The sequence below is a fragment of the Aulonocara sp. 'chitande type north' Nkhata Bay genome, linkage group LG20, assembly GCF_057382095.1.
Source record: "Aulonocara sp. 'chitande type north' Nkhata Bay isolate Kocher_YH1m ecotype deep benthic linkage group LG20, A_spYH_male_GT1.1, whole genome shotgun sequence".
Taxonomy (NCBI): Eukaryota; Metazoa; Chordata; class Actinopteri; order Cichliformes; family Cichlidae; genus Aulonocara; species Aulonocara sp. 'chitande type north' Nkhata Bay.
In genome coordinates this window covers 28071995-28144083 of record NC_141363.1, presented here as the reverse complement: position 1 = coordinate 28144083, position 72089 = coordinate 28071995, and the positions used below count along the sequence as shown (strand labels likewise).

General features: G+C 42.1%; 3 protein-coding genes across 5 annotated transcripts; 1 reads left to right on the top strand and 2 right to left on the bottom strand.

The window, feature by feature from the left end:
- Positions 1-11472: 11472 nt before the first annotated feature.
- Positions 11473-35242, bottom strand: clcn6 (Cl-/H+ antiporter 6). The gene is made up of 23 exons (XM_086277001.1): positions 35073-35242; positions 33722-33778; positions 33512-33577; positions 32120-32185; positions 31978-32044; positions 31386-31492; positions 31052-31178; positions 30101-30168; positions 29895-29953; positions 28269-28401; positions 27662-27775; positions 25550-25716; positions 22766-22874; positions 20635-20764; positions 20348-20501; positions 18741-18897; positions 18549-18655; positions 16387-16573; positions 15282-15442; positions 13782-13938; positions 13591-13698; positions 13379-13504; positions 11473-13261 (listed from the first exon to the last, which is right to left on the bottom strand). Exons 1-23 carry the CDS (start codon positions 35145-35147, stop codon positions 13181-13183), a joined length of 2583 nt encoding a protein of 860 aa, XP_086133127.1. The 5' UTR covers positions 35148-35242; the 3' UTR covers positions 11473-13180.
- Positions 35243-35472: 230 nt separating this feature from the next.
- Positions 35473-49663, top strand: mthfr (methylenetetrahydrofolate reductase (NAD(P)H)). 3 transcript variants are annotated; one of them, XM_086276633.1, is made up of 12 exons: positions 35473-36165; positions 37392-37650; positions 38494-38732; positions 40665-40775; positions 40849-41042; positions 41443-41693; positions 46837-46971; positions 47937-48117; positions 48465-48647; positions 48734-48835; positions 48918-49037; positions 49428-49663. In XM_086276633.1, the coding sequence occupies exons 2-12, from the start codon at positions 37406-37408 to the stop codon at positions 49641-49643; spliced, it is 1977 nt and encodes a 658-aa protein (XP_086132759.1). In that variant the 5' UTR covers positions 35473-36165; positions 37392-37405; the 3' UTR covers positions 49644-49663. The 3 variants fall into 3 exon arrangements, with proteins under 3 accessions (XP_086132759.1, XP_086132758.1, XP_086132757.1); XM_086276632.1 differs by lacking the exon at positions 35473-36165 and adding an exon at positions 36644-36947; XM_086276631.1 differs by lacking the exon at positions 35473-36165 and adding an exon at positions 36645-37252.
- A 1991-nt stretch (positions 49664-51654) lies between these two features.
- On the bottom strand, positions 51655-70029 carry LOC147305836 (solute carrier family 2, facilitated glucose transporter member 1-like). The gene is made up of 10 exons (XM_086276634.1): positions 69872-70029; positions 67477-67569; positions 64286-64446; positions 63918-64158; positions 62137-62299; positions 61612-61799; positions 61146-61250; positions 55520-55621; positions 54924-55127; positions 51655-54434 (listed from the first exon to the last, which is right to left on the bottom strand). The coding sequence occupies exons 1-10, from the start codon at positions 69887-69889 to the stop codon at positions 54228-54230; spliced, it is 1482 nt and encodes a 493-aa protein (XP_086132760.1). The 5' UTR covers positions 69890-70029; the 3' UTR covers positions 51655-54227.
- Positions 70030-72089: the final 2060 nt, after the last annotated feature.

Genomic DNA, 72089 nt, shown 5'->3' with positions numbered 1-72089 from the left:
TTTTGTGGTAAGCTTTTCTTTGGCTGTCACTTCTTCACCCTGACCTGTCTTATTTGGCTCAGCAGAACTGAAATGCTTTTACACACGCACTCACATAAAGCTCAGCGATTCTCTGCGCGATCAACCTCTCACATGTTTAAGCTGCGGGAGATTTCACTTGTCATGTTTGCATAGTAAGCTAACGATTAATAAGACGATGTCAGAGGAATTGGTGCACAAATTATCATCACTCACAGATCAGTGCTGTCGCTCTCTATACACAGTTCGCACGATTGCAAAGTGAAAGCAAAAAACAAGCGCAAATTCAAACGCGATTTCAATATGTCACATATTGACAGTGGCTCACCGATGCCAAAGACATAATTACCCAGCTACATTTCTGAAAGAATGCAAAAGCATTGACATATATCTTTCCTACAATAGCCCGACGGGCAGGGCAGAGATAGATTTTGGTAGCCCGACTGAAAAAATCGCTAGCTCCGGGACGTCGGGCTAGCGATATTGCGAGCCCTGTATCTGATTGAGGAATCACTCATCTTTGGAAAAGAGAGTTTATTACAGAGAAATGGCTCTTTCCAAAATAAAAGCTATACTATCCGCTTCTTCTGGGCTATATTCTCAGCAGCATAAGGAGAATCATGTGCTAACAGCTGTCTAAATGACTCGGCTAAAGTTAGTAGCATGCTTGCTTTTTTTTGTCTGCTTCCACTTGTCTTTGCACTAGGATGATGTCGGCGTAAATGTGCAGTCATATTCGTTGTGTTCCCACTAGTGCTTTCAGGTTAATCTCGTTGAAATGACCTTAACGCCACAACACGGCAAATCTCCGTTAACGAGCTACAACCCATCGCTCCGTGCATGGGGCTAGACGGCCAACACGTTAACGAGCTAACTGCGCTAGCACACTAGTTCACACCAATGTAATTGAGCATTGCATGGCACATACAACATACTGTTTTACTTTAGTCCATGACTCGCTTACCTTCAGGGTCATACGTCACATGAAAACCAAAATAATTCCAAACGCCAGATCTGAATGAGGTTCAATTTGCCTGTTGCAAGTAGAGCTTAACTTCTGTCTCGCTAGCTTGCCCTGCGCTCTTCCTTCTGACTATGCTGTCTGTGTTGAGCGCTCAGTGGATCTGCGCTGGACAGTGCAGCCTAGGCGGAGTAGTCGAACACAGATTCACTGAGCGCTCAACACAGACAGCATCGTCAGAAGGAAAATTGATAAAATAAATTACAAATGTTGTATTGTTCGATACATATGCGTACCGAACCGAAAGCACTGTATCGAACGGTTCAATATCGATACGAATATCGTTGCACCCCTAATATATATATTAGGGGTGCAACGATATTCGTATCGATATTGAACCGTTCGGTTTGGTACGCATATGTATCAAACAATACAAAATTTGTAATTTATTTTATCAACTTTCCTTCTGACGATGCTGTCTGTGTTGAGCGCTCAGTGAATCTGCGTTCGACTACTCCGCCTAGGCTGCACTGTCGAGCGTAGATCCTCTGAGCCCAGAAGAAGCGGATAGTATAGCTTTTATTTTGGAAAGAGCCATTTCTCTGTAGTAAACTCTCTTTTCCAAAGATGAGTGATTCCTCAATCAGATACAGGGCTCGTAATATCTCTAGCCCGACGTCTTGGGGCTAGCGATTTTTCCAGTCGGGCTACCAAAATCTATCTCTTCCCTGCCCGTCGGGCTATTGTAGGAAGGAAAAATATATGTCAATGCTTTTGCATTCTTTCAGAAATGTAGCTGGGTAATTATGTCATTGGCATCGGTGAGCCACTGTCAATATGTGACATATTGAAATCGCGTTTGAATTTGCGCTTGTTTTTTTGCTTTCACTTTGCAATCGCATGAACTGTGTATAGAGAGCGACAGCACTGATCTGTGAGTGATGATAATTTGTGCACCAATTCCTCTGACATCGTCTTATTAATCGTTAGCTTACTATGCAAACATGACAAGTGAAATCTCCCGCAGCTTAAACATGTGAGAGGTTGATCGCACAGAGAATCGCTGAGCGTTATGTGAGTGCGTGTGTAAAAGCAGCAGGATATATATTTTAGTTCTGCTGAGCCAAATAAGACAGGTCAGGGTGAAGAAGTGACAGCCAAAGAAAAGCTTACCACAAAACGGAGAAGTTATGACAAATCAGACTATAAGGCAAAAAGAAAGTGCAGCTTTATGGTTTCATGGACAAAAGAATTTCTGTGGCTGCAATATGACGAGCTAAACAACCAGGGGTGCACATAAGTGGTCCGCAGGTGCGCATTCGCTGTCAAAATAAAAAACACGCACAAGGGTTAGGGTTAAATTTAAAAACTGTACTTTTGAGTTAAAATATATATTTATAATTTTAATAAATGACAAATTAAAAAGGCATGAACATTTTTTTGTATCGAAAAAATATCGAACCGTGACAAAAAGTATCGAACCGAACCGTGAATTTTGTGTATCGTTGCACCCCTAATATATATATATATATATATATATATATATATATATGCACACACACACACACACCTATCAGGAGGTAATTTAAATAAATTTGATTACAATTGACCTGTACCCTTCTATATTACGAAGCAAGTCAGTCAGCTCTGAGCTGATGTGTTGAAAGCAGGACAGATGGCCGCACTGTGGACTTGTTCTTACTTTATATGGTCAAAAACCTTTATTCTTGGTCTATAAGCCACATTTTCCCATTCAGACACTCTTATAATACAAGCACTTTCTAACCATCAAACTCACACTGATGGATGATTTGGTATCTTGCCCAAGGACATTTCAACATGCAGATTGGAACAGCTGGGGATTGAACCACCAACCTTCCAAGCTGCTCTACCTCCTGAGAAACAGCTGCCCCTAATTGTGATGGCAGGCAACAATATCAGAGCATTCTCAGAGCTGCAGGTCTCGGGGGTTGTTCCTGGTGTGCAATCGATGCCACGTTAGCATCAATCCTAAACAAAGGAACAACCCACCTACTATGAACCATGTTTTCTTTTTCAAGATGCGCATATAAGTTAAGCATGACAATAAAAGAAAGAACATGCAAAATCTAAATGCATGTGGAGGCCATGTGTCCTCAGTTAGTGAGCTGTGATACCTGGCTCACTGTGGCTATTCATGGATTCATTTATGAGTCAATATCGGATGACAATATGACAGCTCAAATATTTCAACTTGATCAAATATACATCATCTTTATGCCCCTCTTCTCTGAGGGACTCAGATGCTGCAGTCTTTGCAGTATGTGTAAGAAAGCCTCCTGCTGACTTCCTGGTAGCTCCATACACGTGCACTTTGTTAGTCTGCTTTAAAAAACCTAAAAACTAACTGTAATTCATTGTCAGTAGGCACACCTTTCTGAAATTATAGCAAATTCTGTTCTAACCTTCAGTGAACAATCCTTGTATATTTCTGTCCTAAACTGATCCCAGATGCACATGACACCTCATACCTTCCCCTTCCCTCTGGCTCTGGAAAGACTAGCATACACATGTTGTAAATGTGACCTCTCTAGTGCAACCTTTGAACAGATAAGGCTATTTTCACACAACAGGAGTGGGAATGCATATATTTAGCATTAGTTCATGTTATTTTTAACACAAATGGCCTAAATACAGCAAGGAAGTACTTTTTGTCACTACCGGTCTTTCTTACTGTTCACATAAAAAATCAGGTGTTACATGCAGTTTAAATATTTCCCTAACAGTCTGATTTAACTACACCAGGCCTTTATATAGATTGGTGTTGTAGATTTACTTTATTGAGTTATTAAAATGCTTCACTGTAGCAGCTGCTGGAAACTTTATCGTGGCCTCTAATTAACTCTGGATTTCTATCAGTTAACAGATTTCATTATTATTGTTATCTTTTTTCTTTTCACCTGTAGAGAGATAGAACTTTGTTATAAGCTATATTTAAATTTAATCTTTTATAAAGATTATTAGCATACCATTTGAGCTTATTATTAAGTAATCGATAGACCCGTTGAACCTTTTGAATTTTCAAAGCACGATGTTTCAGATTGAAGGAAGCATCATAATAATAATATTAATAAAAGAGATTTGAAATCCAGAAATAATCCAATCGTAAAGCAGGATGGGTATAGCTGACATGCTGAACAAAGGAGATGGATTCTGAGTTGAGACTTGAACTTTGTAAAATTATCAAACTGATGAAGGTGTCGCCATGATGTTTGGTTTGAAGCCAGGAGCACTCAGGATGATGCTGAGCATAAAGCATGTCAAGAGGTGTAAGGCTGAAGGTGGTCTGACTGATAGGGAGGTGCCAAATCATTAAGGACTTTGAAAGTAAGAAGCAGAATCTTTTATTGAGAAATCTGAGGAATTGGGAGCCAGTGAAGCTGGATGGGAATAGTGTAATATGGTCAGTAGTGTTCCATTTAGACAGAGAGAATGACATTACAGTAATCCAAGTGAGAGGTGACCAGAGCAGGAAAAGGGCAAAGTCTATAAATGTTACGAAAGTGGAAGTAGCAAAGACTGGTTTTATACCAGTAGCATTGGAGGAGAAACCAAATCAGAAGCTGGCTCAGTCAGCTCGCTCTGGAAATAGCCAAAGAACAAGACAATTTGCATTTGAGTGTCTTACTACACGTACAGTGGAAATACATTCATATGTGGAAAATATAAAAAGATGAAAGAAAACAAAAGTGTGTTTTATAAAGCCCCATATAACAGTGGTACACAGAGCTCCTTCTTTCCATTTAGTGTTTCCTCAAGGCAACAAAACACACTCAGAGTCTGTTACATTTGCATGTAAGACACAGATTTGACAAAAATGAGAAAAAGAGCTTTTTACAATGTCATTAAACCTCTAACCCCCCCCCCCTCCCTGCACACACACACACACACACACACACACACACACACACACACACACACACACACACACACACACACACACACCCTACTGCTGACCTCCTATTGCGTGCTGACAGATATTGATGGCATTACCTCCGGCTTCCAGGACTCCAACAGTTCCTAATGGACTGGTTACAACATACAAAGAAAAGAAGACAACACAACAATCTGGTCACACTCACTAACTCTCATGGTCCTCCATTGCTTTCTCTGGTGTGCTGTTTTTCACCTACTCCGCCAGGGCGGCATCGGGGCCCCAGTTTCCTACTGATCCCCACACCCACGCACTGTTCACCTGCTGCTCATCACTGCTGAATGATCCAGACAATAGTCAAGACCTCAGTGGATCGTGGCTCCTCACTGGATCGTTGTACTTACCTTTGTAAGTGTAGCCCCGGCTGTCTCTAGCGTACCTCCTTGTGTTTCCTGGTTCTTCTCCCCCAAAGGCTGCCTCTGTCTCCATGTACAGATGTTCCTGGACCTTTGCCTGTTTCCCTTAGACCCAACCTGGATGAGTGCAAGTGTGTTTCTTGTCACGGGCTGTAGGAAGAGGAGCGTGTATCCCCTGCCCCGGACCCTCCCTTGGAATCCCTGGAACCGTCACCGCTGTATAAATGTATGTAACTCTCCTTGTTTCAATCATAAACATGCGCCATTAAGTCTAATATTCAGATTTACAGTATGTCTGTGAGTGCATACATGTAACACACAGACTCGTTGATGCTGATACAGTTGATGCTGTATCAAAATTATCAGACAATTGTGTGACGAGCTCCAGTGACACAGCCCCTGATGACAGGATTGTGTATGTAGTATTTCATTTACTCCAGTGCAAACAGGACTGTTCTGCTCGACTTGTGTGGCGCCTCCATCATTCCTCGAGCTGTGTGATTATTTTTACATTGTCTCTGTTTCAGCCACTCCCACTTCCTACTTTGACACTGCCCGCATGTAACTAACCCAGATAGCATTACCTCAGGCAGACACTGTTTACATGATGTTTTCATCACAAAGTTTTAACAAATAAAATATCACATTACTAGAAATTAAAATCAAGTATGCTTGTGTCTCTTTTAGAGTTCAGGTTTAGAGACGCAGACGTAAAACGCAGGACTGTACAGCATTCAGGAAAGTGCACACGATATTAAAGTTTGTAAAAATGATTTATTATCATGATTTCATAGTAATGTTCACACTGTTGTTTTGTTTTTTCTCTTTCCCAGATCTTTATGAAGCTTCTGCATTTGCCCAAACTTTACCGCTTTGTGAAGTTTGGTGAAACTGGGCGTGTTATTGTGTAATGAGTAATAGATGCCCTTGGCTCTCCTGGCAGAAAAATAAATAGGTGCACTTAAAGTCATTTGGGAAATGATTAGTGATATTCCATGAAACAGTGTGCATTGTGTAACATTGTGACTGTTCATCAGGAATCTCACCTTGCTCTGGGTCATATTCCCATACAGGCACGTAGAGATTTTCAAGACCTTCTCTTGCTACCATTCTGAGATCTAGAGCACTGGAGCAGATTCCAGTAATGTTTACAATGCAATCATTTAGCATATTCACACATATTTAAAAACATAAAAGTCCACACGGGACTCAGAATTTAGATTTGAATAATATGTAGACTATAGAATATAATAGAATATAATAATAATGAGTACATTTCAGAGCTGGTACTTTTTCACTCTCTGTTTCTTCAGTACTTCAACATTTACTGGAGATTTTTTAAATACGGGTATCTGTACTTCTACTTAAGTAAAGAAAGCGTGTACTTTTGCCACCTCTGATAAGAAGTATGTGAGGTTGGTGGCAGACATGTATGAGAACTGTGAGCCACTGGTGAGGTGTGTGCGTAACTGGACTTAACAAACAGAGACTTGAAGCTGACTGCAAATTTCAGTGCAGTTCAGTTCTTTTTTATTTCAAACATATACATTCACCAACGTTTCATAAAATCATTCCATACAGTTGTTTGAAAAGGAGTAGGCAGAAGTAAATTTGAAAGTGTTTTGATAAAACATCAGCTGATATTAATAACTATTGTTTAATAAATGTTGTATGTGTGGTAAAGCTGCTGTTTTAAGCCACAGTGAACAAAGCTTGACATGATGACTGCGTGATGGCGTGGTTAATTCCAGTGCGCGAGCACGGGTCACCCATCACTCTGGACATTCCAGACTGTGGGTTCTTAGGGACTAACTGTCATCACACTCAACAAAGTTCGTTTCGCAGTCTTGGATGAACACGCCACTGCTAGTGTGTGCATGCTACTTTAGTAACTAATGTGCATCTGAAAGGCACAGTTGTATTTATAACAGGTAAACACAACCTGAAATGACACATTTAAACTCTGAACTACATGTTACATAAATATGAATATAATACAAGCAGGCTAAATGGCTGCTGCCTCTGTTCTTGAAGAAATGAAATGATTGACCTGCTCTTTGAAAGCCTTTGTGAGACGTATTAGTGGTCAAATTATGCAAGTTTCAGCTACTGTGATATTTCAGAAAGTGATGCTTCTCTTTTGACATCATTAAAAAGCTTATATAAGCAAGGCAGGAAAAACCAACCGACTGACACAGAGCAACTGAAAGAAGCAGCAAACGAGTCAGACAGAGAGCGTGTTCGCTCTAATCACTGCAGTGTTGCAGTCATCACGCTGTCCCCCCTTGTGGCAGTTTTATTATCAGAGCTGGAATGCAGCACAAGAGTCATTTCCCCTAACGATCTCAGCCACCTTCCACACCTCAGGACAAGTGAGTGTGGCTGACATGAGTGTGGAAGAGGGGAGGGCAGCAGAGGAGGATAATACATATACGAAAAGGACGAAAGATGGAAAAAAAATAGTCATGTATGAAAGTGAGCCAACAAAGACACCTGTTAGAACGGCAGCATTAATGAGATGAGAGTGAATGATGTAAACACAGAAGTGTTTATCTGATATACTGTAACACTGTCAACAACTAGTATTGTAAGTAAAGTTATCATAACTGGTGCTGTATGTCCAGATGCAGTTCACAGCTCACTGAGTACAGAGAGAGAAGCCATGTTTAACTCTGGAAAGATTAGATTGATAAAAATAAGAAAAACATGCAGCTGAGCAAACAGAAAGAGAAAAAAATACATGGATCTGAAGGTAGAAACAAAGACGGGGGAGACTTCCTGCCTGACCGCAATAAGTAGAATAGATAAATAAAAGTTGTTGCCTTGGTAATGGGTTTAGGTTTTTGTTGTTATACTCTATCTATATTTCTGTGTCTGAAGTTTTTCTTTCAGCCTTTAGAGCTGCTTTATCTGTGGCATAGACTCCACACTGGCTTTTGGATGTGATGACCTCATTGTGGTGTTCAAGAAACCAATATGAGACTAGTTTGGTGTCAGGATCGGGGCAGACTGGATGTTTTTCCCTCTTCTTTCATCACCAGGTGGATTGATGGGCAGGGTTTGCCTCCCAGCTCTCCACGGCTCCTGCCAAGTCATCCTCACAAGTCTCCTACAGGAAATTCTTCCCCGGTTCTCAGAAGTCCGTAAGAGTCACTAGCTGCCGTAACCTTAGCCAACTCTTCCTGTCCACACTAATCCTGCCTCTCCTCTGCAGACGCTCCCTGACTGCCAGTGCTACGTGTAGTGTCAGCTGTGATTCTCCCTCCTTGTTTTGCCTTATTTATGTTGTCAAAAGCAAAGCTCGTAATTGTGCTACGCACCGTCTCAGGCTGCTAGAAATTCTTCAGCCATGACACATGGTCTGTGATTCACCCTGAGAGGACAGCAGCACGAGTTATTGTTTCTGCACCATGATACTAAACAGTTTCATCTGCTCTAAGCTGCCTAGTTATTTCACACAACATTTAATAAACACTAAAATTTATCAGAATATGTTTTTCAACATATTTTCCAATATAAAATAACCTGATAACATCAGCAACACTTAATGTAGAAACCCAGGGTCTAACATGAATTAGGACATTAAAATAATCTTTGAATGTAACAATTATTAAATGTCACTCATGGAGAAGTTCTTATGAATCAAGTCATTACATGGTGAAAGCCTGTCAGATTTAGTGATTTATTTGGTTAAGATGCTCTTTTAGTCCACTTTCCGTATCTATGTAAAACAGAATAATCTGTTAAAGCAAACATGATGCATAGCACCAGATTTCTTCTTCTACAAGAGCTTACAGCCACATCATCACCATTAGCAGTCTGGCTACATTTTTCATGCAGTACGAGGATTTTTCTAGTCTTATTTTAATAATCCATCATAATAATCTGTATTTCTCCTATTAAAAAGTCTGTTACATAAGCCATCCTTTGATTACCCTGCTGGTTACGGGTGACGCTTTTTAATGGCTGGAGGTAAATGACAGGATTGTATTCAATCAGCTCAGGTCAGATGGAAAGAGCCTCTCATAAATACCATCACCTCTCATCATCATGTTCAAGTGTGAAGGGTCTGTTAGAGTATAAAGTGTCACATCGTCATTATAGCATCGAAGAGACTGACATATTATGTTTTTATTATTTGCTAGTGATTTTATTTGAAATCTCCATGATGAAAAAAGTTTTACCAGGTAAAAACCTCAGAATTGGACTCAGAGGTTAGCCATCAGCCTCGGCTGATCTAGGATGACAGTGTTACAAACAACAAACCATAATGACACATACATGTTACACCACAATAGCAACATAAATGCCTTTTTAAACTGTATCTGTTTGGGAAATGACGTTTGGCTAACTGCTAACTATCCACAGTTATGGTTTGTAGCAGTGCAATACTGACAACTGCCACTGGATTACTTTAGTGCTGAAGCATCATAACGAGAAACAGGATAGGATGTGTGCATCGTTATGGTATAACATTATAACTTTGGCCAAAATGGAGACATACAAACATGCCAACAAAGTTACTCAGTCAAGAGCAAACAGTAGTACTGTGCCAAAGCGCAAATTATGCTGTTCTGCATAGGCCCGAACCCCCTCAGATCATTGACAAGACACTCTACGGATACATGGATGACATCAAGCTGTATGCCAAGAATGAACGAGAGTCACTGATCCACACCACCAGGATCTACAGCAAGGACATCGGAATGTTGTTCGGACTGGAGAAGTGTAGTTGGATGGTAACAAAGAGAGGGAAGGTAGTCAGAACTGAGGGACTGAACTACCAGAAGGCAACATTGCAGACACAGAGGACAGCTCCAGGTACCTGGGGATCCCACAGGCAAATGGGAACCATGAAGAGGCTGCTAGAAAAGCTGCAACCACCAAGTACCTGCAGAGGGTCAGGCAAGTCCTGAGGAGTCAGCTGAACGGTAAGAACAAGATCCGGGCTATCAACACCTGATCAGGTAACCTGCTGGGATAATAAGCTGGCCAAAGGAAGAGATAGAACCCACTGATATCAAGACCAGGAAGCTCCTGACTATGCATGGAGTGTTTCACCCCAGGTCCAGCGCCCTGGAGAGAAATCTTATATAATTAGTCATGTAAATGTATGTCTCTGATTGATTTCCACTGCCATACAAAATAAGGGTTATCAAAATAAATTGTGCCACAATCAATGTCATACAGTAAAACAAAACCAAAAATAAATGTGAACAACTTGAAATAAGATCTCCTCCTAATAAAACACTGAACTAGGAGAAATATATAACACCAGGCACCTCCCTCATCCCTCCAAGCTGCCCCACAGATGTATAATCCCCCCACAAAAACAGCCCATGCAGCACTGGAGTGGTTGCCTCCAGATTCCCTCCAAGCCCTCTTGTGTAAAGTGCAGCTTCTGTGATTACTGAATAAAATGATTTACCCATTTAGATCCCAAAATGAACACGAAATTAAGAAACCACGCATATTTTATAACAAAAACAACGGTACCGTTTAAGAACTGCTTCTCAGGCAAAATACAAAGCTCTATATGGACCATGTTAGTTCTCTGCACTACAAATGTTACTGTAAAACCACCTTTCATCCCCACTTTGCATTGTTGTCCATAGCATAAAGTTCACTTCCATAAACTGTCTGTATATTGGAGGTTTTCTCATGCTGAAACAGTTTTTCTTTCCCACTGTTGCCAAGTGCTTGCTCCAAGGGGGATGTTTGATTGTTGGGTCTTTACTTCACAACATAAAGCTTCCTGAGGCAACTGTTGTTGTGATTTGGTGGCATATAAATAGAATTGAACTGAACTACATGGAACACTGCATCTATTATAACAGCATGGCTTCGTAGTACAATAGTAAAAAAAGTGTTGAAATTTCCTGGCTGCAATGCAGATCTTTCACCAATTAAAGACAGCTGGCACAATGTGAAACAAGATGAACTATAAAAATGAAAACAAGAGAAGATGCTTCACGGCAGTAAACGTCCAGTGAGACATGTTGCTGCCATCATGGTACATTTCCTCACTTTAAACTCTGATTTTATTCTGTTTTGAATAAACGATGCCTTTATTGCTAATCACTACATTCTGTTTTACACACCGCCCCAATGCTTTCAGAAAGGACGGACCGTACATCTTATTTAAACCAAAACAAACACAAACACACAAAACAAGGATCTTTATTTAAGTCATAGAACAGAGGGCAACATAAGAATGGTTTTACATCGCGCGTTCTCTAGTATGTGACCACGATCCAGGGCAGCCTCGGCCCATCAGTGAGCGAATCGCTCACTGATGGGCTCACTGACTAGAGTCAGTAAATCATAAAGATAAAACTGTATAAAAATAAACCACAGCGCAGAGGCTACACTAAAATAAGAAATGTTTGACGTACACGTGTGCTGTTGTGCTTGCCAATAATAAAATAACCATACACATAAAGGAATTTCATCTCTTTGACTTGCCTTTACTCACATCTTTAGTCCCTTTTAGGAATGACAGTGAAATGATGTACCGGAAAATCAGATTAGAAACATATTGTTGAAAAAAGTAATAGTATGAGAAACAAAATACATAATAGACATTTGTTTTTCTAAAATATGGCTCTGCATTAAAAAATATTTAAATGACATAACACGTTGGTCAGTGAAACCTGATCATCACAGCCCTCACAAGTCCAACACTGAACTCTGTGAACACAAACATGGATTTACAGACAGCTCAAGTGGTTACAAATGTTACAGTACGGCATGTGCAACAAGGTCACAACGTTACTGCTGAGCTCTGGGTTAGTGTCAGACCGTGGGGACATCCGCCTGCTTTTAGTGCACATATCCAGTTCATCACAAAGATTCAAATAATATACAGACAAAAATAAAAGTGCTATAGTGATAAAGCAAAATCAAAACATCAAAAGCAACATTCAGTCATGAAGCCATTCGGGAATCCTCAGTAGATGACATTTCATTTTGGAAGTTTGTGTCCTGTGCGTCAAACTGCGAGAAAAACAATCAGCAACGCACTGAAGCCACTGCTGCTTTTAGATGATTAGAGTGAGACGGACATGCTAGTTTGAATTTATTATAAGATGCAGATCTTCCTTCTGTCTAAGAGCTGTTCAGTTGGTTTCCCCCTCAAACCACACGAAGATCTCTCCCGTTTAAAGGGGGCTCTTCCTTCTTACCATTGCTGCTGCTGACTGCTGGGGTTCTCCCTCTAGTACTGTAGGGTCTTTGAGTTTTTCTTTCTTTTTAGTATCAACTCTTTAACCAGTGGAGACACGTTGGAAGCTCAGCAAAACAAAAGACAAATTAAGATGATACAATGTTCACCAAATGTACTGACGACAGGGTTAATGGTGCATTCTCACTGGATAAACAAGCTGCTTCATGTTTATATATGACAGAAAAATCCTTGCCGTCACTTCTAGAGTTAAATATTTGTAGGAAGGTGGACGTGCATGGACCTGTTCCTCCTCTGGGAACACATAATGTCCTTGAGAATTATCGGAATACTAGTGAGAATCTCGCATTAACGTGTGTAATGCTTTTAATGCTATCAATCATTCTGCAGCTGTTTCATCAGATGGCAGGATGACTCTCTGCGGCTCACAGCTTGAATGCACAGCAAGTGTTCTTGAATAATCAGCATCGATATCTGTGGTTTATGGTTTATTGTGTGTGTGTGTGTGTGTGTGTGTGTTAGCACACTGGAGGTTGGACTGAAGAAGACCAAAAAGACTGCAGTGATTGACAGCTGAAAGGTTTCGTTACCTGGATAACGACGCCCCCTACTGTACAGAGGATGTATGTGCATGTGTGTGTGTCAGAACGCTATCAGGGATGGAGGAGGTTTGAGGGGAGGCAGCTGGGTCAAATGGTGATGTAGTGCTGTCGCAGTTTGGCCATCAGGAACTCGTGGGTTAAATTGTGTCGTGTGATTATTCCCACAATCTAAAAAAAAAAAAAAAAAAAAAAAAAAAAGAGTTGAGTTGGTGAGGACAACATAACACAACAACTCTGTGGCTTCCTCACACGTTTACTAGAGGCATGAAAGCCCAAATCACTTACTTCTCCAACAGCATTAACCACGGGTAAGTGTCGCAGGCCCATAGTCCTGAAGAGGTTAAACACCTGGGAGATGCGGGCATTGGGTGAAACAGTGTAGGGACACGGGTTCATGTAGGGGGTGACATCCTGGGTACACAGAAAGGACGGCCTGTTAATGAATCTGAGTTTTCTGCTTGATTATTTTCTGTCTCAGTCGGGTAAATCGAACGTACCACTATCATGCGAGGGCTGAGCAGGGTGAGGTCGAGGTCATGGATGTCAGGGTAGCGTGGGTAATCTTCAGTCATCTCTGCATACGACAACCTAGGCTGATTGGTGCTCTGCGTCAGAGGGTACAGAGAAACTGCTCGTATAAGAAAAAGTCATCTCATTTATTATCTACACATGTGTGTCAATGACTGACCGACTGGTTCTCGGCGTAGCACACCCCTCGTATGAGCAGGTTAACCAGCTGGGAGCGAAGGATGAGACCGTGAAAGGTTAGCGGCCTGAAGCGCTCCTCCATGGTCCACTCCTCACTGGGAGACTGGTCTGGGTACAGGTTAGGGTAGGGAGCATGCCTGCAGCACAGAAATCACAGGAGTGCCAGATTTATTTGCAGTTATTATGCACCACAAAGAAAACACAGACAGAATGAAAGGCAGTGTTACAAATACTTGTAGTTACTATGTGCACTGACAGCATCAGGAGTAAATTCAAAAACTTGTGGTAAATATTAGCAGTTCAACTCATTATACTACGCCATTCGACATCAGCTTCTCTGGTCATTTGTCATCTGTCTGGAGCAGGGGTGGGAACTCCAGGACTTGAGGGCCGGTGTCCTGCAGGTTTTGGGTATCACCCTGGTTCAACACACCTGAATCAAATGTTCAGTTCATTACCAGGCCTCTGGAGAACTTCAGGACATGTTGAGGAGGTAATTTAGCCATTTAACCCTCTCAAGGCAGGCGTTGCAGATTTGCAACAGTTAAAAGCTAACAACCTGATTACCCCACATACATATTTTATGAGGTTTTTTTTACTCAGAAGTACCACTGCAGGTATTCTTTTGTGCATTAGCAACAAAAACTTAATTTGAGCCTGAGAGGGTTAAATCAGCTGACACATCTAAAACCTGCAGGACAGCGGCCCCTGGAGTTCCCACCCCTGCTCCTGAGCGCTGCTTCTGGGTCCCCTTGGTTATACTGCCTCCTCTTGGTCTAAAGAATTATTTCGGACAAACTTCAAAAAACAAAAAACAAACCTCTGACACTGATGATGACAAGAGATTGTAATCAAATCTGTAACATTCAAACTTCTCTGAATTTTAAATCTTTCCTCTCAAGGGGTGGCTGTAGCTGTAGCTCAGCGGGTCATCTCCTAATCGGGAGGTGGTTTGATTCCCTGGCTGCACCAGTCTGCATGACAAATACATACCTTGGGCAAGATGCTAAGCCTGACCAACTCCGGTATAAATGTTTGTGTTTTCGGTCCATTTACCAAATACAAAACCTTAAATAATTAGGCCCCATTTTATCCAGGTTTCAGCTTTCAAGCCCCTCGTCTGTGGATCTCCCAGTTTTTATTTGGGACACAGACACTGTCTGTACTTTTAAGATTAGTCTAAAAACGTTCCTTTTTCATAAAACACATAGTTAGGGCTGGATCAGGTGACCCTGAACTCTGTTATTGCTATGCTACACTAGGCCGAGTGCTCGTCAGTCAGCTGTCTAATTACTTCTGGCCCTCTGAAACTATAAATGTCTAAGTATTAATAGTTACTGCCGTATTGTTATCAGACATCCTGAATTAGAGCTTGATGTCTGCACTTTAATCACAACTTGATTGTTTGATTTAAAATCCACTGAGATCAAATTTAGAGGTAAAACTTCAGAGACTGTCTGGATGTGTTTATCTGGCCTACCTCCTCTCTAACATCTGCTGCAGCAGGTCTTCTCCCTCTTCTGAAGGTTCGACTGCAGCACTTTGCTCATCGCAAACATTCCTCAGCTCGCTCGATGGGTACGACTTCATGGACTGGCAGCGCCGTCGCTGTTCGCCCGCACGTGACACAACACTGGATTTCTACATGTAACAGTCAAGGGTTAGAAGAAAACACAGCCTTCAAAAACCACAACAATGATTTCATCCAAAAATAAAGAAACATGAAATTCTTAAATAATTATCTGCACATCAACATATTGCAAAGCTTTGCTCACTACAGAGCCAAACCTATGGGCTCGCACTTTCAAACCCACTGATTCTCCCTGGAGACAAAAATACAAGCTCGGTAGCTGATGTTACTTTGGTTTTTATACTTTATTTAGCTCAGTAACATTTCCTGCTGCCTCTAGGTTTTGTTAAACACTACTTCAACACAGACCATCGAAATGATAGAACCAGTGACAGAAAACTCGATCATCACAGTCTGACCTGTTAGGAAGCACAAACCGTATGAATCCATTTGATCTGCTTCACAAGTGACAACAAGTGCACTGCAGACACACTCAGGCTGCACATACATATGTGGAGACCACCGGTGGCTCCCCGTTCTCTTCATGTTCACACTTTCATTTGCACCCAAGCAGATGAAACTGATGCATGTTGGTTTCTGCTTCCTTACTGGACAGACTGATACACCAAAGGTTTACACTGTGAGGATCAATTTGCATGAATGACACGGCAAAATAGAGCTGACCAAATCAATCATAGTTTCTACTGTTGTTTAATTCTTAATCTTGGAAGGGAAACAAATCCACATCCACAAATTACTGACTGCTGTAAAAGTCTGCATGCTCTTTGTTAAATCGATGACGTGTCTGTATCAAAACTATATTATGGGACGAGCAATGAGGAATTAGAAAAAACGAAGAAAAAAGCAGAAGCAACCTGAAGGACATTGCTGGAGGGGCTACAGTGTCACTAAAGAAATGTTTCAAAGTCACTGCTGCCCCTGGTGGGGGGAGCCTTAATCACCTCCATTTGGACGGGAAGCTTGAGCTTGAGCTCTGTAAAAGAGCAGGACATACCTTGAAGTGGATATTGTTGCTGATCAGGATGTTGCCCTTCATGAAATCCCTCTCATTCTGACGGTTTTCAGTAACTACGGGGAAGGCATGGTAGACCGTGGTGCGCAGAATGCTGACTAGAGACTGGACTCGGGTGTGGGGGTACACGTAAGTCAAGTTGGTCTCCATGATATCACTGGCTGTCAGCCTTGAAGAAATGAGAGATAAAGACAACCTGAGTCCACAGGAAGAGCGACCATGCTCGAATCACACAGTTTGGGTTTTTAACCTCACCCTCACACTGCAGGCTTATAATAATAATAATGGATACTTTATTGATCCCCATGGGGAAATTACTTGTTTTTCTCTGCATTTGACCCATTCACTCTGTGAAGCAGTGGGCAGCCCACTAAGCAGGCGCCTGGGGAGCAGTGTGTAGGGACGGTACCTTGCTCAGGGGTACCTCAGGGTAGCCGTTAAGTGGATTCGAACCGCCGACCTTCCGATCACGGGGCGAACACTTTACCTACTGAGCTATCCCTGCCCCTATCATGGGGTTCCTAGAATCTGTAAAGGCAGAAAACAAGACCGAGCCTCTCATGCTAATGCTGAGACTGACAGCTTTGTCTTTTTGATGAAGTGCATCGAGGAAGCTTTGACACTGCTTCAGCCTTTCACCAAAATGGACTAAATTCATTTTTCACCTACATTTTTTTCAACTATTTGCAAAAATCTCAAGCATCTAAACCGTTTGAGGCGTGTATTCACCGATGAAAGGCAACATCAAATCCCCTGACAGATCAGCTCTGCAATATAAAGTCTTGTCATAAACCACCTCATTTTTCAATTTCCACCTTAACCCTTCAGCTGCCCACCATGGTGGAGGGGTTTGTGTGCTCCAGTGATGCTAGGTTGAGGAGGCTCGTTTTGTACCCTCCCCGGGACAGGATTACTGGGGCCACACCCTCGAGTCAGGCCTGGGGAGGTAGCTCGATGGAGAGTGCCTGGTGGGTGGGCTTTAGCCCATGGGGTTTGGCCGGACTCAGCCCGTCTCTCTTCTGTAGACCCACCACCTGCAGGAGGCGCCATAAAGGTCCGAGCATTGTGTCTCGGGGTCTCAGGGTGTGTTACGCCCCTCTGCAGTCCCTAATCTCTTTGCAGTGACAGTGCAAGAGTGTTCAGCTGTTGCTAATTGACCACACCTAGTCAGGTGTGGATAAAGGCATACCTGAGGCAGGCTTTCAGGAAGGATCACTAGTCTTTGCCTTGGTGGTGCCAGCTACTTTAGCCAACTTGCCATGTAATTTTAGAAAAAACTATTCTTGTTGAAATTCTGGTGTTCGTCTCCATATTTATGTTGCGGCTTTCAAGCCGGGTCATAACAGGGTGTTTTTCACAAGTGAGAAGAGAGGCAGATTAACACATGGGTTGATGCTGCGTCTACAGTACCGATTCGTCTTGGTAAATAAAGAGCGAAGCATAAAAGTAAAGCTTTTCTGATCGATTTACATCCCTACATGACCTGTGGTCACAAGCTCTGGGTAGCGATCGAAAGAATGAGATTGTGGTTCCCGCAGATAAGCTGGAGCTCTGGGCATTCTTGCTTTTAGGGTGCTAGCTCCACAATCCGGCCCCAGACGAGCATTGAATGGAACAATGAAGTATCAGACCTGTGCTTTGTGTAAGCAAGTAAGTAAGTAAAACTTTATTTATATAGCACCTTTCTAGACCTTTCTTGTGCTTCACACAAGGATAACAAAGCATAAAACAAACAGACAACAGTTAGCAAAATGCAATTCTAAAAAGTGTGATTTAGTTGTTTTTTGAAAGAAGCTACTGAGTCCAGAGATCTTATGCTCAGTGGGACAGAGTTCCACAGTCTGGGAGCCACAGTGGCAAAAGCTGTCTCCCTTAGTTCTCAGCTTTGTATGATGAATGACAAGAAGACCCTGATCACATGACCTCAGAGACCTGCTAGGAACATAAGGCTGTAGAAGTTCAATGATGTAGGCAACAGAAGAAAAAAAACGAATAGATACTTGAGGTTGGCAGCTGCATTGATCTGGAGAGTTGAACTGCTCTGGGCTAAGGAGGGATACCAACGCCTACTGACAATGCTGACAACACAGTTCATCCACCACAAGGGCCAACTGTCCTTTTTTGTTGCCAACAACAATTCTTACCTGTCCATCTCTACCTCAGTCTCCCACTCGAGCAGAGGCACTCCTCTCAGCTGGATGTGTATATCATAGATGCCCTTGTTGAAGAAATCACCAGTCCACTTGGCAACCTGACAGTCAACACAAAAGAATTTGCACATGAACTCAGGTCACAGTGGCGAACAGTGCAAAGTGCAAAAACACATGGTTGTGTACCATTAGCGTAATCATGATGGGCAGCCCGTATGTGATTTCATTGGTGGATTCAATGAGGATGACAGTGAGGCTGATGGTCATTCTGACCACACCTCCAAGGAAGGCAGCAGCTCCAATGAGAGCAAAGGTTCCTGAGTAGATGTCCATTCCCAGTTTCCTAACAGAGGACAGACTCATTAAGAACCAGTATAACCACTATGAGAGAATGTGACAACTGAAAGTGTTACGACTCAGTTTGCTTTGTTTTTAACTCTGATAAGGTCGATAATGTCTGTTCATTTTGTTCAGTCTTTTCTATCATGTAAGCTGCAGGTGGCAGCTTGTTGGAGATTGGATGCACCACCTTTTAATTGATACCCATCCAGACCAGTTTGGCTCCACCTTCTTCCTGACTCCCAGACAGATTGTGTCGTGTTTCTGAATCAAGAAATGTCTGAATCTAGAAGAGCTGGATTAGCAGCTTTGTATGTACTGTCAGTTCTCTACAAATAGCCCAGGTAAACACATTTCTCCTGTTTCTGTTAGCGAAGGATGTAAGAGTCCTGCATTGCTTTTGTTTATTTTTGGGGTAATTCCCCTGAGAACACTGAGTTTCAGCTGTACCCACCCTGACCTTTTGTAAGTGGAAAATACACCAAAATGTTTGGAGTGCAAATCTTGCCGCAGCACTGGGAGTGAGGAACAAGGAGTTACTTCTATGGTATTCTCTGGCTGTCTTAGGCTGGGGTGTAATATAAAGTGTAGGGGCACCAACTAACTGGAAGCTGGGCGGTTTGATACCTAAATATCACACCTGCTAAATATCCTTGGGCCATACACTAACCCCAAGGTGCTCTCTGGTGCATCCACCCATAGATGTGAATGTTAGGCTACGTTCACACTGCAGGTCTTAATGCTCAATTCCGATTTTTTGATCAAATCCGATTTTTTTTTCTCTGCTTGTTCACACTACAAATAAAATGTGACAGCAAACGCGCTCTAGTGTGAACGGTTCACGGCCCTCAAAGCGGCCGCATGCGCAAAAGAAGACGTCACAGACAACGCGCTCTGTTTACGGAAGTAAAAATGGCGGCTACAGAGTGAGTAGGTGTTGTTGCAGCAGTCTATCAATTTCTGCACAGTCGTAACCGACAGAATTTTGACAAATTAATTAGAGAAAGAAGGACACTGAGAAAACAGAGAGCCGTGCTTTAACAATGGCCGCCATGCTTTCTCGTTTGTCTTCTCCGGCGCTGATAATTGGCGTCTGTCTTGTGTCAGTGACGTAAAAGACGGATATAATGCGACATGACCATTCAAACAACAGTCGCTTTCTAAAACATCAGATATGTATCGGATTCAGTACCACATATGAAAGTGACCCAGATTGGATTTGAAATATCGGATTTGTGCTGTTCACATTGTCATACCATGATCGGATATGGGTCGCATAGGGTCAAAAAAGTCAGATTTGATGTGCTTTCACCTGCAGTGTGAACGTAGCCTTAGATAGAAAACACTTGAGCAGAAAAAAGTGCTTGTATCAACAGTGACTGCTCTCAGTTCAGCTCAACACAAGGCTGTGACAGAGAAAAAGTGAGAAAAAGCATATTCTAATTAGTTCTTACACTTTGAGCACGTTGGCAACCAAGCGTCCAAAAGCTGCCCCACACAGCAGTGAGGGGACAAAAAGGCCACTGGGGACAGACACACCATATGTCCAACAGGCCAGCAGGAAGTATAAGAAGAAGAACACTGACAGAGTCACAGGGCTGAAGGTACCTGAGGGGGAGAGTTAGAAACCAGTTTATTGATAGAATTGAACTTGATTTTTGAAAAATGGCCTAAAATGCCACTTCACTGTACGGGGTACATGAGTAATGCATGGAATGAATCATGTGTGAACTCATCTAACCATCCTGATGGAAGAGCTGGTGGATGGCTGCCTCCTGTGGGTTGAAGAACAGTGTTGCCATGTCATTGTAGGTCTTGTTTGAGCAGAAGAACTGTCGAATGGTTGAGTTGATGTCCTCACTGCCAGCCAGCTAAAAAACATACGTCACAGGTTAACATGGTCACATAGTGAGGCTCTATTTTTCACCGGAGCTCCAGTATCCAGAGTCGTACGTAGTGAGGAGGTAAAATTATTAACAAGATGATCGACCTCTGTTGGACTAGCGTTCAGGTAGCTGCTCTGCTCTGTGTTGGTACAGGGCATTGAAGATGATAACAGTGGGTGGATTATATTCTTAAACTTAGTCACAGCGCTTTCAGAAAGACATCTACTGTGATAAAGTCTACTCCCCACTGCTGTGTAATCAATTATTGTAAATGTAAATGTTATCAGGAAATGATCAGACAGGAGAGGGTTTTCAGGAAACACTGTTAAATGTTCAGTTTCTATGCCATATGTTAACACAAGATGTGGAGTGTGGTTAAAGTGGTGGGTGGGTTCTTTTACATTTTGACAGAAGCCAACTGAGTCTAATAACAGATGAAATGCTGTGTTGTCATTTTTAATATATCGTTCTGTCATAAATCAGCACATTTTTAGGAGATGTTCTGCTTGACCACCTGATTTGTATAAAACTTTTATGATTTAAAGTTTAAACATATAAATAAAAAATTAATAAGCTTATATATCATTCAGACATCATCACTGATTAAAATGTGAAGTTTAATACTGTATGGGTCTTTACCAGACAGCTTGAAATAATTTCCATATTTTAGTGGGCCAATACTCATATTTTGTGATGCATCTGTGCCAAATTGCAGATCCTCATTTATTTTAATGGTAGAAACACTTGTAGTCCAAGAAAGGTCGTAGGTCGTACACAGGGAGCAGGCAGGAAAACCTCGGGATCCCGCTTCTATGGACTTATAGTCACTCACTCACATGTACTCAGCCTCTCCACCGGCACTGATCTACAAGTTCTCAGTACTTTGGATGTTTGCATTTGTTTGCTTCTTCCAGCACGATCCTCACAGGGAACTGTAAGCTTAACTACAAGGACTCTTTCAGGGAGAAATAGCTGTAAGTACCATATCTGGCCTCAATGAGGTTGGTGTCATATGGTTTGGGAACTTCTCTTGATGCGTGTGTGAGTCTCAGTCTAAAGCTGAAAAGGCCGTCTGATGGTTTGAGGCTTCTCTCTAGCCAACAGCAAGCAGCTGTGCTGGGGGTGGCATCAGCTCAGGAGGTAGAGCAGGTCACCTACTAATCAGAGGTTTGATCCCTGTCTGCATGCCAAATATCCTGGGCCAAGATACTCTCTGATGAATGTGTGAGACTTTTGGATAGAAAGCACTTACATGCTCCAGCACAGTAGACCAGTGCCACAAGAACCAGTCCATTTACCATGTTGGCCAATGAATTGAAGATGGTATTCACGGTACATGTTCATAAATATTTAAGTAAATATTTGAGCAGAAAATATTCTGAAACTTTGATGATTACAGATGGAATGAAAAAGGAAAACATATTGAACTAAAGTATTTTCTGTTAGCAAAGCATCTGAAAACTCAAGAATCCTGCTCTGTTTGAACAGGACAGTCTTATTTTTGTGGTACAACTTTTCATATTTGCTCAATCCAGCAAGAACATTGAAATGTAAAGTAAATTTAACTATGCACCATTAAGACGTCAGTACAATATTAAATAAAAACTGTCATGTAGTTTAATGCTAACTTTGCAAGACTTCTTGAATTAGTTTTGATATTTTAATTAGCCAGTGTCTTTTTGATACATCGGCCCCAGATTACAGATCCTGGTTCATTTTAATGGTAAGAAAGGCTCATGGAAATGTCAGGCTTTTGTCATTAATAGTTTCTGAATTATTCCCATTCAAATGGTGTGACAGATTTCAATCTGAGGAAAAAAAAGGCCTGAAAGTGGGCTGACAGATTGTTTTTCACACAAATATATCTTAAAGAGTATTTGAAGCTAAAATATCACAGTAATCATAACATACGTTTAACGTTTAGACCAGTGAAAACACACCTGTGGTGTTTTTGTTGAGTAATGCAAAGATTATTAAAATTCTTACCGTGGTGTTGTGAGCTGTGGGAGTGGACAGGTCACGACATTCACCCAGCATGGAAGCCGCAAAAATCACAATTGTTGTCACCATGGTAACCAGCAGACTCTCTAAAACTCTGGAACATTAGAACAATCGTTTATTATCCTCTGGTTAACAAAGTTAGGCACATATTTAACGACAGTTTGCACCTTTATAAAAAGAAACACAATTACAGTAACTGATTGGAAAATTATCAATTAAAAGGAGCGCCTCGTTAATTTATTCAGCAGAATACATCATCTTTCTCTCAGTGCGCAGATTTTAGGGAAGAATCTATTTAAACAAATGATAGAAAACTGGGACGGGAGCTCATTCATTACTAACAGTGCTGTTTGTAAAGGAGACGAATCTCGTTTGAGTCTGACATATCTGTGCCAGCTTCTACTGAGAACAGAAATGTATTTTCCAGTGGAAAATGTGGATGTATCACAGCTTTGAGGGCAGTGTCACTCTAACCACTGTGGCAGTGAAACAACAGTGAAATCTTTGGTCCAAATGTTTACAGACCCGTTCTGCATGTTCCTGGTCCTGATACATAACATGGATCACCAGAAGGAGTTTCTAAACACAACTCAGTTACTTTCCATAATGAACAGAGCGGTTTGTGACTTTCCAGTAGGGCTGGGCCATATCATACCGTTCACGGTAATACCGGTATAATATTGGGCTACGATAAGAAAAAGAAATACCGCAATAGAATATGGGTAAAACGTACGGAGCCCCGCAGGGGACATGGGAGAAAAAAAAATTACGATGGACTTTTGTGAGATCTCGCAAAACAAACTCGGGATCTCGCAAAAGTTTTGCGAGATCTTGCAAAAGTTTTAGCTGCATTCTTTGGCCTTCAACCTCCCGTTAGCGTCGAGACCTACTACAGCCGGGAGGAACACCGCACATCGTGCCTCGACCTCCCGGTCGGCTTCGAGCCGGCATCCGAAGAATGTGGCTAAAACTTTTGCGAGATCTCGCAAAAGTCCGTCTTAATTTTTTTTTTTCTCCCATGTCCCCTGCGGGGCTCCGTAAAAACGTGCATGCGCAGTGCCTTTGTTTTCATACGCACATGGCGGAAAAAGCATGGCGGCGACGGAGAATGTGAAGGGCAAAAGCGGATCGTTAAATGAAACGGATGAACCAGAATTGGTTTTAAAAAATGCTGCAACTCCAGTGGTGTAGAACTGGTTTAGATTTCGTCCATCAGATACACAACAAAGCACTATTTTTGGTAGCGCATGCTAGCGGGCCGTCGTTATTACCTTTTTTTGGAAAATGCGGCACACTTAAAATCAATCCTTTGATTTTTCTGAAAATCAACAGTGCCCCTTATAATCCCGTGTGTCTTATGTATGAATTCTGGTTGTGTTTACTGACCTCGAAACGATTTTATGTGGCACACGGTGCTCGAAAATCTGTCAAATGTTTTAGTACAACTTTGCTAAGCTACGAAGCCGCACCGCTTGATGGATTGTCGGAGCATTACGACTATCGTAGGCAGGAGCCTCGCAGAGTGATACGCACTGCGCTTCAACATAATATTACTGTATTGTGTGTGTATAACCTCTTTTTAAGTTTTGTGGATATTATACATGGTTATGCTGAGGATATATCGGCCAGTTTCCACTGGAAATGCCTTTTGGTTAAACTGTCAGCAAGGAATTTGCATTTGCACTGTTAATTTTTATATAACTTTAATGCACATAAAAACAGCTGCTTGTTTAAGTGAAAATACATTGATGGGTTTTTTTGCACTAATAAAGTTGTGGAGTTGTAAAGTATTTTGTCTCACATCAATTATATCATCAGTTATATCGTTATCGCAAATTTTCAAATGTATATATCGTGATAAATATTTTTGGTCATATCGCCCTGCTCTACTTTCCAGGTTTTTGTATATGTTACCATGGAGATCATTGTACTGGTACTTATAAAGCACTTTTCTAGTCTTACTGACCATGTGACCAAGTGCTTCAGACGATATATTATCTTGTCCTCTTTACATCTAATCATACATTCATACAGAGTTTTATTCGATCCACTTACTGATGCATGGTCAAATTAGACCGAACAATGACTCTATTACACATGCTGCATGGACTGTGAGAGAAAACTGGAATACCTGGAGAGGAACCGTGCAGGCACACAGGGAACAGTGTGTGTGCGCCACACAGGTCTCGTATCTAGGCTTTATGGCCCATTCTAGGCTTCCTTGTTTGTTTCTCTACAGATGTCAGTATGTGAGACTTCTTCCATTCCTTTGCATGCAGCTTTATACTCCATGCAACAAAATGACAGTGGTATGCTTATTTATGCTATGATGTAACACAGGAACGTTCAGGTAATATTCTGGGTGTTGACCAACCACACATCTACCAGCTTGTTATACACAGATTTCAGGAATTTACTGAGGAATTGTTTGTAATAAAGCCTTTGCCTTTCTAACGTTTGTCCTGCTCTGAACGTTCCCTGTTATGTTTGTTCCAACTGTGAACAGCAGCTTGGCTCTGAGATAACATTATTATTGTCGGGTCTGCCTTACAATATAAAGCAGCTTGAGACTCTTGTTGTGATTTGGTGCTATATAAATAAAATTGAATTGTAGATGCTGTTCACACATTTATGCATTATCAGTTGATCACTTTAAAAACCTTTCACTTCAGTTCATGTTTGTCTTACACCAAACTGCTCGCGTCCTAGTGTCACAGTCTGATGAACATGAAAAGCACAGATGGGATCAAAGATGGTCAAACAGTTCACCTGATAAACTTGGCCTTAGGATGAATGTGTCTTATGCGATACTTGGCCAGGTTCTTGTTCATGCAGTTAAAGAGCGCCCCCAGAAGGCCGCCCACCACACCCATCAGGACAAAGAAGGCAAGATCCACAGCTGTCCACAGGTGGCAGTTCTTGTCTCCATCTGGACACTGGTCAGCAAGAGGAATAAAACCATAATAATATTTACATCAGGCTGATATTTAGGGATGGGTATCGTTTAGGTTTTATCCGATACCGGTGCCAAACCGGTGCGTTTGAAATGGTGCCGGTGCTTAAACGGTGCTTAAAGAATGGAGAACACAAAATTGGTCCAAGAACCTCTCATGTTCAGCTGTTTTTTGTAAAAAGATAACAATGTTAGCCTTTTCTGCAGCTATGGGGCATATATGGTATCACTCTTGGCTGGAAGCAGTGCTTAAACAATGGAAAAAACACAAACTTTGTCCAAAAACCTCTCATGTTTAACTGTTTTCCACTTTTTCTTTGGTCATTTTAGCCTTATTGGCCAGGGTGAAGGGAGTATCTGCCATCAAACAAGAAGACAGCTGCATGTAACTACGACGGTGTTTGCTAGTTCACCTTACATGCATTCATGTAATAACGTGGTTAGCCTACTCAACGTAAATTACACACGAACAACATTAAGCTACTCACGCAGAGAAGAACGGCTGCTGCTGCATCATCATCCTCATCATTTCTGCTACACTGACCTGTGTTTTTGGGGGATGTTGCTAAATCCGGGTCCGATAACAGGCAACCCACCCGCAGTAGATGTGCTTGGTGTGAGGTCTCGCAGCAAGCTATCAAATACGGTGCATTTCTCGGCTTTAAAAAAACCCCGCTATGCGTCACCAGGTGTTTCATCGGATTTGAGGTGTTACCTCTTTTGACAGTATCACAGTATCACCTTAAAGCTCTTGTTGCTGCTGAGTTTGCATCTTTTGCTGTGAAGTACAGCCAGACTTTTGACCGCTTTGCCTTGGGCATTTTTAATCTGTAGCTCTGCTCTAACAGAACGTACGTACCTGGCCCCGCCTACTATCCTCGGAAACGTAAAACGATTGGCTAGAATCTAAAGTGTATCACAGCTCAGGAAAAAAAAAGCACCGAAATAAAGCACCGAAATGTGCGCTGCTTTTCGGTCTGGTTACTACCGTTTATGTCAGAACCGGTGCCATCATGTGGGTACAGAAGGAAAAGTCAAAACTGGAAGCAAACGAATCACCAAGCTTCTTTTTCCAAGTTTTTTTCTACAAAGTCTAATCTTTGCAAAGTGTTGCAACATCTCCCTCTGTAGAATCTGTCAATCTCTGCACATCTATACTGACACATCATTAAAATTGGGCTAAAGACCTGCGAAATCCGACACTCGCGTCTTCAACACAGCTGCCAGGTTACATAAATTGAGTGGTGCATGACCTGCAGATCTTTAGTCATGTCAGCAGCTGTCACATCAGTTCAACATCAACTTTGTTATCGAGTACTGGAAAGCTCTGCACAGCGGGTATTAACTGGGTCGGTTGCAAGAGATATCACAGACAGGAAGAGGCAGTAACGATGATGTGAGGAGCAGATATGAGGTGAGATGGTGGAACAGTTGGGCTAATGGTGACCCCACAGACTCTGTTTTTTAAATCCATATGTAAACATGTCAGAACAGATTAGTTGAGATTCAGATGTTTTAACTTCATTTGTGTCAGTTTTATTTACATATCACCTACTCACAAAAACAGGTGCCTCAAGGCACTTTATACGGTAAGGTAAAGCCCTACAATCCAACAATCGTGAGCCCCTGTGAACAGCATTTGGCGACAAGAAAAACTCCCTTTTTAAAGGAAGAAACCACATAAAAAAGTACCATATGGTAAAGTTTAGTCACCCCAGATCAGTGTTTCCCTACCCACAGGGTTGGCATGTTGCTTTTGGAGCCGTCCTCAAAATCAAATCAATGAGTCAATCAATACAATGAGTCACTGTGTAGACCTAAAGTCTGTTATTTCAGCATCATACTTTATATAAAAAATAAAATACTATATATAATCTTTGAAGATACATTTTGTACCACATGGAATAACAAGATAAGAAACTCTTAACCTTGAACTCTCCAAAGTTCAGGAGGCCAGGCAGCTGGAAGGAGCCCCACTTGCTGAAGTTGATTCCCGAACGGAAGAAGTTGAGAGTAAAAGTGGCCGACATGGAACAGAAGAGCTAAAACAGTAGATAGACAAGAGGAACATTTAATCACACTCATTGGTCAGTAAAGGTCAGAGAGATTGGATGGTGCACTGTGTCCTGGTCTACCTGGCTATATCTATAAAGCAGATGGATTGTTGTTGCAAATAAGGGAAAAATGACAGGATCAAATTTCATGTACTTTTATCCTCTTGGTGTACTTCTGATCCAAAGCAAACATTAATCTGTCGTGCAAACTTTCAGCTTTAGGTCAAAACCATCAACTGTTTAGGTTTAAAGACGTTTTTGCACATTTTCAGAGCTCAATTTTACAATTGACTGACGAGCAAGTAAAGCTTGTTCTCTTGTTATTTGATGACAAATGAAGCAGGTAAAATAGAAATAGAAGAATAGAATGAATTTTTATTTTATAGCATTTCAGTGTAACTCCTAAATATGATATCCAAAGAGGTATCCGTGCATCTTTATCAAAGAAATTGTGGTGAAGTAACTATAAAGGGTGACCTACCACTTTCCATGTAAGGGCTTGGTTCCAGAATGACGAGCCCTCCTCCAGACTGAAGAGGGTGCCACCGATTGGCGCACCAAAGGCAGCAGCTACTCCAGCAGCAGCACCAGCTGACACAAAGTCTCGCTTGTCCCTAAAGAACAGGTAAGAAAACTGTCAGTCACATGTCACACATGCTACACTGCTAGGAGGCAGTAACAGTGTTTGTGCCAAAAAGTTGGAACATTGTGTAAACTACAAATTACAAGAAAATTCGTTGCTTTGGAGATTATTCAAACTCTTTGAACAACTAAAAATAGACTTTGTATAGTACAGAGAGAGAGCTGGTCGATAATATTGGAGAGTCTCTGTTATACCAGAGTAGGGATAATCTTTAAGAGAGGACACATAAATAATGCGAAGGTGAAGACAGCGTCATACAGGATCATGAGCCTGAAGCTGGAAATTAAAGGGGTGGTGTTGAATGCTGTTTTATTTAGTGCCAAATCACAAAAACAGTTGCTTCAAAGCATTTTATATTGTACAGTAAAGAAAGTATAATAACGCAACACTCAGAAGATCCCCTGTGAGCAAGCACTTGGCCTCCTGTTAAGTTTTTCCTGTTTAACAGGAAGAAACCTCCAGCAGAACCAGGCTCAGGGAGGGGCAGCGACCAGCTGGGGGTGAAGGGAAGGAGACAGGGCCCAAGACGAGCAGGGGAAAAGAGTCAAAGCTTAGTAGTAACTAATGATTACATGCAAAGTGGTTTGCATAAACAAACTGAGAGTGAAAAGAGGTGAGTGAAGAAGTCAGAAGAGAAAGATGAGGAAATAGTCAAAGAAAATGTGGCCTAGGCAGAAAGATGAACAAAGCAGCCGGGAGCACAGGCGAGGTTAGGATGTGGATGCGAGGCTGGATGATAACGAAGGACAAAAGGACTTGTACTGATTGTCTACAAAGAGAAAATGAGCTGGAAAGGAAAGGATGCACAGCAGGTTAGTGTGGTTAACAATAACAACTGAAATCTACTAACAAGTGGAGAGAGTGTGTTGAGAAGATGGTAGGAGTGCTGTGAGGGGCTCAGGAATGAAGAGAGAGGACGGATGGAGCAAAGTCAGTGAATCAGGAACTGCAGAGGATTAGTAAGGAGGACAAGAGTGCAGCTGTGAATTCACACCATGCTCTGTATTAGAAATCATTCCCATGTTTCATCTTATCCAGATTATTAATCCCTTGTTCTTTTTTCTCAACAGACTCTCCTTGAATGAAGCTGTGTCGGTCAGCTTCTTCCAACGATGCGTCCACTGCTCCACGCCTCCTGCAGCTGAGCCACGGACCACAATCTGCAAGTTCGTCACTTACAAGGCTTCTAAGTAAACTTATGTCACACCCTTGCAAAAGCAGTTATACTGGCTCCCAGTCAGTGTCAGGGTCCAGTTTAAGAGTCTGGTTTAACTTTGGGCAATTATGCAGCACAGATCAGTAAAGATTTACATCTGTAGGTCCCCAGCAGGTCCCTGAGGTTTTCAGGATATCAAGGTCTGCTGTGTATCACACAGCACTGAGCAAATCCTAGTATTCTGTTTTTATTTACATTTACACCATATTCCAACTTTAGTTTGACTCAGGATCGTTACTGTCACATACCTGTCGCTGCGGAAGTAGGGAAAGTCAAATTTGATCTTCCTGAAAGTAATGCTCTGAAACTGATGGAGAGAGAAAAGGTCTGATATCCACAAGTACGACCAGACAAATCACAAGAATAACACCAGTGCTATTTTTAGTGTCCAAAATGTTTCACAAAACAACAACAACAACTAGAACTAAGCAAACTAGAATAAGCTTTGGGGTACTTGAGGAAGGCCGGCTCCCACGATGGCTCCACTGTGGATCATTGGACCTTCCTTCCCCACAAAGAGACCTGAGCACACAGAGTCAGTCCATCAGCCTTCTGACCCTGGCTCATCATTCATCATCAACATCATTTTGCTCTAAAGTTAGCAGAAGCTGACACTGCTTGACTCAAAGTATAAAACCTCATTAGTGATCTTGTTTTGCCTTAGTTAACCTAAAACACCACCGGGAGCACAAAGATATTTCTTCTATGTTTGCTCCCAATTCTGCACCTCCCATATGAAGTCATTATGATCACAACACAAAATATTCCAATAAAGTGCTTTGCTGTCAGAGTACAGGACTGCCTGTGGTGTCTGCAGGTTACAAAAGTAGATGCTTAACAAGTATCACGCAGGGAATACCGCAGGGCATCTGTGACGTCCATATTTTACACAACTTTCAGAAACAAGCCCAAGAACATGAAAACTCTACACAGAGTCTACCCTGCGCCTCCAGGAAGGAAACAACAGTAGTAGCCAGGGAGGAGGAGGAGGAGGTTGTGTGTGTGCATCTACCCTGGGTTGTTGATAATATTATTATTGGGTAAATGGTAAATGGCCTGTATTTATATAGCGCTTTACTAGTCCCTAAGGACCCCAAAGCGCTTTACATATCCAGTCATCCACCCATTCACACACACATTCACACACTGGTGATGGCAAGCTACATTGTAGCCACAGCCACCCTGGGGCGCACTGACAGAGGCGAGGCTGCCGGACACTGGCGCCACCGGGCCCTCTGACCACCACCAGTAGGCAACGGGTGAAGTGTCTTGCCCAAGGACACAACGACCGAGACTGTCCGAGCCGGGGCTCGAACCGGCAACCTTCCGATTACAAGGCGAACTCCCAACTCTTGAGCCACGATTGCCCCGTACAGTAAATGTCAGGGAGTCAAACGCACTTTACCTCCAGCTACACTGAACAGGACTCCAGCAGCCTTGCAGAGAAAAGTTCGTAGTCGAACAATTCCAGGAATCTTCACTCCGTTCAAGTAACTTTTGATTTCTGGAATCCCTGATCCTGCAGCCACAGGCTGAAAACACGATACTGCAGGTCAGTGTGTAATCTACTATCACAAACATACCAGAATGAAACAACATGCTACAACCAGTTAACAAACTTGGACAGGTAGAGATGCAGGTAGACAGGTCTCAAATGCAAGGACCGCAGAATTTGCACACTTTAACTGTTAAAGCAGGAGTTCTTTCCTGAGTTTGTCAGCTGCAGCTGAGATGTTTACCTCGATGAGGACGAGTACACTGGCAATGAAGACGAAGGTCATGTTGAACGCCAGGAGCTCCAGCAAGGACAAAGACAGACAGCCTTTGTCACTGCACTTCTCTATAGCTGGAGGCTTCAGTTAAAGTAGAATCACCACATCAACAAACAAAGTGTGGTTACACACAGTAACACTCTTTAGATGAAGAGTCAGGCAGTAAATAGAAACCATATGACAGATACTAGCGAAGGGATCAAACCCAGGCATGAAAACACACATATACAGCACAGGATGAACCAAACATTACTTCACACTATTATTACAGCATCTGCATCATATGAACGCACTCTGAATTCTTTCTAGAACAAAAAGATAGACCTGACATTTGTTTGGACCAACTCTGGACAATGTTCAAACAAACACAAAAGAAAAAGGGCATAAAAATGCGCACCTGCTGTCAGCAATCTCTGAAGGAAATAATGCAATATTTTGTGCAACTTTACAAACGCTCTCCTTCTGTGCGAGGATCTTCTAAGGCACAACATTTCTGCCCAATATTTAGCTGCTTTGGTATCTGCCCATCCTCCACGTACAGAGTCATGTTAAAGGATACAATCACCAACCACAGTAAACTTTAGTTTGTTGAAGAGGCGTACGAAAAAATCCACAAACAGGCCCAGCTGAAAGAGAGCAACGTTTCTTATTGAGCAGCTGAAATCCAGCAAAACAAAAAGAAGACCCAGAATGCACCTTACCAGGCCCACTGTGACCCCGATCGCAAACACCATCATCCAATGCACCGCCTCATATTTTTTGGCTTTCTGTTGGCAGACAAGAAAATAAAAAACAGTTTTTTTCTCTCATATATAAGAGACTAAAAAGAGTCTAAAAACATTTCTGCGTTGGATGAATAATACACACACGTTCCCAGTCGCACAGTTTGTGCTTTATTCTGTGGTTTTAGTGAGAGTTCACAAGCTCCACATACTAAATGTATTCCCCCAGCATTGAATCTATACAGGATTAAAAATGCTGTAAATAAAAGTGATGGAGACGTGGAACAGAACCTCCCTGTCACCAGGCTGTGTTCAGCATAAGCTACTATAGTGGTTTAGCAGGTAAAAAGAGAGCCATGTAGTGATACAGAAAACCCCTCTAACTTTAGCTAACCATGCTAATCGTGCTTCGTAGTACAGCCCGCAGGACTTTCAATGATCTGTATACAAATGCTGCCATCTGTATATGCCTCATACATCGAATGTAGGGCCGAAGAATAAAGCTTGGTGACAATGACGTAGCTCTAGAACGTTTGCAGGTATGGTGGCGTAACAGTGGCACTCCAGGGCAGTCGCATCAATATCTCTATGACTGGATAAATGGAAACGTAATGCTGACAAATAATTCACAGTAATTCTTCAGAGTCTTCATTGATATTCTTGTGGCCATGTGTAGCAGTACTGTCTGACAGTATCCTAACGGCCCTGCTGCTTTCATCCCTGACCTCCTCCCAGCTGTAGGTGAGTGCTGTTCTCTGCTGTGTTTCCTAATTCCTGGAACACTGTTATTATCACTGCAGTGACCGTGACATGTTACAGAAACTTTGATTAAATGGAGGCTAAAAGATCGTGATGCTGTCTAAGTTTAAATCCATCAACGATCCACGTGACTTCTAGATTCAAACTACTGTTACAGTCATATTTCTTTGGATTTTGAGATCTGCCCCAATAAAGTGGACAGATCCCACGTGACCTGTTCTAACATAACACTGCATAGAAAATGTTTCCTTAATCTGATAATGAATCATTCACAACTTTTAGAAAATAGGAAACATTTTTAAAAGGAGGTTTGTTCAAATTAATATTAAAATATTTGAGCTAGCTCAATATTTATAATAGAGTGGTTTCTGTGTGTCTGTGCAATCAAATATGAAAAGCTGATTAGTAACACTGATCAAGATTAAAAACACAGAGCTTTGTGGAACATCAACTTTAATACAGATCACATACAGTTTAACAGATCAGCTGCTGGCACAAGTCCTACTATCAGTGATCTCATCATGTGATGTAAAACAATAAACGTGCATCGGTGACAGCCTTTGCACAGGCGTCATCCACACAGGAGCAGATGACACATTTAACCTGTCTTACCTTGTTGTCCATCCCCTCCAGTACCTCCACATAAGGCTCACTGATGCAGCGGTCATAATCCAAGCTCTGTGGACACAAAACACTGTGTGACTATTTCCTGCCTCACACATCGATTGTGTCCAGTACTGAAAAAAATTAATCTGCTCTGGCATTTCTGCTCTAAACACATAATATAATATCTCTTTGAAGGCTTTCTCCAGCAAGTCTCACCTCATAGTCTTTCCTGGGTAGAATCTGTTCCTCGTCTGGGATTTCCCCAAGGATTGTCTGGGGGGTAAACAAACAAACACACAAACAAACAAATAACAATAATAATTATGTATGTATTTACATATACACACAAGGATATTTGACCACAAATTAAGCTTCCTACTAAAAGTTCAGCTAAATGTGTGCGCCTGCATGTTGGAAAAAATAATAAATAACAAATAAATAGAGGAAATAAACAAAGAAATGAGTGTGGAATTAGTACTTGACTCCTGCACCACCATCCAAAGCATCCAACACTGGACACACTTAGTTCCTGTAGGAAGTGATGCTCAGACTTATGGTTTAAAACCAGCGAGAAGCAACAGTTTGTTCACAGATTCTTAGACATGGAATATGTTTTATATGTGCAACATGTGAAGCTGTGCCTCAGTGAAACCACAAAATGAAGACATAAGCAGCACTGTTGCTGGAATTTGCATATATTAAACTGTCAATACAGAAAATCAATGAAAGTTTTTATATTTGGTTGTAATCTGATCTAAATCTGTTTTACATTGTGGAACTAGAACAGTTACAGTTGGAAGGTAATTGTCTCCACAGTAGGTCTCCTAGTCCATCAATAAACTCCATTTACTCTGCTGTGGTTACAAACTACAGCGATTAGTAACCTTTACTTTTTAAATGTATGTAGTTGAAAGTTTCAGAGCTTTCATGTCAAGCTGTCCCGTTAGAATTACACAGCTTTACTTAAGAGCAGCGTTCAATTCAATGCACAAACTCCAGGTTACATGTTTAACTAACGCAAATAAAGCCGGGCTATGTCCATACTGCCTTCGCAGTATACTTCTCGGAGGTCCTGTAAGACTACGCCTTTGCTTGGTGTAATCACAACATTCAAAATGTGGGGAAATAAATAGAAAGAGGTTATTTTCCACGCGACAAACACGCCGCATTGCACAATAGCTTCCCACACCTACTGAAAGATTAAAACCATATGAAATGAGGCAGAGATTAAATTGATTAAAATAAGAAGATTGCTTAATCTGAGGAAATTATAAATGGAGTTTGGTCCACGGACTATATCGTCACACGGAAAAACGGGAAGCTCTCTCTTCTGTAAGCAGCAATATTACAGCTGACTTAACGACTATACATTCATAATGTGCATTAATAAGTATTCCTCGCTTTCCTGCAAAAGAACCAAGACAAGAGAACATAGTGAGCAGCGGGGTGGAGCAGCTCAGCCAGAATAAAGCGCTTAGAATAGCTCAGAGGAAATCCTAAGAACCCCAAAGTAAACACAACATAAGCAGATGATGCTTCCTGTGCTTGTTATCACGTCTTTCTTTACCAGCTCTTCTGGGGTCCGTGTCTCTCCCTCTCTACAACAACACTGGCAACAAAAACATCTTCCACAGCACGCCATTTTCGTTGTTGTGTCATGCTGTATTCAGGGGCTGTCATAAAAAGTAAAGGTTGTTTTAGACGACTTTGAAAATACAGTAGAATAAACAATGTAAAACAAAGAACGGAGAAAATAACCGAACATATCTGAATATAGCTGAATTCTAACGTTTTACATTTTTAAAATGTATTCATAACAAATAACGTTCCAAGTAAGTTTGAGTTGCGGATTTCCGATGACAAGTAAACGCAACAACGCAAGTCTCGCGTGAGGACAATGTTGCGTTTGCTTCCCGTAGAAAATTAGAAAGTGACGGTTCCTCTTAAAGTGCCAACCTCGGATATTTGATGTCTGCTCTGTAACAGACAGTACACAGAACTGGCCATACTGAATATGAACGTTTTGCGACTGTTCGTCTGTGGTAGCCGTGTGATGGATTTGCGACAGACTTCAGAGTCGAACGGCACAGATTTAAACTAAACGCTGCAGCTTCATAGGCTCACTTTAAAAGTGTCTTGGTTGCCTGCTGTGGCTCTCCTGTGACTCTAATCTATAATGGCGTCATCTGCTGTTACTAACACAACAGCGGGAGCCTTTTTAAAAACTCCCGCTCGGGTTTAAGAAGACACGCAGCGTCAGTTTTACGACAGAGAGGCGCAGACACGGATATTATTCGGGAGGAGAATATTACAATGAAACACACCAGGGCGATTTATAAGATTATTAACGGCAGAACCTGAAAAAAAGCACACACACATTTGTTTGTTTGTATGTGTCCAATTAAGCGCCACTTTAGCTGTCGGGTGGCTGCTGCTGCACCGTGGACAGCAGTACCAGCAACAACCAGGCCTGATAGGCTGAGCCCATCAGCCATGGAGAGGTGCAGCAGGAGTGGCCGCAGTCCCAACGGCACTGTGGGGACGTTAACGTGGTAATAAAAGGAGATTCACTGATCCCAGTAAAGGGTCACAGGCCTCCCGTGTTGTATTGAAGCCCAGCAGGAGGAAGTGTGTTTCGGGTTCTTGTGGCGTCTCTGCAGGTATGTACGTCTTTTCTCAGTACACAGCGATTATGAGCTTCTCCGTGTCTGAGCCTACATGCCACAGCTGATGATGTGACAGGACCATAAATAACACGCGCGTTTAAGCACAGAGGGCTCGGGATAGGAAATGATGTTTGGTGTGCTTCCACACAGCCCACGGTCAGGTGTCACACATTCTAGTTTATGCAGTGGGATCATTTGTAATAATGCACCTGTCCTCTGGGTAAATCCTCCACTCCACCCGTGTCTCACTCAGTCCTTAACTGACGAGCTGGCCCTTACTGATTCTTCCTCAGCCTCTTCTCCTTAGCTGCCAGTGGAGACAACGTTAGAGATGCAAGGCTGAGATTGTTTGGACACGTGCAGAGAGGATACGTGACAGCTGCCAGGCAGGAGGGACAGAGGAAGACCTCTGAAAGTTCGGATGTAGTGAAGGAGGGCATGTGGAGAGTTTGTGCGTCAGAGGAGGAGGAGGATGGGATCAATCGAAAGGAGGCAGCAGAATCTGGAAAGATCAACATAAAGCTGATAATTACACGAAAGACCAAATCGTGTAGCAGAATTCTGATTCAGAAGAGCGCTTTGTGTTGCAGACCATTTGGAGAATGAGCACTAAGAACAGAAGGGGGCAGTATTGCAACTGTAAAGGATGCAAACTGTTGGAAAACTCCAAAGAGGAAGCAGTTTAGCGTAAAGTTCGCAGCAGCTGTAGCAGTGCTTATTTTTGTGGCTGTGGACGAATGGGAGCTCAGGGGCATAAAGGCAGCAGGACCGAGGAGGTGGTATAAACTATCTGCACATTGCACCAGTGTAAATCAGTCCAGCACGATGGCGTTAGGCGCACTCGGTTGACTCGATGTGTCGATTCTGCGTTTACGTGTGAATGCAGCCTGAGCACGTGCTGAGCCCGGACAGCTAGCTTAAGCAGCGCGTGCGCGCAAGAGTTATAACGAGCCGCTCGCGTCGCTGTTAAGCAACCGACGTTATCACAGCCGTCGGTCACCATTCAGTCAGACCATAATTAACCCGTGATGTAAAGGGTCAGAGGTAGGAGTGTGTGAGTGCCGTGCTGCCTGCTATAGTGGTAAGTCCGAAACAGCTGTTATATGCGGGATGTGGAAAAGTTTCGTGGAGAACATTTAGCTAAAGTTGTGCTTTAACACGTTTTCTCATGCAGGCAACATTAAATCTGAACACACCGCCGTATCTGTTCTTCTTCCCAGTGTAAGTTACAGTCATGGTGAACCAGGTTCAGCGAGGGGATGGCACCTGCCAGTGCAAGAGCGACTCCAGCGGGGCCAGCAACAGTGGCGGGGACAGCTCCAAGGAGAGCTCCCGGTGCTCCACGCCGGTGCTGGATGCGTACCGGTCGGACAGATTGCGGGACAAGATGCGCAGAAGGATGGAGTCCGGAGACCGCTGGTTCTCGTTGGAGTTCTTCCCTCCACGCACAGCCAGTGGGGCTGTTAACCTCATATCACGGTATGTGAACTTAAACGGGACGCATCAAGAATGAGACGTCCCTGGGTTAACAGCGACCGCTGGTGGGGCTGTTGGTGGTGCAGATGGGAACTGAAGAGGGACAAGGAAAGGCAGGAGTGTGCTAGTAGGGCTATGTATAGCAACAGGAGAGATGATAGTGTGTGTGTGTAGGGGGGGGATCCAGTAGAAGTGACAGACTCTGGCAGTAACATATCCCAAAAAGTCATGATGGCGGTCAGTCCTGCTTTTATTTATTTATTTATTTTAACTCATGTTTTGGTCCACAGGCAGCATCCACTATCTCAGGATGTTTATTCTAATGCTTATAAAATTGACCGATTTCGCGATTGGGACCTTTTCACGCCTTCTTTAACTTAATCACAAAAATCCTTTTTATGAGCAAAATCAACAGAAGGTTGCAATTTGACAGCTGTTCTGTTATGAAGTATGTGATCTCTCTGATATGTATCCAGGGAACTCTAAGACACAAAACAGTGTTCTTCACTGTCTGGAGCACATCCAGTTCTTGGTAGACTAATAAACCCAACACGCAGACCAACACAGACTAATTAACAATCCACCAAAAAAGTACAAACATTGATATGAATTTTCCACAGCAGACGTCCTCAAATGTGTGACAATAAAAGCTTCATGAAACATAACACTGTACACACTATGATCTTATCTGCAAAACTGAAAACACCTTACTGAGCCCATCTGGGAAAACGTGTCCCGGTTTGGCTCCCAGCCCTCAAGTCCAGATTGTAGTTGTTATGTATGTGTTCATCTTTACTACCTCACTCCCACCCCTGGTTTGAGTGTGCCTTTGTGTTTTTTCTACAGGTTTGACCGTATGGGCTCTGGTGGGCCCCTGTTCATCGACATTACCTGGCACCCAGCAGGCGACCCGGGTTCAGACAAGGAAACTTCATCCATGATGATTGCTAGCACAGCTGTCAACTATTGTGGCCTGGAGAGCATCCTCCACCTAACCTGCTGCAATCAAAGCAAAGAGAAAATCACTGGCTACTTGGCAAAAGCAAAGCACCTGGGCCTGAAGAATATCATGGCACTAAGAGGAGGTAATGCTGATGGTAGCCATACCAGCACTCTTCTGTTTAACACTTACTCTCCAACAGATAAACCGGAGAGCAGCTTGGGGTTAGTATGAGCCAGGGATCAAACCATCAACCTTTCAGTCATTAGATGATCCGCTGTACTTCCTGGGCTGCAGCAGCTCAGCAGCCATAAAGGTTGATGGGGCATTGTCATCCTGTGAATGCAATAACTCGAGAACAAGAGGATGTGGGATTTAGAGAGGCGTACCCACTGAAGGGTAGCACTGGCTGTCGAGTATTTTTATCATGTCTTCACACAGCAGCACGCCAACAACACTCGTACTCGTAAATTAAATGCATTATTAATGGAATCATCCATTTTTCTGTACAGCCTGTGATGTACTAAATCTCTCAGGATGTACCATTTATTTAAAAGGGAAAAAAAGAAAAAAAAAACTCCTAATAAACTGCAAATGTAAAACCTGATGGAGACATCCTGCTGCAGCGTTTGTGCTCTGAAATATTCCAGATCATTCAGCTTCTGAGACGAGAATTAGAAACACAATGTCAGACCTACTTTTTCCTTTACTTTGGTCTTACTGCAAGCAAGAAAAATATTTGAAAATCAACAAGCAGCATGATTTCGAATGGCTTAAAAAATGTAGTAAAGACAAATGTCAGGTGACGTGAAGTTGCTCGGTGTAACAGTGGACTGTGTTCTCCACACTGGCGTGGGTTACAGTGGACTCTCCAAACACTGATTCTGTTCATCTGGACGTTTTCAGTGGGAGAAACGTTTCATCACTCATCCAGGTGACTTCTTCAGTCTCAGCTGAAGGTTTCCCCAATCTTATAAACAGTACATTTGCATAATGACTAAAACCAGCCCACTGAAGGAACAATGGGCTGTGAGGTCAGTCCCTTAATCATTATTATGCAAATTCTCATGACCATTGATCAACAGCCACTGATCAGTGGTCATGAGTATGATTCACAGAGTTGGTGAATGGCAGCTATCACAGCATTGTAAGATGGTGACAGATGTACCCTTAGACCCCCTCCTCCATTCAGAGATGGTCTTTCCCTTTTCACGTAAATGGCCTCCTTGACTCCGCCCTCAAACCAGCATTCCTCCCTGTCCAGGATGTGTTCATCCTCATCATTGGAAGAGTGTCCTCTGGCCTGTAGGTGTAAATAGACTGCAGAGTCCTGGCCTGATGGTTGCTGATCAATGCTCATGAGAATTTGCATAATTATGATTAAGGAACTGACCTCCCGGCCCATTGTTCCTTCAGTGGTGCTAGTTTCAGTTCAGGCAAATGATCATTATGTTTATAAGGTTGGAAACCTGCAGTCAGCTGAGACTGAAGAAGTCACCTGGATGAGTGACGACACGTTTCTCCCACTGAAAACGTCCAGATGAACAGAATCAACTTTTGGGATTTCTTTACCTGGATGACTGAACATCCATCAAGACATTACAATGGACTGTTAACACAGCGCCGCATGCACGAGCAGTGCTCTGCAGAGGCGGACAGTTTATGTCCTGTTTGTAATGTTCTGTGACACTTTGTTAAAATCATCGGTCACAACCATAAAAGCACTTAAATGCTGCGTTAGCAGGCATGCTACATGCAGCGAGTGATGTCACACGCTACATCTGAATCAGCTGATGGCTGAATGTCAACAATCTGATCGCTGACGGACGAGTTTTTCTTTGGCAATTAAAATCGATGCATTCCCACTGCTAATGCTTCCCAATCTGTGGAGACGTTCCTTCACCGTAACACGTCCTCGATTCAGCTGCACTTTCCCCGATTCATACAAACTAATGGATCTCCCTCTTTGTTTTAATCGGCGCTCAAAGCTCATCTAGTTTGTTGTACAAGGATGCGACCTGTCTCATCCAGCTGTGCATGTTTTTAAACCTTAGGCATGTGCCAAATATCTTCACAGACCCAATAGGAGAAGATTGGGAGAAAGAGGAGGATGGTTTCAACTATGCCATCGACCTTGTCAAACATATCCGCTCAGAGTTTGATGACTACTTTGACATCTGCGTCGCTGGTATGTTCTCACCGTCGAGGTCAGCAGGATGCAGTTTGAGTGGATTGTCGCTAATTTAAATGTGTGTGTCCAGGCTACCCCACAGGCCACCCTGAAGCAGAGAGCTATGAAGCTGATCTCAGGCACCTGAAGGAGAAAGTGGATGCTGGAGCAGACTTTGTCATCACCCAGCTGTTCTTCAGGCCCGACACTTTCCTCAAGTTCCTGGATGATTGCAGAGCCATTGGCATCACATGTCCCATCTTACCAGGAATCTTCCCCATTCAGGTAACTAAGTTCTTCTAGGAACAGGAATCCTCTTACCTTTATCTTCAAAGCAATTTTCTCCTCTTTGAAGTGATAGTGTTGTGTTCTGTTACTCTTTACACTCCCTGTGATTGTGCTTTCCTCTTTCGTCATCTGAACCATGGAGCAGTCAAAGGGGTAGCTGGTTGCAGTGATACTAAAGAGTGTTAAATGTACTCGTCATGGTCCAGATTTCCCTTTTGCCTTCCACACAGGGAAAGACGACTCGATGGAGCTAATGTTTCAGACAGACATTGTAGCATTAGCAGTCTCACAGTGACAGCAGTGCGTCCTGACCACACGTAAAGCTGCTGGATAACAGTACGTTCTGTTAGAGCTGCACAGGAGTGGATCTCAACTTTCGTGTGTTCATGTTGTTCAGGGTTACCAGTCTCTGCGTCAGCTTGTCAAGCTCTCCAAGCTTGAGGTCCCAGAGGAGATCACCCAAGTCATCGAGCCTATCAAAGACAACGATGCTGCTATCCGTAATTATGGGATACAGCAAGCAGTGGAGATGTGCCGTGTGCTGCTGGATAGTGGCAAGGTGCCAGGTGTCCACTTTTACACGCTGAACCGTGAAGTTGCGACCATGGAGGTGCTTCGACAGCTGGGCCTGTGGATAGAAGACCCCAGGTCAGTCAATCAAACACCAGTGCTTTGAGCAAAAGTGAGATTCAGTCGAGTTTAATAAGAAAATGTAGTTTCGTCAACCATCTCCACACAATATTAACTCCGATTCTAAGTTAGAAATATGAACATGCTGCCAAAAACCACAGAAAAAATAAATGAAAGCATATACAAGGTTGGAGCCGCATGTAGATGGAGCTGGGGCATTGCTTCAGGAATGGAACTAATAAACTGTGCGGGCCATCCAGTGTCGTACTTTGCCTTGAGTGTATCATTACACTGCAGCTCCATCTGAATCTGCACAGGTGCAGTTTCCACGTAAATGAGTTGCGAAGCAGCTCAAAATTCTCTTTTTGTGCTTCAAAGTCACCAAAGCGCCGGGCGTGCGCAGTGCGCTCAGTTTATCAGCAAAGTCCGCTGACTTGGTTCAACATTACTTGGCAACAGGGAAAGTGGGGCAGGTTGCACTGGTGCATTTGTGACAGCTTCACTTGAAATGCCTTCACCACATCATACATGTCCATGAACTGACAGATTTCCTTGCTGAGCTCAAAAACTCTATTGAGAACTTTTCCCCAACTCAGCCAACGGACCTCTGTATGATGAGGAATGTCAGCAAACTCTGAATCTATTTCCCACATAAAAGACTGAAATTGACGGTGATTTAAACTTTTAGCTCAGATAAAATTTACGGTTTGCGTTACGGTGATCATTACATGCTCCATTTTTAGGACTTTACCACACAGCCTTTCCTGGTGTGTGATGCAGTATGCTGTTAACTCGCCGATACAGTTCTCCTGCATCTTTACTCGCATCCTGACGACAACACCGGCGCTCGATCTGTTGTTTGTCCCGGGGCAGTTTCATGTCGGTTAGAGCAGGGCGATATGGCCAAAAATATTTATCACGATATATATTTGAAAATTTGCGATAACGATATAACTGACGATATAATTGATGCGTGACAAAATACAACTCCACAACATTACTAGCGCAAAAAGACAACCTTCCATTTATTTTCACTTAAACAAGAAGCTGGTTTTTATGTACATTAAAGCTTTATAAAAATGTAACAGTGCAAATGCAAATTCCTTGCTGAAAGTTTAACCAAAAGGCATTTCCAGTAGAAATGGGCTGACATATCCTGAGCATAACCATGTATAATATCCACTGAAGTTAAAAAGAGGTGCTTTGCAACATTAAACTGCAGCGTGCAGTACGTATTTTTCGGACCATAAGGTGCACGGGATTATAAGGCACATTAAGCGAAACAAAGCAGTCAGATAAATCAAACTTTATTAAACTCATTCTTCTTGCTTCCTCCACTTCTGTACCATTGATTCATTAATGTTGAATTCTCTGGCAGCTGCTCTATTCCCATGTTGTTGCAGTATATTAATGACTAACCTCGTATTGTGGATGGATTATCTCAGTTGTTCTCCTGACTGAAGTTTGGTCCTTTTACAGCATCCTGCCATGCGATTGCATTTGTCTCTAACCATGAGGAACCTTCACGTTAACTTTTATAAGTGGAAAAGTGTTAGTGTTCGTCCTCCAGCTTCACTGTTTATGTTATGCTAACATAGCTGTGTCGCTAGCGATCACGTAGCACATCATTATATAGCAGCTAGCCCAACTTCAGTAACCCTACAAACGTCACTGCTGTTTAGTTTCCTGTCTTCATTTATGTTGGAAGTGATAGCAGAGCTGTACGTTTGATTTTTTTCAGAAATCTCTCAGTCAGAACATGCAATATCATGCTTAGGTAACTAGCGAGCTAACTTCCGCTAGCTTCCTGCTAGCTTCTAACTCCGTTAAATGTAATACATTTTGTTTTCATGGATGCCTGGAAGTTAAACTTCATAGTTACACCTGGTAAAGCAGCAATGCTGATCGTTTTATTAAAGATGAAAGAATTTAGACAGTTTTTAACTCTTAGTGATGCTGCAGTGTTCGTTTGACCTGAAAAAGATGGAGTTTAGGACCCAGATTACTCCCAGATTTAAGGGCATCTTAGTCCGACGGCCGCTTGCATGTTCTGCAAAAAAATGTGCTTTGTGGACAAACACCAAACCAGTTCCACATCACTGAAGTTGCACCATTTTTACAAACCAATTCTGGTTCATCTGTTTCACTCAACAATCGGCCATGTGCGTATGAAAACAAAGGCACTGCGCATGCGCGTTTTACTCATATTCTATCGCGATATTTCATTTTCCTATCGTTGCCTAACATTATACCGGTATTACCGTGAACGGTATAATATGGCCCAGCCCTAATGTCGGTTACACTTTGACATACGTTTCTGCTCAGGCTCACATTTGCCAAAATCTGCGTTTTGTCTGGACACATGACGTCGCACAAAATCTGCATTTTGTCTGGACACATGACGTCGCACAGCTTCATCATGCAGCTCTTCAGAGTCATAAATGGCCGGGCTGATTTGGCTATCTCCTCTGCTACAATAAAACTTGCTTTCACAACAGCTTCACTTTGTGATTTTTCTCTGGTGAAATGTTAGATTCTTCTTTAGCTCTTCTACCTTCTGTAGTTTCTGCATTTAGGTTTTTCAGCTAATCCTGATGTTTTTTGTCATAGTGCCGTCTTAAATTAAATTCTTTAATTACAGCATATTAGCTCCACTAATAAGACACACGGGGTTACCAGCAATGTCTGTAAACATATATTCAGCCTCCCACCGGTGCTGAAAGGCTCTGCTTTCAGAATCGACTTTTCGCTTCGCCATTGTGAGTGGCTAGCTTTGTAATAACAGAAGTTTGACTTGATTGACGCAGGAATGTTCCCAGTTAGCCTAGCGTTCGGCAAGGAGGCTGCAGCGCTGCATTATGGGATCTGTAGTTTCTGTGTTATTAGCACCTCATATCACCATGCATAACACTAATAATAAATCTGTATAAAATGATTTCGGCCTAGAGTTTGACACGTGCTTGTAAGGAGTCTGGAATGATGCTGCATTTACTACTTTAAAGACTGGAAATCAAACCCTGACCATGTGGGTATAATGAGAGGATATGGCGATAGACTCCCCAAAGCACATTACTATCTTGCCTTTTCGACTCGCAGCCATACTTCACCTCTGTCAGACAGATCCTCGTCTATGCGATATGACACGTTTGGGCCTGTAATATAATAAATAAATAATAATAATATACTAAAATTAATTTTGTGTCCTGAGAGTTTCCCAAATCGAGTTGGTGTGTTGAGAATTGCCGAGACGGGGTTTGCACCGTGTAAGATGATGTCATCTGTTTAAAGTGATGATTTATGTGAGAGGCCTCCAGTCACGTAAAATGATGATTATGGCATGCTGGGTTCCTCAGTGTTCACCAATTCAATTCAGTTTTATTTATATAGCACCAAATCACAGCAACAGTCGCCTCAAGGCGCTTTATATTGTAAGGTAGACCCTACAATAATACAACAGAGAAAACCCAACAATCATATGACCCCCTATGAGCAAGCACTTTGGCGACAGTGGGACGGAAAAACTCCCTTTTAACAAGAAGAAACCTCTGGCAGAACCAGGCTCAGGGAGGGGCGGCCATCTGCTGTGATTGGTTGGGGTGAGAGAAGGAAGACAGGATAAAGACATGCTGTGGAAGACAGACGGGGATTAATAACAGATATGATTCAGTGCAGAGAGGTCTATTAACACATAGTGAGTGAGAAAGGTGACTGGAAAGGAAACACTCAATGCATCATGGAAATCCCCGGCAGCCTACGTCTATTGCAGCATAACTAAGGGCTGGGCCAGGTGACCCTGAATCCTCCCTATCTATATGCTTTAGCAAAAAGGCAAGTTTTAAGCCTAATCTTGAAAGTAGAGATAAGATTAAGATAAGATGGGGCCTGATTATTTAAGACCTTGTATGTGAGGAGCAGGATTTTGAATTCAATTCTGGATTTAACAGGGAGCCAATGAAGGGAAGCCAATACAGGAGAAATATGCTCTCTCTTTCTAGTCCCTGTCAGGACTCTTGCTGCAGCATTTTGGATTAGCTGAAGGCTTTCAGGGAGTTTTTAGGACTTCCTGATAATAATGAATTACAGTAGTCCAGCCTGGAAGTAATAAATGCATGAACTAGTTTTTCAGCGTCACTCTGAGACAGGATATTTCTAATTTTAGAGATGTTGCGCAAATGGAAGAACGCAGTCTTACATATTTTTTTAATATGTGCATTGAAGGACATGTCCTGGTCAAAAATGACTCCCAAGGTTCCTCACAGTGTTACTGGAGGCCAAGGTAATGCCATCCAGAGTAAGAATCTGGTTAGATACCATATTTCTAAGATTTTCAGGGCCGAGTACAATAACCTCAGTTTTATCTGAATTAAGAAGCAGAAAGTTAGCAGCCATCCAGGTCTTTATGTCTTTAAGACATTCCTGCAGTTTAACTAATTGGTGTGTGTCATCAGCATAGCAGTGAAAATGTATGCTATGTCTTCTGATAGTACTGCCTAAGGGAAGCATGTATATAAACAGAATTGGTCCTAGCACTGAACCCTGTGGAACACCATAATTAACCTCAGTGTGTGAAGAGGACTCTCCATTTACATGAACAAATCTGAGTCTATTAGATAGATATGATACAAACCACTGCAGCGCAGTACCTGTAATACCTACCAGCATGTTCTAATCGCTCTAATAGGATATTATACCAGTCATCTTGGGTGGAATTTGATTCCACAGTGAGATTTGCTCAAGTTGCAGATCTGCCGATGGTTGTATTAACTGTTCAGGAGCTCACTGATGCCTTTTTCAAAGTCTGGGAGGAGATTCCCATAAACATTACTGCCTCACACCAACTTTCGTGACACATGTTGACATGCTAACACTGTGTTGAATCAAACTGTAAGTTCTAACTCCAATTTAGGTGTAATTTTGAATCTGCTTAAAAGGTTGATTATTACATCTCCACTGACAATTTTATTATCATTACATTACAGTGTTACATGAGTAAAGTATTTCAGCTTGAATGCTTCGTTCATCAAGAACTCATGTGTGATCAAAGTAGTGACCAAAGTATTTGCTTCATTTCACTGAGCAGTGTCTTTTGTAGAGCAGGCCTTTATTTCTTTTCCTGCCCTGAGAGAGTGCTGTAGAGGCTGACAGTGTGTTTCTGTGCCAGGCGGCCTCTGCCCTGGGCAGTGAGCGCCCATCCCAAACGGAAGGTAGAAGATGTTCGACCCATCTTCTGGGCTTCCAGGCCCAAGAGCTACATCTACAGAACCCAGGACTGGGACGACTTCCCCAATGGCAGATGGTAGGGTTCATTTATCACGATGTCCTCATTGTTGCATTTCAGACATTAAATGAGGGCTGTTGTTGTTGAATGCCTCAATTTATGCAAATTATTGCATAAGTGTATGTAAGAACTTGCATACGAGTTGTGAGTCGTGCTGTTGTCCACAGGGATCATCCTTCATCTCCAGCCTTTGACTCTGTTAAGTGCATACTGGAGTTACATTAACAGCTGTTCTATGTGATAAGTTTTCTAATGTGTGTTCTTGTAGCTGCAGTTTTTCTTTTTCGGTATTAAACCGGCAAACACACTGATGTCCTCATGACCATTGTATTCACTGTGTGTTAACAAGAAAACTGCCATCACTCTGAGCTGAGTGGACCCTGGCAGACTGGCAGACGTGGGAAGTATGATGCAGGTTTTAGGCTCGCTGTTGCTCAAAAGCTCACCATCAGAAGACCCTGTTGCTTGCTTGTTTATGCATTTCTCCTTTAACCTCCTAAGACACAAACGCTTTCATAGCATGCATTTTTAATTTATCTTTGATATTTGGGCTGATTGGGACCTGATGAATGTAAAAACAAAGAGTTAACTTTTTTTAAACCTGATTTTGTTTCTAAGAAATGAGATCCACATATGAGGATACTTGTTTAAAATTTCAATAGAACAGAGGCAGTATAATGTCCTCGTAAGTGGATATCAGGCCCTTGTAGAGCAAAATTTAGTATTTTGGTCTAGACAACCAAAAATGTGATTCCTACATATGTGGACGCCAGGTCCTAGGAGGTTAAATATGTGACTCATTCTTCAGATGGACTGGTTGTTTCCTACTCTGCTCGAGCGCTCACATTGACACTATGAAATGTGCACACGCGTTAAATTGTATTATTATTGTTTCTTGTTTTTTTTTTTTTAATCTAATCACTTTCTGGAACCTCGTTCAGCTTTTATTGAACTTTAGCTCAGAGTCTTGTTTTCGTCCTCAGGGGAAATTCCTCGTCTCCAGCTTTTGGGGAGTTGAATGACTATTACCTGTTCTACCTGAAGAGCAAATCATCTAAAGATGCACTGCTGCAAATGTGGGGTGAAGAGCTACAAAATGAGGAGAGCGTCTTCGAAGTCTTTACCTGCTACATTACAGCTCAGCCAAATCGCTGCGGACACAAGGTATCCAGGATGAACCACGGAGCTCGGTCACTCGTAGCTTTCCCAGCCTGTGGCACCACAGATTTCCTATATCTGTCCTTGGTTTAAGTATACAAAGCTGTTGTCTACTGTATGTTCCAGCTAAATTAGATAAGTCAAGTGTGAAAACTAACCTTGTGGTTGGCTGGTGTGCCATTGTTACTCTGTTTAAATGAATCCTGTCCTGAGTGCACTGGAAACACTGACACTCACTCTGAGAACAGGTTTTTGTTTTTAACCATACCCCACGTAGCCACTCGTTCTTCCACAGCAAGTCTTCTGTATATAGCAGCAGTAACAGCAGGCTAAGGCTTTCTCTTCTGCTGTAGGTGATGTGTTTGCCTTGGAATGACGAGCCTCTGGCCCCAGAGACCAACCTTCTGAAGGATGAACTGGAGAAAGTGAACAGGCGAGGAGTCCTCACCATCAATTCTCAGCCCAACATCAATGGCAAACCCTCCACAGACCCCATTGTGGGCTGGGGACCTCCAGGGGGCTATGTCTTCCAGAAGGTACAAACACTAACAGTATTTTCAGTACCTTCAGATGGGATACTCAGAGTCTGCTATTGTTAATATGGATGTTATTCAACCGACAGGCCTATCTGGAGTTTTTCACCTCCAGTGAAAATGTGACCGCTCTTCTTAAAGTACTGAAGAAGTACGAGCCCCGTGTGAATTATCACATTGTTAATGTGAATGTAAGTTTGTTCACAAAGCATCAGTCACTCCATGGTTGTGTGTGTGTGTAAACATTGGTCATGGTGAACATTTTGCATGCAGGGCCGTAACCTGACCAACGCCCCTGAAATGCAACCAAATGCTGTGACTTGGGGGATCTTCGCCGGAAGGGAGATTGTTCAGCCGACTGTAGTGGACCCAGTTAGTTTCATGTACTGGAAGGTGAGACACTGTCTTCTTTCTGTCCACAGTTTGGGGAATGTTAAACCTTGTGTCGTGTTTTTAAATGACTGAAATATTTAAGGTTTAAAGGGGTAATAATAAAGTATGACTGCGTTTAATGGTAGAGTAGGAGGCGGAGCTCTGGAACCAGCTCCAAGCGGTCGCAGCAGATGGCCCCGCCCCTCCTTGCTGCTGGTACTGCTGGAGGTTTCTTCCTGTTAAAAGGGAGTTTTTCCTTCCCACTGTCACTAGCTGCTCGCTCATACGGGCTTATCTGATTGTTTGTTTTCTCTGTATTTTTGTATAATCTTTAACTTTAAAGACAGAGTGCAGTGTGATGTAAAAGCTCTGGCATGTTGTGTTGACCCAGATGTTCTCATATCTTCTCAGGATGAGGCGTTTGCCTTGTGGATTGAGCAGTGGGGCAAACTCTATGAAGACGAGTCTCCTTCTCGGATGATAATTAAATATATCCATGACAATTACTTCCTCGTCAATTTGGTGGACAATGACTTCCCTCTGGAGAACTGCCTGTGGCAAGTCATCGATGACATGTTTGAGCTGCTCGACGCTCCTCCAGAGCTTCACAGTGAAGAAACTGTCTGAATAAAGTCTTTTTTTTTTTTTTTTAAGAAAAAAAAAGAAAACACTAAGAACAGTTGAGTTTTTTTTTTTTTTTTTAAATGCCATTAACGTTACAGAGTATGAATATCAAACTGTAAAGATGTTTTTATTGATTTTTCAAACCTTTGAGTGAATAGGAAACAATGATCAATGAAATTGTGCGGTCATGTTGGCTCCTGATGAGTAATGTCACTGTCAGGCAGATTAACCTGTTTTGTTTTTACGTATGTGGAGCTGATCATTTGTTCAAAGGGAAACTTGTGCTAAACAACTAAACCTCCAAACGATGACCTCAGAACATGAATTGTGAACATTTCACTTTTACTCTTACAAAGAGTTCAGATGGCCTACATGTAAGAATGAGCATTAATGTGTTATTATAGGTGAGAACCTAGTGTAGTGATCAAATATATGTAAGATGTGTGCAAATCTTACACCTTATGATGAACTTGATGTCATGACAAGAGTCACACTTAAAGCACCTGCTGCCTTATGTACATGATTAATAATACTTATTAAATACTTTTCCTTCACTTACGTAACTTGTCCAGTAACTGTGTGGGTGGGAGGTATGGAGCTGGGCATCGACGCTGGTCTGTAGTGACAAGTGGCTTTATTAGGTGCTAGTGCTAACGTCAAGTTCAAAGTCCAGGTCATACAGTACATGACACTCCAGCAGCCAAGTGGCATGTGGGGATTTTCCACATATTGAGTAATTCAACATGTAAATGTACATGTCACAGCTTATTGACCAGATCACCTACATCATGTTGAGCCAAGCAGAAGACACGTTTAAAGTATAGTTTGTATTTCTGCAAAAAATATTAGTAATGGAAGAAGCAATTAAAGTTTAAAATTTCTATCATTTTGCAAAATGTATTTTCCAGTGAGTTTTTTTTATTTTTATTTAAAAGTCCAGTTTAAGTTAGTTTTCTGGGTTCTTGTATCTGTATAAGCTTTTATGACATGTTAGAATGGGTGTCAGAATAATCAGCACTAGCTTGCAGTGTAGTTTCTAAATCTACGTTCCATTTTTAGTGATTACGCAAAATCTATTGCAAATATAAATGTTGACTGGTCAGTAACATACAGGCAGTGGCGGTCCACACACACACACACACAACTTATTAAGGATTGTACATTAACATAAAACTGTTGTCGGAACCATACTGTATTTCACCAGAGAAACATACACATATGAAGAGAGACAGATATGCATGGTATGCAAACGGCTACCAAAAAGCCATCATAATTCGTCATACAATGAGAACAGGACAAATCAACAATTAACAATGACTAATTAATATTAAAATCTGTAACATAAGGTATTTTTTTGGAGTTTATTCTGTAACTGTTGCTATTTTTACCAATTCTTCTTGGTGCAACTGTAACCCACATAATTTCCTTAGGGATTAATAAAGTATTCTGACTGATTGTTTCAGGATGAGCTGCCATAATCCAATGACACATCTGCTCACCTGTATCTTTTGCTCGTTTCTCCTCCTTTTCTATTTTTTCTAAACTGAGCACCTGATGGCTTTGAACTTTTCCTGTCCATCTTCCATTGGTTTTAATTTTACACTCCATGAACAGCCATCCCCCAATTCGAGGATCACCACAACATAACCTAACACACCTACACCTTAGTTCACAGATTCACTTTGTCTAAGGTGCATTTCTGGGATTTCACACAACCCAGGATTCAAATCGTGAATACATAATGGGCTTGGATTTACATCATTATGAATGAAATGTGCTCTATTTGAAAGCAGCCCCCCCCCCCCCTCCCCTTTCAACGGGTTGTGTGTGAGACCTTAAATCATCAAACTGTAAATTATAAATTTTAAATTGTTATTGATCCCTTTACCCCGAGTCCTAAAGTGTATATTTATTTTCTTACTCTTCTTATATTTATTGTTTTCTTGCTGTAATTGGAGCCTCGTCGTCTTGTCTCTCTATATACTGGACTGTATGTAGCGGAGATGACAATAAAGTTTACTTTGACTTCAGCAGCGAGCAGGCGCACCGAGCAAATTATAAGTCTGTATCATGATGTCTGGTGTTTTCGTGTTTGTTGTTTTGTTTTTATTTTGTTTACTTTGCGAGTTGGTTATTAGACGCTGCTCCAGCCAGTCAGAGAATCCCCCGCCGCCCCGCCCTCTCCTCCCTGTGCCGCAAGCAGCAGGCACCTCGCAAACGGAGGGCGCCCTTACTGCTAGCAAATGGGCAATAGAAAACCGATTGGTGCCTGTACCATTCCCAATATGTGCTGGCTGACGTCGGGGCAGCATGAGTACGAGCATTTTTTTATTTATTTTTTTTGCCGATGCCCGTGATGCCGCCCCCCACCACGATGCCGCTCCGGGCAACCGCCCGTATCAAAAACTGCATACAGGTGACACACACTGAATGTAACGCTTTCAACAAATCCAAACAGACAAACCAACATCGCCCTTGCATGAGGATGCTGAGCATGATAGAAAAGGACAAAATAATTGGTTTTCGTTTGCCCACTTGCTGAGGAGTTGGGTAAAATGCAGACATGTACAGATACATACCCTGTGGTCATAATGAGAGATGAATGTGAATTGTACAGTCTACCCATTCCGGGTACTCCCAGTATTTCATTAACTGAACCTGTTCAACAAGTATGAGTGTTTCTAATCACCGTGTCCAGGCCCATCAAAAGAACTACAGGTCCCATCAGGTATACTTCTGCTGTGGTTGGCCCCCTGCCCCTAGAAGCTCTAAGGACCAGCAGGGGGAGCCGTGCAGCTCCAGAGAGCTCAGCTCTGCCTTGGAGCAGCATGTGAACCATGTAATTATACACGTAATGTTATATAAATGACAGTGACTTGACTTTGGTTAACACAAAAGGCCTATATTCAGGCATTTTCACAGTTCATGCTTGAGGTCTATTTGTTCACTTATAATAAAATAAACACATTTAAATGGGCCAAATATATTATTTGAATGTCTAAATATACGATATGGGTAAGATAATGTTGCTGAAAAAGATGTTTAATGTGTTTATGTAGATTAGTGGTCTCAGTAAATAGTTTCCTTCCCACACGCATTGATGTTTGCAGTGTTTTCTCTGACAACTGTAAAATACCTCTACAGCATGCTTGACTTTCACACTCAGTGTGTCCAACATGCTAACGTGTGTTAGCATGAGAATAGTGGTGTTTTCACTGTTATGTCTATTTTCTAAATAAAGGGAGCAATGTACTTAACATAGAGGAGAGAAACTGAAACACAAGTTTTGGTCCTGTAACGTTAGTATGGTATATTTAATGATATTATTTAAATATTTGAAAGCAGAACGGGAGGCAGAGTCTTAAGCTTTCAGCCCCCTCTTCTGTGGAACGAGCTTCCAGTTTGGATTCGGGAGACAGACACCCTGTCCCTGAACCCTGGTTCAGCTAAAGGTTTCTTCTAGTTTAAAGGAAGATTTTCTTTCCACTATTGCAAAGGTGCTTGAACAGAGGTGGCCATCTGGCTGTATTAATAAAGGGTCTTTACCTTAGGATACAAAATGGCTTGAGATCACTGTTGCTGTGATTTGGCACTGTATAAATAAGACTGAATTGGAAAATGAGTGATGGAGATCTAGCACTTCTATTTTTTGAATGTTTAATTAAAGTATTAATGTTTGGAATAGTTAGAGCTTTGTCATCATGGAGCTGAACAACATGTGTGTGGTTAGATTTAGGCACCAAAATAATTGGATAGGTTTCCCAGAGATTATAGTTGAGGGTAAAATCCATTTTTCAATATAAACCAAAGGCTAAGAAGACTAACTTCTTTTCAACAAGATTCTTCGTCTATGCTTTTTACTTGAATTGAAGGAAAAACATTTAAAAGCATTGGAGACTCTCCAAAGATATTCTGCAGGCAGAGCGGGAACATCGGGAGCGTACAGGGAGACGAAACACTAACATGCATTTGCAGTGAGGCCACACAATGCAGAAGTCAAGCTTCATGTATGTCACATCACATCCAGTGCCATTTTATAGGTATTAATTTAATAACTCAGAAAGACAAAAAAAATCAATTATTAAACTTTGTTAAGTTTCATTTTCTCTGTTTGACACACATGTAAACACATTTGTAGTTCTAACATATTACGTTTGACTAAAGTCTTAATTATTAAACAAAATCAAATGTATATAAAAAAGCACACAACCAAGATTTTCTGTCACCTATCAAACATGAAACAGTCCATCTAATGTTTTATATCATTAACTCCAAAACTGAAAGAGACGTGTGGGCAAAAAGAAAAAAAAGGTTCAAAACTCTATTTCCTGTAATAAATAAGGAGAGGGTTCTATATAGTGATTCCATATACTTAACCCGGCTTTTTTCTGTTACAAAATGACACTTGGTTCATTTTGAATGCCTACTGGGATGTCATTTTTACTAGTGACCAACAGTTTGCTGTGCTACAGATCAAGCCCATGGTAACTCTGTGTGAAAGCCCCTACACTGTGGATTACTGGCTCTAACATTAATGGATGAAATATCTAAAACATGGACAACAGTGGTCCCTACATGAACAAACTTTCAAAGATCAGGGTCATCCCCCCTCAGGGTGTTGAATTCTTCCGGGGCTGAGTACTTGTCAGATCCCTGACCTGCTGTCTGGCGGAAGCCCGCTGCAATCTCATCAAAAGTGCAGCCCTTAGTTTCTGGAACCTTGAAGTAGGTGAAGACGAAGAAGCCGAGCAGCAAGATGGTGAAGATGATGAAGACGTAGGGGCCACAGAGTTGCTGGATTAAAGGGAAAGGCTCAATTCTGTTGTTGTTGCAGACAACAAGCTAATAATTACATTATACATTATACATTTTATATATATATGTGTGTGTGTGTGTGTGTGTGTGTGTGTGTGTGTGTGTGTGTGTGTGTGTATGAATTGGAGCTATAGAAATTGAAATACAAATGGTCCGCAAGACACTCACAGAACAGGACTTTCCTAGACCGGTGCTGAGAGTGTATTGCTTGAATACCAAATTTATTTAAAAAAAAAAAAATTGGCTCTTTGTCTTTTAAGGGCAGTCAATTCAAACTGAATTATGAATTCTGATTGGATCTTCTGTTGTTAGAGTGCATATTTACAGAGTTTTTATGTTCACCGGATTATACCTGTAGCCAACTGAATCTGTTGTTGTCTAATCCATGGAGCAAAAGCACTCAGTTGTACAACTGAAAATAGGAGCCCCAAAACAAACAAACAAAATTTTAAATAAAAGCTGTCTTACCTCAATGTACTGGAAGCACATCCCCACTAAGAAGTTGGCAGACCAATTGGAGAAACCAGCAACTGCAATGGCAGCAGGACGGGGCCCTTGGCTGAAGAGTTCAGCCACAATAAACCATGGGATGGGGCCAGGGCCAATTTCAAAAAAGGCTACAAAACTGAAGATGGCCACAATGCTAATGTAAGACATCCACTTTAGCTGGTCCTTAGAGCAAAGCATATCACAGAAAATGATCAGTTTCATGGTCTATTTTTTTTACATGGTCAGATTTTTATTACTCTTGATCTACAGCAGGGGTCCCCAATCCCAGTCCACGAGGGCCGGTGTCCCTGCAGGTTTTAGATCTCACCCTGGGTCAACACACCTGAATCACATGGTTAGTTAATTACCAGGCCTCTGGAGAACTTCAAGACATGTTGAGGAGGTAATTTAGCCTTTAAATCAGCTGTGATGGATCAGGGACACATCTAAAACCTGCAGGGACACCGGCCCTCGTGGTATGGGATTGGGGACCCCTGATCTACAGTAACATTGTAGCACTCCTACCCTTTAATTCAAAAGGCCTGCTTTCAGTAATGGTGACCACAAACACTTACCAACAATGCCATGGCCACGGTTAGAAAAACTGCTGAAACGGCCATTCCCATCAGACCAATGAGGTGAAGGGGTCTCCTGCCCATACGCTCCACCACAAACAACTACAAGACATACAGATGTTACAAAATGACAACATAAACCAAACATAATACCAGTATTCACAGTGGAGGTAATATCAATGGATCATAACTGTAATCCATTAATAAAAAATTTAATATTTAAAATGCCCAAAGGAAACCATCATAAAAACAGTAATATAATCATCTACTGTTCAACAGTACTTAAAAAATCCCCCAAAATATATGGAATAAAACTTAAAACTCATAAAACTCAGTGCAACATGATGTACCCACAACCCACGCAGCCAGTCCAGGCACTGGCAAAGATGGTAGCAGAGCTAGCCTCTATGCAGCAGAGCAGGTGGTGGTGAACCAGCACCAGCTTGAGATGCTACGTTCAGTCCAGTATTCTGTGTTGCTGAGAGGAATATATAGCGTTCTAGTAAGATGCCAAGGGGGTTCACGAGAGCCACAAGTGGACTTGGGCTTCACGCAAACCTTAATTCACCAAACCACAGATAGGACATGTCATGCCTGTGCTGCGCTCAGTGACTCGAGGTCATCGGACACTGACTCCAGCATATAATGACTCCATTATATGTTATAATGTTACACATTAAAAGCACAAGATTGTGCCAGAACTTCTGTGATGCCATATTTCATTTAATAAAATCAGATTTCCTTTCTCTTATTCATTGGGTAGTTTCACTTGGTGTTGGCTCTCTCTGCGACACAGTGTCACTTCCTGTTCCTGTTGCAATGCACAGTGGTGTTTTGTGTTGTTTATCTGTGTAGCCCATTTCATTGAAACTTTTAGATAACATCTTATTTCATATTATCCATCCATCAATCCATCCATCCATCCATCCATTAATCTTCTTCCACTTATCCGGGGCTTGGTAGCGGGGCAGCAGCCTAAGTAGAGAAGCCCAGACCTCCCTCAACCCCAGCCACCTCCTCTAGCTTGTCCGGTGGAACACTAAGGCAGCGGTCCCCAACCCCCGGGCCTCAGACCGGTACCGGTCCGTGAGTCGTTTGGTACCGGGCCGCGAGAGTTGAGGCTCAGGTATGAAATGTATAGTTTTCAGGGTTTTTATCGGTTTTCAGCGTTATTTTGTTATCGTTTTTATCATTTACTCTGTTTTCCTGGGTCTTTTCACGTGTGTTATGAATAAATTTTCTTTTTTTTCGGTACCGGTACTAGTTTTATTTTGTTGTATTTATCCGCGACACCTTAAAGGCCGGTCCATGAAAATATTGTCGGGCATAAACCGGTCCGTGGCGCAAAAAAGGTTGGGGACCGCTGCACTAAGGTGTTCCCTGGCCAGCCGAGAGATATAATCTCTCCAGTGTGTCTTGGGTGTGCACCGGGTCCCGTCCCGGTGAGACATGCCTGGAACACCGCACCCAGGAGGCGCCCAGGAGCAATGTTCCCTCTAAGCTGCGCGCATGCATAATTGCGCACTGGTGGCACGGTCTCTGCGCACAGAAAATCTAACCTGAATTGAAATTAAAATTAATACTTTAACAATTCTGTTTTGCAGTGTTAGTCAGTGAGTGACTGGCTGCTCCAGTATGGGATTAGAACGATGTCACCTTATCCCATAGTCCAGCCAATTATGCGATTCACATTCGTATATAGGCAGCTAATCAACTTCGTCTATGACAGCGTCCTTATGTGCCGACACCGGTGCTTTAGCTAGCAAAGCGGTGTGGCTGATGTGGAGTGAAGCCACGTAAATGACAACGTGTACAACTATTGGAGATGTGAGCAGGACAGACAGAACAATTGACGGAAAATGTGTTGACTTTATACCAGTTTTTAAATTGTGTTGATAGGCCACGTAAAACCAAAGATAAAAATATATGCAATGTTTGGTTTTCTTCCTGAATACTATCATTGTTTATATTTACTGCGGGAAGAAACGGTCAAAGCCAAATCCAAGAAAAACCCCCACCCTTTCCTATTGGTCGTAAAATGTACCATGTCGACCAATCAGAAAATGTTATGGCAACATGGCACATAGTTGTTTAGGGAGGGGGAAGTTTTAGGAGTGACTGCGGTGTTTTGAGATGTGAGAGATTTGCGACATTTAGGGAAAATCTTGTGCAGTTAGTGTGTAGTGTAGTAAATAGTTTTGTTGTGTGTGTCAGAACAATACGGCGACTACTGAATGTTACAGGTGTTACAGGAGTGATACATCTCCTGTTGTCAGGCCTGCAGGTATCAGGCTTTTGATGTTCTCCTTTATCTCATAGTGGACAGAAATTATTTTTGGAGTGACACAAATAATTTGTGTGGCATCAAATTTGATGCAGAACAGCTGATTGTTCTGTAAATAGTTTAAAATGTTTATTTTAAAAAACGCCTTGGCTGCATTTTTAGGTAAACTGCTGCAAAAAACTTTGTTTGCATAACTCAGTTACTTTTTTGAAGAAGTAACTATATAATTAATTGCCCAGCATTGCTCATTATATCTGTATCTATGAAGCGCCTTGAGGCGACGTTTGTTGTGATTTGGCGCTATATAAATAAAATTGAATTGAATTGAATATACTGTATTTTGCAGACAGAGAGCTACAGGACTCTCTCCCAGACCACAGACTCATAATACAAGTCAGAGCTTTATAAAAAAAGAAAGAAAGAAAGAAAGAAAGAAAGAAAGAAAGAAAGAAAGTTTTGTTTTCAAAATTGGAGTTCAAGTTATTTTTACTTGTAATAGTGTTAACATACTACACAGGTCATGAACAAGATTTTTTTTTAATTCTCATTGTAAGTGGACTAAAGCAGTTAATTAAAAGTAGTCTAACATAAATGTAAATGCTGTAATTTGATTATTTTAATAAACCATGTAACTTGGATGGATTCGATGCGGCGTGTCCACAGTGCACACGTCTAATGTTGCTCACAGTGGTCCAAGGGACCGCTCAGGGAGTTAGTTAAATTAGAGGAAACATTGCCCAGGAGGCATCCTTGTCAGATGCCTGAACCACCTCAACTGGCTTCTTTCAATGTGGAGGAGCAGCGGCTCTACTCTGGGCCCCTCTCTGGTGACTGAACTTCTCACCCTATCCCTAAGGGAGAAGTCAGCCACCCTTCAGAATAAGCTCATTTCCGCTGCTTGTATCCGCGATATCATTCTTTCGGTCACTACCCACAGCTCCTGACCATAGGTGAGGGTAGGGGCGTAGATCGACCGGTAAATTGAGGGCTTCGCTTTTACGCTCAGCTCTCTCTTCACCACAACAGACCGGTACAGCATCTGCATCACTGCAGCCGCAGCACCAATCCATCTGTTGATCTCCAGTTCCCTTCTTCCCTTCTTAAAAATGGGGACCACCACCCCGGTCTGCAGTCCAGGGGTACTGCCCCTGACCTCTACACAACATTGCAGGGGCGTGTCAGCCAGGACAGCCCTACAACATTCAGAGCCTTCAGGAACTCAGGGCGGACCTCATGCACACCAGGGGCTCTGCCACTAAGGAGTTGTTTAACTGCCTCAGTGACCTCACCCCCCAAAATTGGCAGGTCACCTCCCTCATCCCCAGACTCTGCTTCCTCCTCGTAAGACATGTCAGTGGGATTGAGGAGGTCCTTCCACCGCCCAACAATTTTCGCAGTCGAAGTCAGTAGCGCTCCACCAGCACTATACGCAGTACCGCATACAGCCTCCTGAGTCGCCTGACGGTTTGCCAGGATCTCTTCGAGGCAGTCTGAAAGTCTTTTTCCATGGCCTCTTCGAACTCCTCCCACACCTGAGTATTTGCTTCAGCCACTGCCGGAGCCACATTCCACTTGTCCTATTGGGCTAGCCAAGCCCAATAGGACTCCTTCGTCAGCCTCGTGGCTCCCTTCACCTCTGGTGTCCACCATTTGGTTCAGGGGTTACAACGACAGGCACCAACCACCTTGCGGCCACAGCACAGTTAGCACAGCCTGCTAGGCGTTCACAGCACACCCTCACTATACGTTTAGGTGCACCGGGTCTGTCCAGTGTTCTCCCCCGTCGTCTAATCCAACTCACCACCAGGTGGTGTTCAGTTGACAGATCAGCCCCTCTCTTTACCCGAGTGTCGAGAACATATGGCCGCAGCTCTGGTGATATGATTACAGAATCGATCATCAACCTGCAGCCTAGAGCGTCCTGGTGCCATGTGCACTTTGGACACTCTTATGTTCGAACATGGTGTTCGTTATGGCCAAACTGTGGTTTGCACAGAAGTGCAATAACAAAACATCACTTGGGTTCAGATCACGCCCCTCCAGTTCTCGCTGTCGTTACCCACGTGAGCATTGAAGTCCCCCATTAGGACAACAGGCAGAGCATCTTCCAGCACCCCACCCAGGGACTCTAAAAAGGCTGGGTACTCTGAGCTGCCACTCAGCGCATAAGCGCAGATGACAGTCAGGACCTGTTCCCCGACCCAAAGGTGCAGGGAACAAACCCTCTCATCCACCGGGAGGAACCCCAACATACAGGCAGTAAGCCAAGGAGATATTAAAATACCAGGGGACTGGTTCCAGAGCCCAAGCCATGCGTTGAGGTGAGCCTGACTATATCTAGCCAGGAACATTCAACCTCACGGACTAACTCAGGCTCCTTCCCCACCAGAGAGGTGACATTCCATGTCCCAAATGCCAGTCTTGGATCAGTCCACCAGGGCCTCCACTCCTGGCCGCTGCCCACCACACAATGCACACGACCCCCTATGGCGCCTCCTGCGGGTGGTGGACTTGCAGGAGGATGGCGCCTTTAAATAACATGTATTTTTATTATTATTGTTATTATTATAGTTTAATCTTCATGTGCCTTATTCAAAGCACACTCTCTGTTGAATCTATCTAATATTCACAGTATTCATTCACTGTGACTTTAGGGATTTGTCAGCTTAGCTTAGTTCATAACCAACTAGCTAGCTGCACTTTCCTGCTCAGTGTGTTACATGTTTAGGTACTCAGCCTTCCTTAGTATAAATGATACATTTAATAAATGTAGCCAGTTTACAGCTCTGGAGGCTAAAAAGAACACCGCGGTATACCAAAATCTTTTCTCTTCCTTAATCATTTTTCCCAGCTATCCACCTGGTATTGGTTTAGGTCTTCCACGAGAATTCCTTCCTCCTGTGTGTTTTTCCAACATTGCTCAGTATTAGCTCTTCATGGGTCTGCTCTTGTACTATTGTTCCCATGCAGCTGGGACTGTACCCTGGATAGGTCTTTGGAGGACAGGCTATTTATTCTTTTGACCTCTGGTATTTTGTTTGGCAGTTTATAGATCCTCAGTTATGTACAGTTATGTATCTTATTCATACAGGACCTGTTTTCTAATGATACTGTTGCACACCTCTGTTAGCCGCCTACCCTCCGACCGAGATTCTCTCATTCTGGAATATAAAATTCCCCTCTCGTCCCTGTAGGCAGTCTATCCTTAAGGCCTGGGTCCTCTACCAGAGGCCTGGGAGCTTGTGCAGTATTTTAGCTGTTCCTAGGATATATATAGGATTTATATATGTATATATACATAGAGCTTATTTTTTTGTTTCAACTTGTTCTTTTGCAACTTACAGAAACAACTGTGAATGCAGTGTTGACCACTCCTGTGCCGATAGTTGCATAGACAGGCTGGGACACGCCTGCTCGCTCAAAGATCATAGTTGAGTAGTAGAACACCTACAGAAGATGACAGACACAAGACACAGGTGCGATACTTGAACTTTATATCTTTCTGTGCATGAATTTCTTCTCTACACCTTGCACTTCAACTCGAATGCACTGTTAATGAATAATGATTTCAAGAACATGAGTTATGACTAATCATTTTAGTAGTAGTAGTAGTACAGTAGTAGTAGCAGTAGTTCATGTTACTAAATAGGATCTCATTACTTAATGGTCGTTAAAGTTATTGTTTAGGTCATTTGTAATCTATGTAGCTTAAGAGATGTAAAACATTTTATCTTATACCCTTTGTTTTATACTCGATGGCATTCACTACAATAGAATGCACAAGTTCTCTTTTGCTCATTTGACTTACAGCATTGATACCAGACAGTTGCTGTGACAGCTGCAGCATGATGGCAACAAAGATGGGCTGGCGGTACACGGGGGAGCGGAAAAGTTCAGGGATGGTCACCTTCTTTTCCTTCATCATCTGCTGGCTCTCCTCCTTCATCTCCTCCATTTCCTCACTCACGTCATCAGTACCCCGTAGTTTAATTAGGACTGGAAGACAATAGTTATTTCTATGATGTTATGTTACAACTGTCTAGCAGTATATTAGATGGTTTTGGCAGAAATTGTGTGGATAAAAGAAGATTTATTTGTGTAACTTGAGATATAGGTGTTGTTTACAATGAGTCTCTATTGTGTATTTGAGTGTCTATGTGTGTATTCTTCTGTGTTTATTCTAATGAATAGCAATTTTTAGTTTTAGACATTGGGAGTCAGGACATTTGAGAACATGCCTGCCTCTTTGTACTGTAATCTATAATCCCCAAATGTTCCTGTTTGATTGCATTTGATTTTTTCGTCGTCTCTCATGACAGTGTGTTCATCTTACCGCCGCGGGCTTTGTTCTCCTCGTTGCAGTTGATGAGGAGGTATCGGGGGCTCTCAGGACAGAGAGGCAACAGGACACATTGCAGCACAGATGGTAGCAGAGTAAAACCCAGTAGGAGGGGCCATAGGGATGCATTCCCCATGATGGATTCAAGCCCAAAAATCTAAACAATGTATACAATAGACTCCTTATTTGAAAGCCCCTTTCAGACTTGGAATATACACAACAGTAAATTAGTAACGACATCAAATGCTTGAAGTGTCAGCATTTATATATTTTTTAAAAATTAAATTCCCCTCTCGTCCCTGCGGGCGGTCTATCCTTCAAACTCGGGTCCTCTACGAGAGGCCGGGGAGCTTGAGGGTCCTGCACAGTATCTTAGCTGTTTCTGGGTCTGTGCTCTTCTGGATAGAGATCTCCAGTGTTGTTCCTGGGATCTGCTGGAGCCACTCGCCGAGCTCGGGAGTGACTGCATGTAGTGCTCTGATTACCACTGGGACCACATCTTCTCCAGCTCTTCTCTGAGCCCTTGGTACTTCTCAAGCTTCTTGTGTTCCTTCTTCTTAATCTTGCTGTCATTTGGTATCTCTACGTCTATCACTACAGCTGTCTTCTTCTGCTTGTCCACTGAGTTCCTGATGAAGGCTTTTAGGGTCCTGTTGATCTTGTATAGTTCCAGGATCCAGGTATGGGGCATCGAGTCATAGGGCTTCTTGTAATCAATCCTGGCAGTGCATAGGTTGGTCAGTCTTGCAGTCTTGGCTGACTGCTCGGTCTACCAGTAGCTGGTATTTTGTGCCTCTGGTATTCTTACCAATTCCTTTCTCTGCCCTGCTAATGTATTGACCCATGTGCCTATCCAGCTTAGCGACTATGATGCCTGACAAGAACCCCCATGTGGTACTGAGGCAGATTATTGGCTGGTAATTGGATGGGACTGGTTTCTTCTGGGGGTATTTGAGGATCAGGACTGTCCGGCCTTCGGTTAGCCGTTCTGAGTGTCTCTCATCCACTAGCAGCTGGTTCATTTCTGCAGCCAGACGCTTGTGGAGTGCAGTCAGCTTCTTCAGCCAGTAGGCGCGAACTATGTCGGGGCCTGGTGCTGTCTGACTCTTCATATTGGAGAATCTTGGGTGTCTGCCAGTGTGATGGTTACTGGACCCTGTTCAGGGAGGTTGCTGTGGTCTTCTCTTAGATCCACTAGCCACTGAGCATTGCTGCTATGTGTTGCGTCCTTCTCCCATATGCTCTTCCAGTATTGTCCCATCTCCAACCTTGGTGGTGCTGTTCTACTGTTTACCTGGAAGTTACTAAAATTATCTACAGTATAGTTGTGTCTTATCCTGTAGAAACTGCAGTGTTGTCAATGCGTTGCCAGGCCTTCACTGCAGCTGCCTTGTTTGTTGGCATCTGTGCCTTCATTTTGTCTTCATTAACTAGAAAGCACAATCTATTGGATTGAAATCAGGTGACTCTCTTGGTCATAGCGAATACAGTTCCTTTGCCTTGAATAACACTTGGGTGGCTTTTGCGGTCTACACTGCGAAACAATGCACGTGGATAATGAATATTTTTACAGCATTTAGCTGAATGTGAGCAGAGTATAGCCCTGTAACACTGGACTCTCCTGTGGTGGTGTGCAGAGTGTACAGAGGCAAAAATCACAAAAAATATGTCATTATCTAGGAACTTATGAAAGTGATTATACGCATTATTAATCAACTGTTACTCAAACTGGTAAATGGTGGGAGTATTTGTGGTTAAAAATGTAAGGCTCTCACCTGTGCCATGAGAATGCCGATCACTACACCAAGCTGATGCAGCGTTCCTAATGCTCCCCGGAGAGATGTGGGTGACATTTCCTCAATGTACATGGGCACAAAACCAGTGGACAGGCCAGAATAGACACCCACAATTAAACGTCCAATAACGAGCATCTCAAAGGAAGCAGCCAATTTGGAGAATCCCATAAATATTGCAGAAATGAATGTAAGCACATTGGCCATGAGCATGGAGTTCCTCCTTTAAAAAAGAATTTACCATAAATGCTCTTTAATAAGAAAACTTTAAAAAAAATTTAATTTTTAAATTTAATTAAAAAAAAAAAATGGATGTATATAGATCTTGTTAGCAACGGAGAGAGTCATACCTGCCAAAGCGGTTAACAAAGAGACCGACAGAAAAGGAGCCAAACATCCCTCCCACAGAGAAGATGGCCACAGAGAGAGACCACAGAGCTGTTAGAGTGGTCTGAGGGATGGGCTCTGAAAACCTGCTGCTCCATGTCTCATTGTAGAAGCTCTCAATGATCTAAAACATAAAACAGTACGCAGTAACAGTCTTATTGTAAGACACATAAAGACAGATTAAAGTAAAGTGAAGTAGCTCTTATGTACACAACAGCACTTTAATCCCAACTTTTGCTTAGTGACCCTTGGTGATTTAATACTTTACGCTCAGGGTGAAATACGAAGACAAATATTGGATACACTGCGTTGTCATTTAATTTCCAGAGTCTAATATTTCCAACTCTTTCAGACTTCATGACTTGGGTGGTCTTTAACTTTCTCTCCAGAACTTTCATCAACAGGTCATATGTAAGAGTAATACAGTCAGTCATTATCCTTCTGATACCATTCTAACTTGGTGAACATGATACCTCATGCGCATGTATGTAGCTACATTCATGTCACGGCCTGCAAAGGCAGACCGTGTGGAGTGTGTGAGGAGGACTAGGTGCAGACACAGACGAGGAGCCAAAACTAAACTTGAACAAAAAGCGAGCCTTTATTTTGGGGTTGAAACTCACAAACATAAAACACAACAAACAAAATGAGGGAAAATCTAAACACACACTGGGAAAACCATGACTTTTACTATGACTGAAACAAGATAATGACTATGAGAACTGTGACATGATGGAGGTAACGCAGAACACAGATACAGAACAAAGGAAGACAGAGGACTTAAACACACACATAAGGTTATTAGGGGAAATGGAGGCACATGGAAAAACAGCTGACAAGAATGAACCTAATGATGCCACAGTGGAAGTGAAACTAAAACAATGAACATGGACCCCAAGACCCCCTCAAAGTAAAACAGGAACCATAAAAAGACGCAGACATGACATGACAGATTAGATACACTAACCAATAAGGGAGACTAAAACACAAGGGTGAGCCACAAGGGGAACCTGATAAACCATGAACTGTAACCTAGGTGTGGCAGAATTTAGCTAGATAAGCTGAAATGAAGAACACAAATGAATAACAAAATACAAAGAAACTCACAAACACTGGGACCCAGTGACAATTTAAAGATGATTTTTCTTCAGCCTTAACCTCCTAAGACCCAAAGTCTTCCACAGCATGCATTTTTAATTTCTTTTTGATATTTGGGCATATTGGGGCCCGATAAATGTAAAAACAAAGAATTACCAGATTATTTTTTTTTTTACCTGATTTTTGTTTCTAAGAAAAATGAGAGCCACAAATGAGGATATTCGTTTAAAATTTCGATAGAACAGTGGCAGTATAATGTCCTTGCAAGTGGATATCAGGCCATTGTAGAGCAAAATTGAGTATTTTGGTCTAAATAACCCAAAATGTGATGTCCAAATATGTGGACGCAGGGTTCTAGGAGGTTAAAGCAGTTCTGGCTAAATGTCAGGTAACTCAGGAGGGGTGCTCTACTCACACTGTATAGTATAGGCACCGCGGACTTCAACCGAGGATCAGTGGTACAGTAAAATCAGTGGTATGGAAGGAATACTTCTTCTTCTTCATTTAATCCTTAGTTATATTTATTATCTGTCTCTCTTGCACAGTTGTAGAATTCTTCCTGTTAAAGAGCGTTTTTCCTTCCCACTGTTGCCAAGTGCTTGCTCAAAGTGGGTTTACTGACCATTGCAGTTTTCTCTGTATTAATGTAGGGTCTTCACCTTACAATATGAAGCACCTTGGGGCAACTGTTGTGTTTTGGTGCTATATGATTGGGATTGAATTCAGTCTGACTTGTTTACAGTGAGTCTTTGTCACCACTTTGTTCAGAATTTTTATGGGTAGAATTTGTAGGTGGAGCCAAGTGGCAGCAGGCTTCTACTTTGGTAGACGCCTTCTACAGGATCTTGTGGCTGCTTTTTGTAGATGACATGGTTCTCTTGCCTTAACCAGGTGGTGGCTTGAAGCAGCGGGAAAGAGAATCAGCACCTCCAAATGTGACTCCATGGTTCTCAGCAGGAAAAGGGTAGAATGCCCACTCAGGGTCGGGAAGTTGTTGGCTCATGTGGAGAAGTTTAAGTATTTCTGGTTCTTGGTCACATGTAAGGGGGGAGGTAATGAGATTCCACACCACTGCAGATTTGAGTGCTTTTCTGGTCTGTTGAGATGAAGAGCGCTGAGTAAAGCTGTCAATTTACCGGTCACTCTATGTCCCTACTCTCACTGATGGCATCAAGCTCTGGGTAATGACCGATAGAATCGGATTGCAGATACACACAGTAAAAATTAGTTTTCTGCAATCAGCGTTAGAGATAAGGTGAGAAGTTCAGTCATTCAGGAGAGACCCAGAGTGTAACATGGTACACTAATGTGCCTGTTTTAATTCATCTCCATATTATTGTGTGAAGTTGCACTGGGTTGGGAGTATGTGTGTGTGTGTGTGTGTGTCACATTTCTGGTGAGCCAATGGCTGTAATGTGGTTGGACTACTAGGCAGGTGTAATTGATTGCACTGATACACTGGTCTACTTATAGCCCACACTACAAACACTGCTGTGTTATTTTGTCTCTCTGTGCAGGTATGTAATGTGATGAAACCGGATATATTTGGGATGGATGGGTTTTGTGCTATGAATTATATAGTGGAGGTGTTATTTTGTCTCTCTGTGCAGGCCAGGGCCTATGATATGCCACAGCTTAAAGGCAGCGGAGTTGCAGAGGCTGGAGTGACCACTGGCTATCTACTTGCAGGGTGGTGGGTCTCAGAGGACAACTGCTAACCCTGTTGAAGTCATCGTGTGGAGTGCAACTGGCATTGTGATTTCATAAAAATGTTCTTTTAAGTCATCGGAGCTTTTCACTATGTGTTAACAGCATTTAACACTGACGCGTTTGTTTGAGATGGGAATGTTTAAGCCACATAAATTAATACATGTGAAAACAGTAAATATACCACATGGATTCAGCTTCAAAACCTTAACTGAAAAAAAAAGAGTTGATCTTCATCAGTGAAACTAACTACTGTATCGCTATTCTAATTCCATTTGTTCTCACACATTTTCAAATATGTATATTTTTTCCTCCTTTACATTCTTCATTCAGACAATGAAACTCTCACATTTTGAGGAGCATTGATGACGCCAGTATTGTAGCCAAACTGAAGCGAGCCAATCACAGCTGTCCCTATTGTGATCATCAGCTGGGGCGTCACCTATTGTTATAAGACAGAAAGAGAAGATTGATAATTACTGTTGGAAGAAGAAAAATCCCTTTTTAATCATGTTACAACCCTCCTAAAACTGTGTGTGGGTAAAAAGATCAAATTTGGAGCTCTCTTGAAGCTATTTTTTATTCTATTAACTTTATCACTTGATAACATTCATTTCTCTCGATCATTTTGATTCATGCAAAAGTTACATTTTCTTTTGATATTTTGTAGTTATGTAGCACTTTATTTCTCTAGCTGCAAAACTCGTTCATGCATCAGCACAGCATTTTCAATATATGCCTTTGCTTTGTCTAAGATTCACACACTCACTGATGGATGGATTGTGGAAACATGGTGTACAGTATCTTGCCCAGGAGCAAGGGATCAAAGCATCAATCTTCCATTTAGAAGAAAACCTGCACTACCTTGACTGGTTAAGTCAGGTTTTACCAGGCTGCTACTCGTTTTCCCGTACTCTCTTGGAAACAGAAATCAGCAACAGCTGATTGCTCTGACTGTTGTGGTACCCAGAATGAGGATCGTAATCCTGGAGGAACTTCATAGCAAACAATGAGATTTCAATCGAGCTGTTTCAGCAAGCATCATCAGGAATGTGAGGTGTATATTTAACAAAATGGACAAACTTAGTGAGCTGATCAAACCCCAGAGAGCACATCAGAGTGACAGAAGTGTTTCATGGAGGACTGAAGTATTGCAGTTAGATGCTGACACTCAGACATGGCTTCAAGACTTTTTAGGTGAACAAAGAGGTTATTTTGGATTATTAGAAGAAATGCAGAAGAATTGCACTGTAGTTCTAATTGAAATATTGTGTAAACTTTGAATGGATGGATGCAGGATGTTTATCGTTGATGGATTAATCCCTGATGCATCGATTGGCATGTGTAAATATATCTATTGATCTGGTTAGTTAAGTAGCAGAGGGGGTGGTTAATCAGGTTCAGCTACTTTGGTGTTAATGAAATTAACAACAGGTGCACTAGAGGGGCAGCACTGAGACAACTCCCAAAATATGAATACATCTGTCCCTCTTCATATTCTCGGACTATTTTTGATTAGTTTTACATTTGCCTAGGGTCAGTGCAACCACTGGTAGCATGAGGAAACCTGGACCCCACAGAGGTTGAACAGGCAGTTCACCTCCTCCAGGATGGTACAAACAAGGCAAACAAGGTTTGCTGTGTCTCCCTGAACAGACTCAAGAGCATACAGGGGAGCTGGACATGTTCATAGAAGGTAAAAACCCATCAGCAGTACTGGTATCTGCCTCTTTCTGCAAGCAGGAACTGGGTGAGTGCTGCCATAGTCCTACAAAATGACCACCAGAAGGCCAGTAATGTCTCCCACCAACCAGTGACTTCAGTGGTGCCCTGTTCTTTTCACTTTGATTTGTTTTCACTGATCTCATCCATCTGTAGGCTGATACTTTTACCTTCCATTTAACAATATGACATCCTGTGTTTCTTGACTTGTTTTCAAAGTGTTATCAGTGTAGATGAAAGCATTGTATCATTGTGTATGTGACAGGGTGAAGGAAAGAAATTAATAATAATAGTAATTATAATGAAGTTTGTTTTATATAGTTTATATTTATTTGTGTGCTTGCTCTTTCATTTGCAGGGCTATAGCTTCTAAGCTAACTATTATTATAGCTAAGCCTGTAATAAAATTAAAGTCTAATCCCTGTCATGTCAGGAGTGCTGCTTCTGCTGTACAGTCAAATACATCAGCATATATAGTACGAATGTACACAGATCCTATGATGTGTAACACAACTTTACACAAAATTGCATGGCATGCTGTATAAAAGTACTTAAATCCTTAAACGCAGACCATCTTAAAAAACTACTAATCCACATATTAATGCATCAATTTTACTTCTTTACTGACAGTTTAAGACTGATCAAACTTTATTATTTCACATAAATTTTGAATCACTTGTTGTAAAACAGTGTTTATGCAAAACATTTGTAAGACAAAGACTAAATTTATCTTCTGTTGCTACTATCTCACGGTGTAATAAGAAAATGGAAGCACTGCTTACAGCTGTAAGAAAAGGAGTAGAAGTCCTGACTGTGCTGCTGAATTTAGGTCAAACACACCATTAAAACATCCTAATTTTTATATCTGAAGTTATTGTTTCACTCACTATGACATGGTGTCTGCTGTGAAAACGTGCTGCCACATAATGGATTAAACACTGGAGCCTTTTAATTGTATTCCGGACCTATTTCTTTTTTCAACAAACAAAATCTTCATCCTGTATGAATCAAGCAGCAGTTACCTTGCCACTGCACTCCATGGCAGCCCACAAAATCCAAAATCCGGATTGTCAGTAATCAGTCAGGTAATTTACTATCTACAATAAAACAGTGCTCATGATGTTGCCTGCTAGACTTGAGTCCTACATCAGTGTAAACAAATCTTTTTCAGTTCCTTCCTCCATTCACCTGCAGCAGTAAGCAGCTTAGTGACGTCAGCACTAAGTGGATCTTAATGAGCTGCTGAGGTCCCAGCAAAGCAGCACTATCATGATGTTGACATCCTAGGGCTGAAGTCTCAGAGCTGTAATACATTCACTGACTGATTTAGTCTTAGATGCATTTAATAAGTTAAAAAATGAAATTATTCACACATTTTTTTCAATGTACATCTTCTTATAGATGATTAAAAAATGTAAATACAAATTAAATTTAAAAAAAAAACCCTAGTGGGGGTTGTCTCTTAAGGGGATTGTTGGCCCACTATTAATCACGAGCCTCGTCACTTGAGCCAAGGAGTGAAAAAGGCGTCTGTAATGATCACCTGAGGTTTCAGGTGAAAACACTGTGAGACCTTGCCTCACCCTGTCATGTGACCTATTAAGGTCAAAACTACACTGTAAGTGGCAGACAGCTGGTGTGGTCAGCCGCCGCGCTGTTCAATGATGGACACTCACAGTGGACACAGAGGAACTCTTTTACTCTTCCATCTGTCTTTTATCTAATTTAGTGAACAGTTCAGATAAAATAGTTACACGTAGATGCTGAAAATGACAGCCTCAGTGTTGAACATACTGTGACTCACTTGGCCTCTCTCAAAGTGTAAATTAGCCCACCCACCTCTCCGATCACACTCTGGCTCTCGTTCTGATAGAAACTGAATATTTAACAGTGTTTCCTGAAAACCGTCTTTTGCATAATCACTTCTTAATAACTTTAAATTTACAATAATGAATTACACTGCAGCGGGGAATACATTATAGGAGATGTCTTTTTGAAAGTGCTGTAACTGAGTGTATGGATGTAATCCCTCCAGTGTTATCTTCTTCATGTGCCAACACAGTGCAGAGCAGCCACCTCAACTCTGCTCTCACAGAGGTCAGCTGTTGTGTTATTAGTGTTACATACATCTGGATACTAACAAAGAAATCCACAAATCACAAGTACTTGACTCCCTGGTGTAACTCGTAAATACATATCTTGAAAAAGATAAGATGGGAATAACCCCGGCTTTGTTTTCAGAGCTTTAGCCAGGCTGACAAATACAGAGGGCCATGTGTGCCAAAATGAATTAAATAAATACATCATGAAGTATTAATTAAATATGGCATCAATTAAAGTATATATAAATAATTAAATAAATATCAGTTAATTTTATTATTAAACATTTAATTAATTATTAATTCATATTAATGAATATTTTCTAGTCTAGAAATTAATGATCTAATCTTCTGGTCAGTCTAACAAGACAGACTCCATGTGTAAAACTGCTCCAACGTTTTTGGAGATGTTCGTTCCCGCTAACATTCAGCTCAGTTTTCAAAACTGCTGCTCCTCACTTCTCAGTGGAGGTAAAACCCAAGGTTTAGCATTTTAACACCTGATTTGTGTGTTTTTTGTTCAATGAGCAGTATGACCTGAGACTAAACCACAGTATCACTCCATCACACGGCAAACACCCCCTATCTTATGGATGTGTAACCCTGTGAAAACGCTTCCTGTTCAATAAAATAGGGCTGGAAGTGAATTTAGTTTCTTATGAAACTATCTTTTCTTATTGGACAAACCTGTTGAGATTAGAACTTTATAGATTTGGCACCTTAAAATCTTTTCAATCATTGTCACACGGATTGAGGGCATCTGTCTCAAAGTGACATCTGTCATAGTCCTGGTCATCTGCAGCAGTCACCCTGGATGTATTTAGGACCTCCTCAGACGTTCGCCAGGTCGTCAGATGTTCTGTACTGCTAAATCGGCCTCTATGCTTGCTTTAAACTCCTCGTAACTTTCTGTGCTAAGTGTTTTGCTCCTTGTGTCTCCTGTCACCGGTGCTTTGGATCACTCCCCACGCTAACCTGTTACTTCCTCAGATTGTCTGAAGCTGGTCTGCTATCTGCTACTACTCACCTGCTGCCTATCCACTGCTCACTGGAAATCCAAAAAGGATCGGAAAGATCACCTACCTGCCCTACCTTCACTCTGAACACAATGGGGTGATGCAGGTGAGACTTTGGAAAGAAC

Coding starts and splice junctions, on each gene's coding strand:
- clcn6 (XM_086277001.1), bottom strand. CDS start 35,147: ATGGCGTGCTGTGGAAGATGTTTTTGTTGCCAGTGTTGTTGTAGAGAG. Junction 32,186..33,511: donor TGGAGGGGATGGACAACAAG/GTAAGACAGGTT, acceptor GTCTGCCAACAG/AAAGCCAAAAAATATGAGGC. Junction 22,875..25,549: donor CCTAAGGCCAAGTTTATCAG/GTGAACTGTTTG, acceptor CTAATGTTCCAG/AGTTTTAGAGAGTCTGCTGG.
- mthfr (XM_086276633.1), top strand. CDS start 37,406: ATGGTGAACCAGGTTCAGCGAGGGGATGGCACCTGCCAGTGCAAGAGC. Junction 40,776..40,848: donor CTTTGACATCTGCGTCGCTG/GTATGTTCTCAC, acceptor GTGTGTGTCCAG/GCTACCCCACAGGCCACCCT. Junction 48,836..48,917: donor ATCACATTGTTAATGTGAAT/GTAAGTTTGTTC, acceptor TTTTGCATGCAG/GGCCGTAACCTGACCAACGC.
- LOC147305836 (XM_086276634.1), bottom strand. Junction 64,447..67,476: donor TCATCAATGCTCCTCAAAAT/GTGAGAGTTTCA, acceptor TTTATGTTTTAG/ATCATTGAGAGCTTCTACAA. Junction 54,435..54,923: donor TGTGCTTCCAGTACATTGAG/GTAAGACAGCTT, acceptor CCTTTAATCCAG/CAACTCTGTGGCCCCTACGT.